General features: G+C 39.7%; 1 protein-coding gene and 1 long non-coding RNA gene across 3 annotated transcripts; one reads left to right on the top strand and one right to left on the bottom strand.

Moving 5' to 3' along the window:
- Positions 1 to 36,089: 36,089 nt before the first annotated feature.
- On the bottom strand, positions 36,090 to 64,936 carry RGMB (repulsive guidance molecule BMP co-receptor b). 2 transcript variants are annotated; one of them, XM_034960289.4, is made up of 6 exons: positions 62,966 to 64,936; positions 62,136 to 62,238; positions 61,918 to 61,993; positions 58,362 to 58,615; positions 52,480 to 52,988; positions 36,090 to 39,495 (listed from the first exon to the last, which is right to left on the bottom strand). In XM_034960289.4, the coding sequence occupies exons 1-6, from the start codon at positions 63,374 to 63,376 to the stop codon at positions 38,827 to 38,829; spliced, it is 2,022 nt and encodes a 673-aa protein (XP_034816180.2). In that variant the 5' UTR covers positions 63,377 to 64,936; the 3' UTR covers positions 36,090 to 38,826. The 2 variants fall into 2 exon arrangements, with proteins under 2 accessions (XP_034816180.2, XP_034816181.1); XM_034960290.4 differs by lacking the exon at positions 62,136 to 62,238 and having other exon boundaries at positions 62,966 to 63,193.
- On the top strand, positions 59,106 to 62,973 carry LOC134730445 (uncharacterized). The gene is made up of 2 exons (XR_010112210.1): positions 59,106 to 59,260; positions 61,402 to 62,973. It is a non-coding gene; the product is annotated as an uncharacterized LOC134730445 (long non-coding RNA).
- Positions 64,937 to 72,089: the final 7,153 nt, after the last annotated feature.

Below are 72,089 nucleotides of genomic sequence, written 5' to 3'. Positions count from 1 at the left end.
CACGCCATTCTCCTGCCTCAGCCTCCTGAGTAGCAGGTAGTACAGGCGCCCGCCACTATGCCCAGCTAATTTTCTTTTGTAGTTTTAGCAGAGACGGGGTTTCACCGTGTTAGCCAGGATGGTCTGGATCTCCTGACCTCTTGATCCGCCCGCCTCGGCCTCCCAAAGTGCTGGGATTACAGGCGTGAGCCACCATGCCCGGCTGCTAATCTTTTAATTAAAAACTTTTTGTGTGTGTGGAGATGGAGGTCTCACTATCTTGCCCAGGCTGGTCTTGACCTTTTGGCCTAAAGTGATCCTTGCATCTCAGTCTCAGGATTACAGGCCTGAACCACCATGCCCGGCCCCTAATCATTTTTCATTTTTCCAATGAATCCTTTTCTATTTAATTTATTTTGAGTGAATTTGTATTATTTACTACCAAGTCATCAAGGTATCACCAGTATATCATTTTCACATACCACATTTAAAAAAAATTTAAGTGGTCAACTGTCAAAAGCTGCTAAGTAGTTAAAATAAGAGCAGGGAAGGTTTCAATGAATGTAGTATCACAGAATTAATTTCTGATCTTGACAAGAGAAGTCTCAGCTGAGTGGAAGAAAATTATTCCAAATGAATACTACTGAGGGAAGCATGTGAGGTGAGGAAATAGAAAGTGTTACTATAGGCAACTCTTCCAAGAAATTTAATTTAGACAACATTTTCAATAAATTTAAAAACACATTTATTTTCAATAGAGACAGGAGTCTTACTATGTTGCCCAGGCTGATCTGGAACCCCTGGCCTCAAGCGGTCTTCCCACCTCAGCCTCCCAAAGTATTGAGATTACAGGTGTGAGCCACTGGACCCCGCCCCAAGAAGTTTAATGGTGAGGAGAAACAGAGAAATAGGTCATTAGCTTCAAGATCATGTGACGTTAAGAAGGATTTCGAGGAATGAGGTGGGGGTGGGGATTGTTTTCAAGAGAAGCAGATACTTGAGGATATTTTCGGGGGATGAAAATGATCCAGTAGAGAGGGAAAAATGACAGTAGATAGTTCTGATTTTAGTTATTTAAGGAACGCACAGAATAGCAGATAATTGCAAGGATGAAGCCTTTGATAAAAGTTACAGGGGTCAAGTGTCAGAGCAGTCAGGGAGGAGCAATCATATGGGTATGATTGCTCAAAGTCTGGTTGTTTTAGGGGCTGGATATTTTTTCCCAATACCAACCCAGCTCATTACCTGAGAAAAGGAGAAGGGAGGAAGTTCAATGGAAATATTTATGTCAGAGAATGGGAAAGAAAACCCTTAGGAAGATGGCACTATCGTGACCAAATAAGTAGAAATGACTAAGCTACTAAAAGAGATTATATTCTGTATCCTCTAAATGGACAGAGCTACTTATCTTTCAAACATATAAAGTAGCAATAACGACAATTGGTTGCTATTATTGAGCATCTTACTTATGTGCTTTTTTAATTTTACAAGGCAACTGCAAGGCTAGAATTTTTTTTTTCTTTTTTTTTTTTTTGAGATGGAGTCTCGTTCTGTCGCCCAGGCTGGAGTGCAGGGGCGCAATCTCGGCTCACTGGAAGCTCTGCCTCCCGGGTTCACGCCATACTCCTGCCTCAGCCTCCCAAGTAGCTAGGACTACAGCTAATTTTTTGTATTATTAGTAGAGATGGGGTTTCACTGTGTTAGCCAGGATGGTCTCAATCTCCTGACCTCGTGATTCACCCACCTCGACCTCTCAAAGTGCTGGGATTAGAGGCGTGAGCCACCATGCCTGGCCAAGGCTAGAATTTTTAAATTACTTATTAGTTTATTTTATTTTTAAAAAACATTTATTTTAAGTTCAGGGGTACATGTGCAGGTTTCTTACATAGGTAAACTTGTGTCATGGGGGTTTGTTGTACAGATTATTTCATCACCCAGGTATTAAGCTTAGTACTCATTAGTTATTTTTCCTGATCCTCTCCCTCCTCCCACCCTTCACCCTCTGCTAGGCCCCAGTTTCTGTTGTTCTCCTCTATATGTCCATGTGTCCTCATCATTTAGCCTCCACTTACAAATTAGAATATGCAGTATTTGGTTTTCTGTTCAGGGATTCAAGTTCTTCCTGATTCAGTCTTGGGAGGGTGTATATGTCCAGGAATTTATCAATTTCTTCCAGATTTTCTAGTTTATGTGCATAGAGGTGTTCAAAATATTCTCTGATGGTTATTTGTATTTCTGTGGGGTCCAGTGGTAATATCCCTTTATCATTCTGATTGTGTTTATTTGAATCTTCTCTCATTTCTTCTTTATTAGTCTAGCTAGTGGTATATTTTATTATTTTTTTCAGAAGACCAGCTCCTGGATTTGTTGGTCTGTTGAATGGTTTTTGGTGTCTCTATTTCCTTCAGTTCAGCTCTGATTTTGGTTATTTCTTATCTTCTGTTAGCATTGGGATTTGTTTGCTCTTGGTTCTCTATTTCTTTTAGTTGGGATGTTAGGTTGTTAAATTGAGATCTTCCTATTTTTTGATGTGGGCACTTAGTGCTATACATTTCCTTCTTAACACTGCCTTAGCTGTGTCCCAGGGATTCTGGTACATTGTGTCTTTGTTTTCATTCATTTGAAATCACTTCTTGAGTTCTGCCTTAATTTCATTATTTACCCAAAAGTCATTTAGGAGCAGGTTATTTAATTTCCATGTAGTTATATGGTTTTGAGTGAATTTCTTAGTCTTGACGTCTAATTTGATTGTGCTGTGGTCTGAGAGAGTGGTTGTTGTAATATCAATTCTTTTGCATTTGCTGAGCAAAGTTTTGTATTTGATTATATAATCAATTTTAGAGTATGTTCCATGTGGTGGTGAGACGAATGTATATTTTGTTGCTTTTGGGTGGAGAGCTCTGTAGGTAGCTATCAGGTCCATTTGATCCAGTGCTGAGTTCAGGTCCTGAATATCTTTGCTAATTTTCTGCCTCAATGATCTGACTAACATTGTCAGTAGGATGTTAAAGTCTCCCACTGTTATTGTTTGAGAGTCTAAGTCTCTTTGGAGATCTCTAAAAACTTGCTTTATGAAGCTGGGTGTTCCTATGTTGGGTGTATATATATTTAGGATAGACAGGTCTTCTTGTTGAATTCATCACTTACCATTATGTAATGCCCTTCTTTGTCTTTTTTGATCTTTGTTGGTTTAAAGTCTGTTTTGTCAGCAATTAGGATTGCAACTCCTACTTGCTTCTGTTTTTCATTTTTTTGGTAGATTTTTCTCCATTGCTTTATTTTGAGCCTATAGGTGTCATTGCATGCGAGATGAGTCTCTTGAAGACAGCATACCAATGGTTTTTGTTTTTTTTTTTAATCCAGATTGCACTCTGTGCCTTTTCATTGGGGCATTTAGCTCATTTACATTCAGGTTTAGTATTGATATGTGTGGATTTGATCCCATCATCATGATGTTAGCTGGTTATTTTGCAGACTTGTTTATGTGGTTGTTTTATAGTGTCAGTGGCCTATAACACACTATGTGTGTTTTTGTAGTAGCTGATAATGATCTTTTCTTTCCATATTTAGTGTTTCCTTCAGGAGCTCTTGTAAGGCAGATCTGGTGGTAACAAATTCCCTCAGCATTTGCTTATCTGAAAGCAATCTTATTTCTCCTCTGCTTATGAAACTTACTTTGGCTGAATATGAAATTTTGGGTTGAAATTTCTTTTCTTTAAGAATGCTGAATATTGGCTTCCAATCTCTTCTGGCTTATAGAGTTTCTACTGAGAGGTCCTCTGTTAGTATGATGGGGTTCCCTTTGTAGGTGACCTAACCTTTCTTCCAAGCTGCCTTTAACATTTTTTCTTTCATTTCAACCTCGGACAATCTGATGGTTATGTATCTTGGGGACGATCTTCTTGTGAATTATCTTACTGGAGTTTTCTGCATTTCCTGAATTTGAATGTTGGCCTTTCTGGCTGGGCTGGGAAAGTTTTCATGGATAGTGTCCTGATGTATGTTTTTCAAATTGGTTCCATTCTCCCCATCTCTTTCAGGTATACCTGTCATTCATAGATTTGTTCTCTTAACACAGTCCCATATTTCTCAAAGGTTTTGTTATTTTCTTTTCATTCTTTTTTCTCTATTCTTGTCTGCCTGTCTTATTTCAGAAAGATAGTCTTCAAGCTCTGAGATTCTTCCTTGGTCTCTTCTACTGTTAATACTTGTGATTGCATTATAAAATTCTTGTAGTGTGTTTTTTAACTCTATCAGGTTAGTGATATTCTTTTCTATACTGGCTATTTTGTTTGTCAGCTCCTGTATTGTTTTACTGTGATTCTTAGCTTTCTTGGATTGGGTTTCAATGTACTCCTGCAGCTCAATGATCTTTGTTTTTATCCATATTCTGAATTCTATTTCTGTCACTTTAGCCATCTCAGCCTGGTTCAGAACTCCTCCTGGAGAGGTGGTATGATCATTTACAGGAAAGAAGGCACTCTGGCCTTTTGAGTTGTCAGAATTCTTGCGTTTGTTCTTTCTCATCTTTGTGGTTGAATATTCCTTCAATCTTTTAAGTTGCTAACCTTTGGATTTTTTTTTCCTTTTATCCTATTCGATGATCTTGAGGGTTTGATTGTGATATAAGGTGGATTCAGCTGATTGGCTTCATTTCTGGAAGATTTTAGGAGAGTAATGCTCAGCTCTCAACTCCTAGACTGCATGCTTTAACTGAGGGGGACTTGTATTGAGGCTCAATGTTGTTCTCTGGCTCCTCAAGGTTAGAAATCCACTGTGCTGGGGGAGGGGGCCCACGGTGCTCCCAGACTGCTGGTCACTGCACTCTGATGGGTGGTCTCAGCCTAAGCATTTCATAGTGCAGTGGCAGCATGATTCATTCTCATTTGCATGTGCCAGAAGCAGCACTGTGGGGTGTATGCTCCATCAGCTGTAGCAGGATGCTAGTGGGTGCTGGGATGCCTGCCTCCATGGAGGGCACACCACAGTGGCAGAGGCAACACACATGCTAGAATTTTAACCATTTTATTGTTGTGGAAATTGGCCTAAAGAAGTTAATTCTTCCAAGATCACAGCTAGTGATAGGCGGGGATAAAATTCAGATATATAGTCTTTCTCAAATTTCATCATCCCCTACTCATACCACTGAGCCATGCTTTCTCCGTAACGTGCATTCTTGTTACTGACAGTGTCAGACCATGGAGACCCTGGGGACAGTGATGGGTAAGGAGAAAAGATGTTATGGGGACACTTATATAAAGGCAAACCTCTACAGTTACACAGAGAACACAACGAACCTGTAGGTGCATTCAGTTAATTGAATGTCTTCATCGTGTCTCTGAATATGATGCAGACATTGTATTGTTTGGATCTCTCTGGAAAGCAAAAATCTTGCTTGGTTCACACCAAATCACAATTATTAAAGGCAGATAAGTTGTTTTTCTATGGTCCATTTTGTTCTCAAATCCTAGTTTTCAAAATCCTTTTACTACATCCAGATTTTGCAAAACTTGCTATTTGTTTAATGCAACAAAAGGAAATGAAATTCCTGTGTTTCCAAAATGCCACAGGTCCAAATTTGTATCTCATGTGTTTTTGACCATCTTAACCACCAGAGGGGAGTATGAGTCTACCTATTAAACTGAGCCACAGATGGGTTTACTTTTAACAGGTGTTTGGTATGAAATGCTTGGTCTCAGACTTCCTAAAATAATTTCAAAAATTATGAATCCCATTTAACAGTTTAAGTTGATATCTAAAACTTTTCCAGATAAGACATAATTTTTGTATGTTATAATAAAGGATATAATTTCTAGTGCATTTTAAATATTGGAATTTGTGATGGTTAATATTGAGTGTTAACTTGATTGGCTTGAAGGATGCAAAGTGTTGTTCCTGGCTGTGTCTGTAAGGGTGGTGCCAGAGGAGATTAATATTTGAGTCAGTGGACTAGGAGAGGCAGACCTACCCTCAATCTGGGTGGGCACAATCTAATCAGCTGTCGGAGCAGCCAGAATAAAGCAGGCAGAAGTATATGGAAAGACTAGACTGGCTTAGCCTCCCAGCCTATATCTTTCTCCTGTGGTGCTGGATGCTTCCTTCTTTTGAACATTGGACTCCAAGTTCTTCAGCTTCGGGAGTTGGACTGATTTCCTTGCTCTTCAGCTTGCAGGTGGCCTATTGTGGGACCTTGTGATCATATGAGTCAATACTCCTTAATAAACTTCCTTTTATATATACATCTATCCTATTAGTTCTGTCCCTCTAGAGAACCCTGACTAATATGGCATTTTAAAATAAAATAGTACATTTTTCATATATCTGAAGGAATCTAAATAACATAGCAGTTTGATACTCATCACTATCCATTAAAAAATTATATGGTGAGGTGTTGGGGAGGGACTTGTGCTTCCTGTGGGTGGTGCCCCTCTCCCAGCCCTGCCTAGACTCATCCTTGTATTCAATTAAATAAGTTGTTTTTTTAATTGATAGATAAGTTCTCTCTATATATATATATGTATATATGAATATTTATATATATGAATATTTATATATAAACTATTTTAAATGTACTTTTAAAACATACTTTTACTATTAAAAGTAACTATTTAAAACTATTAACTATTTAAAACATACTTTTCTGTTTTTATTGAATTAATCATACACATAATATAAGGACAGAAATACCTCCACAAAACTTTTGTAAAACAGAGCAGTCCCTTGCCTCCCCCAGCTCACCCCCAGCATTGTCTACTTCCCTTCTTAACTCTCTTGATTGATTCTTGTGGTTGTAACTGACTTAAATCTATATAAAAGGTATGTATTTCTACTTCTCACTATTACTGTTTTAGGCATTAACTATTAACTTTCTATTACGAAAGGATTTAGTTGAATTTTATCTCCAGCTTCCCCTCCTACGGCATCCCCCTGCCACATCTTTCCTGTATAGATATAACTTTAATAAGGACAATGTTCTGGCAGGCATGGTGGCTCATGCCTAATCCCAGCACTTTAGGATGCTGAGGCAGGAGGATCACTTGAACCCAGGAGTTGGAAACCAGCCTGGGCAACATGATGAGACCCCATCTCTACAAAAAATACAAAATGTAACTGGATGTGATTGCACGCACCTGTAGTCCCAGCTGCTAGGAAGACTGAGGTGGAAGGATAACTTGACCCTAGGAGGCGGAGGTTTCAGTAAGCTGAGATCATGCAACTACAGTCTAGCTTGGGAGACAGAGTGAGACTGTCTCAAAAAAAAAAAAAAGAGAGCAATGTTCAGTGTTTACATTATCATGACCATGTAAACAGTTTGTTGATGAACCAAGCAGTATTTTGTGGTTACTTTTTTTTGCTAGCACAATATTTTATCTTCCTTGGAATTTTTAAGTGTCTTGTTTGTCAATATACTTGTTTTTTTTTATGTACTTAATTTAGTCCCAAACTCTCCCTTAATTGTGTAAATCTTCAATTATGATGTTCAAACACATTGGATACTCTATCAATTTCATCTCTTTAAGAAGTCTCTTCCAAAACTTTCTAACCTTTCCCCTTCAGGACTGGTGGGCTTCTACCCTGGTGTGTAACCATAGCCTTGGGATTTTTCTTCATTCTGTAAATGGGGGTTCTCTTAGTCTCCCTCCTGTGTTGGATTCCCTGGTTCCTGGATCTCCTATTTTCCTCTTTGGTTTTTCTCTTATTTTATGGAGTGTATTCTCCAGTAGCATTCTAAGAAAGGATAAATAGGAATTAAGTTTTTGAGAATCTATTTCTAAAAATGTCTTTTTTTTCTAATCTCCCACTTAATTGATAATTGGGCAGACTTTAAAATTCTAGGTTGGAAATAATTTTTCTTTTTTTCTAGTCAATGTGCAGTTTTCATGAAGGTAGTAGTGAGGTTCCATATCCAGGCAGTTTTTATGTTGATGATTATTTCAATTGAACTAGAACATTACATTTGTGCATTACTGAGAATGGGAGCAAGTATTTGATAACAATCAGTTTTCCATGTTTGTATTGAAAATGAACCTGAAGTTAAAGAGCGATTGCTCACTGAAAATGGCTTTAGTTACTTTCTTGGACACGGTGTGGATGAGTTATCACATTAAAATAACAACCGCCACCAAAGCAACCTGTACGGTTGGATTGGGCACAGTGGCTCATGCCTATAATCCCAGAACTTTGGGAGGCCAAGACAAGAGGATTGCCTTAGCCCAAGAATTCGAGAACAGCCTGGGCAACATGGCAAGACAGAAATACTCTTTACAAAAATCTCTCTAAACAAAATTTTAAAATTAGGTGGGCCCGGTGGTGCATGTCTGTAGTCCCAGCTACTCGGGACACTGAGGCAGGAGGATTGCTTGAGTCCAGGAGTTCGAGGCTGCAGAAGGTATGATTGTGCTACTGCATTCCAGCCTGGGTGACAGAGCGAGACCCCAACTAAAAACAAAAAGGAACCTATAAGGTTGATTGCTTTGACACGTGAGGTTAAACTTGTAGGTTTCATGTAGTTCTGGAAAATTTCTTCATGTTCTGATTACGCATTTGTGGGGTTGGGTACTTAAAGTTTGTACAATAATATATCATTGATTTAATTCTCTGAAAAATGAAAAAATATTAGGTGCTTAAAAAGAGTAACACTCAGCAATGGAATAATTTGAGCCACAATTTTGTCTTCTGATGAAAATTTATATCTTATTTTCAACATATAAACTTGTGAGATTTTGGTTTTGAAGTGTTAGATTCTGGCTATTCACTAGAGTAACACAACATGAAACTAAAAATATAATCTTTCCTGGCATTTTCAGCATCATGATGAAGTGTTTTAATTTCATCTCTCCTTTCCAAAAGTCATGTGAGCAACTTTCCTTTCAAAATCTCGGTAACTGTAGTATGAAAAAGCATAGTTATTTACTTACTCATTATTTCTTCATATAACATGAAGAAAGGAGTTATAGTAATTACCACAACTTAATTATCTTAATAATTTTTACAATTTCACCTAGTCCTGAATCATTCATGGTCAGGCGTCATATTTTCTTCACAACTGTTTTCTGTGAATAAAGTAGTGCATACATTGGCATTAATGTATAACCTATTTTATTTGCAATTTACCTCTTTTCTTTCCTTCATATTCAATTGGAGCATATGAGTCACCCATTTGTATCCTATGTCAGGGGCTGGTAAACATTTTTGGCAAAAAAACAGAGAGTTAATATTTTAGGCTTTGTAGGTCCTATGGCCTCAGTTGAAACTACTTGGCCATTGTAGCATGAAAGCAGCCATAGACAAGACATAAACAAACAAAGGTGCCTGTGTTTAAAAAATAGCATTGTATTTATGGATACTGAAGTATTAATTTCACAAAATTTTCATATATCAGGGAATATTGCTTTTTATTTTATTTTAAAAATATAAGTCTATTCTTAGCTGGAGGGCTAATAGGTGGTGGGCCAGATTTGATCTGTGGGCCATAGTTTGTCAACTCCTGGCCTATATTATGGCTCAAAAAGAAAACCAATTAACCAAGTCTGTTCTCATGTAGTCTGGGTTTTCAGTGATAAACGAAACAAATAAAAATCATCAAATGCTCACTTTATATGTATTACATATATGCCCAAATCTAAATCATACATTTACCATTGGTAGTAATTTAACAGTAAAGTGAATTATCTGCTAACACAAAGAAGAAAATTATTGCTCTAACACTTTTATACCATTTATATTATATCTAACAGTGTCATTTGAAAAATGAATTTTACCAGTAGCTTAATTTTTTTTATTTGTTCATTGGCAGGCAGATATGATTTTTTTTTTGTTATGGTAGCCTGAACAGACTAAGACATTGATATATTTTAATATTTCTATGTTTCTAATTATATTTTTACAGTTCATGTAAGGCATTCAGAAAGAAAAGCCGGCATAAACATGAGAAGGAACCCACTCTTGTCAGAAAAATCCTCGGTGGGAGCAAAACTGGATTTTTGAAACTTGGGAAGATAAAATACCTATAAGTTTTAAAAAACAAGGCCCTCAGTGACACAGGTGACCTTGTACAGAACTCAGTGCAAGATTTCTAAGATGCAAAACGAGGCTAGAAAGAAGGCAAGTGACATCAGGGAGAAACTAACATTTCAGGCTATGGAGTTTAGTGAATAATATATATTTTTTCTTTTTTAAATTATTTCAATAGTTTTTGGGGAGCAGGTGCTGTCTGGTTACATAGATAAATTTTTTAGTGGTGATTTTTGAGATTTTGGTGCACCCATCATCCAAGCAATATACGCTGTACCTAATATGTAGTCTTATCCCTCATCCCCCTGTCCCATCCTTTCCCCTGAGTCCCCAGAGTCCATTACATCATTCTTATGCCTTTGCATCCTCATAGCTTAGCTCCTGCTTGTAAGTGAAAACATAACAATGTTTGATTTTCCATTCCTGAGTTACTTCACTTAGAATAATGGTCTCCAACTCCATCCAAGTTGCTGTGAATGCCATTATTTAATTCCTTTTTATGGCTGAGTAGTATTCCATGGTATATATGTATGTATATATACCATATTTTCTTTATCCACTCATTGGTTGATGGACGTTTAGGCTGGTTCCATATATTTGCAATTGCAAATTGTGCTGCTATAAACATGCATGTGCAAGTGTCTTTTTCATGTAATGACTTCTTTTCCTCTGGATAGATACCAAGTAGTGGGATTGCTGGATGGAATGTAGTTCTATTTTCAGTTCTTTAAGGAGTCTCCATACTGTTTTCTATAGTGGTTGTACTAGTTTACATTCCCACCAGCAGTATAAAAGTGCTCCCTTTTCACTACATCCATGCCAACATCTATTATTTTTTGAATTTTAAATTATGGTCATTCTTGCAGGAGTAAGGTGGTATCACATTGTGGGTTTTGATTTGCATTTCCCTGATAATTAGTGACGTTGAGCATTTTTAATATGTTTGTTGGCCATTTGTGTATCTTCTTTTGAGAATTGTCTATTCATGTCCTTAGGCCACTTTTTAATGAGATTTTTTTTTCTTGCTGATTTGTTTGAGATCCTTGTAGATTCTGGATATTATGCACTGTTTGTGAAGATTTTCTCCCACTCTGTGAGTCATCTGTTTACTCTGCTGATTATTTCTTTTGCTGTTCAGAAGCTTTTTAGTTTAATTAAGTCCTATCTATTTTTATTGTTGTTTCATTTGCTTTTGGGTTCTTGGTCATGAACTCTTTGCCTAAGCCAATGTCTAAAAGAGTATTTCCGATGTTATCTTCTAGAATTTTTATAGTTTCAGGATATAGATTTAAGTCTTTGATCCATCTTGAGTTGATTTTTGTATAAGATGAGAGATGAGGATCCAATTTCATTCTTCCACATGTGGCTTGCCAATTATCCCAGCACCATTTGTTGAATAGGGTGTCCTTTCCTCACTTTATGTTTTTGTATGTTTTGTTGAAGATCAGTTTGCTGTAAGTACTTGACTTTATTTCTGGGTTCTCTATTCTGTTCCATTGGTCTACCTGTCTATTTTTATACCAGTGCCATGCTGTTTTGGTAACTATAACCTTGTAATATAGTTTTAAGTCAGATAATGTGATGCCTCCAGATTTGTTCTTTTTGCTTAGCCTTGCTTTGGCTATGCAAGCACTTTTTTGGTTCCATATGAATTTTAGGATTTTTTTCTAGTTCTATGAAGAATGGTTATGGTATTTTGATGGGAATTGCATTGAATTTATAGATTACTTTTGGCAATATGGTCATTTTTTACAATATTATTCTACCTATCCATGAGTAGGGGATGTGTTTCCATTTGTTTGTGTCAACTATGATTTCTTTCAGCAGTGTTTTGTAGCTTTCTTTATAGAAATCTTTCACCTTCTTGGTTAGGTATATTCCAAATATTTTATTTTATTTTTTACAACCGATGTTAAAGGAGTTGAGTTCTTGATTTTATTCTCAGCTTGGTCACTGTTGGTGTATTGCAGTGCTACTGATATGTGTACACTGATTTTGCATCCTGAAACTTTACTGAATTCATTTAGTAAAGACCTAGCAGCTTTTTGGATGAGTCTTTAGGGTTTTCTAGGTATACAATCATATCATTGGTGAAGAGTGACAGTTTGACTTCATCTTTACCAATTTGGATGCTCTTTATTTCTTTCTCTTGTCTGGTTGCTTTGGCTAGGACTTCCAGTACTACGTTAAATAGAAGTGGTGTAAGTGGGGATCCTTGTCTTGTTCCAGTTCTCAGGGGGAATGCTTTTAACTTTTCCTGGTTCAGTATAATGTTGGCTGTGGGTTTGTCATAGATGGATTTTATTATCTTAAGGTATGTCCCTTCTATGCTGATTTTGCTGAGGGTTTTAATCGTAAAGCGATGCTGGATTTTGTCAAATGCTTTTTCTGCATCTATTGAGATGATCGTGTGATTTTTGTTTTTAATTCTGTTTATGTGATGTATCACATTTATTGACTTGCGGATGTTAAGCCATCCCTGTGTCCCTCGTATGAAACCTACTTGATCATGGTGGATTATCTTTTTGATATGCTGTTGGATTCGGTTAGCTAGAATTTTGTTGAGGATTTTTGCCTGTATGTTCATCAAGGATATTGTTCAGTAGTTTTGTTTTTGTCTGTTTGTTCTTGTTATGTCCTTTCCTGGTTTTGGTATTTTGGTAATCCCAGCTGTATAGGATGATTTAGGGCGGATTCCCTTTACCTTTTGGAATACTTTCAGCAAGATTGACACTATTCTTCTTTGAATGTCTGATTGAATTCAGCTGTAAATCCATCTCGTCCTGGACTTATTTTTTGTTGGTAAATTTTTAATTACTATTTCCATGTTGCTACTTGTTATTGGTCTGTTCAGGGTTTCTATTTCTTCCTTAATCTAGGAGGGTTGTATATTTCCAGGAATTTAACCATCTCCTCTAGGTTTTCTAGTTTGTGCATGTGAAGATGTTCATAGTAGACTTGAATGATCTTTTGTATTAATATTTCTGTGGTATTTTTGGTAATATCTCCTGTTTTGTTTCTAATTGAGCTTATTTGGATCTTTTCTTGGTTAATCTCACTAATGATCTATTGATTTTGTTTATCTTTTCAAAGAACCAGCTTTTTGTTTCATTTATCTTTTGTATTTTTTTGTTGTTGTTTCAATTTCATTTAGTTCTGCTCTGATCTTTGTTATTTCTTTTCTTCTGTTGGGTTTGGGTTTGGTTTGTTCTTGTTTCTCTAGTTCCTTGAGGTGTGACCTTAGATTGTCTATTTGTGCTATTTCAGATTGTCTATTTATGCTATTTCAGACTTTTTATGTAGGCGTGTAATGCTATAAACTTTTCTCTTAGCACCAACTTTGCTGTATCTCCGAAGTGTTGATAGTTGTGTCACAATTATCCTTCAGTTCAAATAATTTTTTTAAAATTTCCATCTTGGTTTCATTGTTGACCCAAAAATCATTCAGAAGCAGATTATTTAATTTCCATGTATTTGTATAGTTTTGAGAATTCCTTTTGTAGTTAATTTCCTATTTTATTTCACTGTGGTTTGAGAGAGTACTTGATATAATCTTGGTTTTCTTAAATTTATCGAGACTTGTTTCGTGGCCTATCATATGGCCTCTCTTGGAGAATGTCCCATGTGCTCATGAAAAGAATGTATGTTCTGCAGCTGATGGGTAGGATGTTCTGTAAACATATGTTAAGTCCATGTTTTCTAGAATGCAGTTTAAGTCAATTTTTTGTTGTTGACATTCTGTCTTGATGACCTGTCTAGTGCTGTCAGTGGAGTATTGAAGTCCCCTACTATTATTGTATTGCTATCTATCTCGTTTCTTAGGTCTAGTAGTAATCGTTTTATAAATTTGGGAGCTCAGTGTTAGGTGCATATATATTTAGTATTGTAATATTTTCCTGTTGAACTAATCCCTCTTTGTCTTTTTAAATTGCTGTTGCATTAAAGTCTGTTTTGTCTGATGTAAGAACAGCTACTCCTGCTCAATTTTGGTTTTCATTTGCATGGAATATCTTTTTCCACCCATTTACCTTAAGTTTATGTGAGTCCTTATGTGTTAGATGAGTCTCTTAAAGACAGTAGATTCTTGGTTGGTGGATTTTTATGAATTCTGCCACTCTGTATCTTTTAAGTGGAGCATTTAGGCTATTTACCTTCAACATAAGTATTGAGATGTGAGGTACTGTTCTATTATTAGTCATGCTAGTTTTTGCCTGAATACCTTGTGTTTTTTAAATTGTATTATTGTTTTATAGGCCCTATGAGATTTATACTTTAAGGAGGTTCTATTTTGGTGTATTTTGAGGTTTTTCAAGATTTAGAAATCTTGGCATTTCTTGTGGTGCTGGCTTCGTAGTGAGTTCTCTCAGCATTTGTTTGTCTGAAAAAGATTATTTCTCCTTCATTTATGAAGGAGATTATGTATCCAGTTTCACTGGATACAAAATTATTGGCTGATAATTACTTTGCTTAAGGAAGCTAAAGATGGGCCCTAATCTCTTCTGGCTTGTAGGATTTCTGCTGAGAAGTTTGCTGCTAATCTGATAGATTTTCCTTTATAGGTTACCTGATGCTTTTGCCTCATAGCTCTTAAGATTCTTTCCTTCATCTTGACTTTAGTTAACCTGATGACTATGTGCCTAGGTGATGATATTTTTGTAATGAATTTCCCAGGTGTTCTTTGAGCTTCTTGTGTTTAAATGTCTAGATCTCTAGCAAGGCCAGGGAAGTTTTCCTCCATTATTCTCTCAAATAAGTTTTCCAAACTTTTAGATTTCTCTTCCTCCTCAGCAATACCAATTGTCTGGTCATTGAACATATATTAAACAATTATATTTGGTCACTGAACATATATTGAACAGTTATATTTGGTCATCGAACACAATCCCACATTTCTTGGAGGCTTTATTTATTTTTTAAAAATTCTTTTTTCTTTGTTTTTGTTGAATTAAGTTAATTTGAAAACCTTGTCTTTGAGCCCTGAATTTCCTTCTTCTACTTGTTCTAGTCTATTGTTGAAGCTTTCCAGTGTATTTTGTATTAGGCTGGTGCAAAAGTAATTGTGTTTTTGCCACAATACTACAGTAATATTTCTCTAAGTGTGTCTTTTATTTCCAGCAGTTATAGTTGTTTTTTCTTTATCATATCTATTTCTCTGGAGACTTTTTCATCTATATCCTGTATTGTTGTTTTAATTTCTTTAGATTGGTTTTCACTTTTCTCTGGTACTTCCTTGAGTAGATTAATAATAAACTTTCTGAATTCTTTATCTGGCAATTCAAAGATTTTTTCTTGGTTTGGATCCATGGCTGGAGAGCTAGTATGATCTTTTGGGGGTGTTATAGAACTTTGTTTTGTCTTATTACCAGAATTACTTTTCTGGTTCCTTTTTATTTGGGTAGACTATTTCAGTGGAAAAATCTGGAACTCAAGGGCTGCTGTTCAGATTCTTTTGTCCCATGGAGTGATCCCAGGTGGCTTTTGACCTAGCCACCCAGCAGGGATACCAGATGCTGGGCTGGTGCTAGGGAATGTCTGCAAATGTTCTGTGATGTGGTCAGTCTTCAGGTCTCCCAGCTGTGGCTACCAGCACCTACTCTGGTGGAGGTGGCAGGGCAGTGAAGTGGACTCTGAGAGTCCGTGGTTGTAATTTTGTTTAGTGTGGTGGTTGTCTCAAATACTGCTTATGCTAGCACTGAAGTTATCACGTGGAAAGACTCAGGACCTCTCGTTAATCAGGATGTTGCAGCACTGGAATTAGCTGTTTTCTCCTTCTTTGGAGCAGGGTTGTTCTGTTATGGAGTTACTGTAATGGGCTGAGTTGGTTGGCCTCCAGCCAAAAGGTGGTGCTTTCAAGAGAGCACCAGCTGTGGTAGTAGAAGGGGTAGATAAGCTTGCCCTAAGTTGGCCAGAGTAAGTATTTAACTTTCTCAGGCGACAGTCCGGGCCATCTAGGTAAGAATAGTTAATTGTGATATTCTAATTTTATAATAAATTTGTTCCATCCCAGCTCAGATACCTTTATACTTTTGGCACAAATTGTAGCCAAAAAGATCCCAGATTGAGCATAACTGATCTTTGAGAAAAATCTGTATTTATGAGAGGGTGTGTGTAGGGGGATGTGTTATTTAAATTTGATTTATGGCTTTTGTGAATTTTGGAAAATATTCAGCCATTATCTCTTGGAATATACTAAGTATATTAGTCTGTTCTCATGCTGCTAATAAAGACATACCTGAGACTGGGTAATTTATAAAGGAAAGAGGTTTGATTGACTCACAGTTCCACATGGCTGGGGAGGCCTCACAATCCTACATGGCGGCAGGAAAGAGAACATGTGCAGGGGAACTCCCTTTTATAGAACAGCATGGGAAAGACCCACACCCATGATTCAATGACATCCTACCAGGTCCTTCCCATGACATGGGGGAATTATGGGAGCTACAATTCAAGATGAAATTTGGGTGGGGACACAGCCAAACCATATCACTCAGCTTCCATTTTCCCTAATATTTCCTTCTGGAGCTCTTATTACTATGTGATGGACCTAAAATTCTATTTTCCATGTCTCTTAAACATTCTTAATTTTTTTACTACAATCTATTTCAAGCATAAGATAGATAAATTATAGAAAACAATATAACCTGCACCAGTAGGACATCTTTGTCAAACTATAGCATTTTGCTATAAATGTTTATTATACATATTTTTGAGAAATATAGACACAATTATATATAGATAAGCATATATGGATATAAAGATGTTTTTGAGAAATTATACATATAATTAAAATATCCTGGGTACTATCTCTGGATCTATTGTTCTTCCTGCTTCTCTCAAATTAACAATGATTCATGATTTTATATTTTTAGTACATAAATATATCTTAAAATTTTATATCCAAGCTAAGCATTTTGATATAATCAGATATATCAATGTTTTCTTCATGTCGTTTGCTTCTTCTGTTTTTGGTATATTGTTTAAGAAATTCTTACTCAATTTAAGGTTCATATATAAACAAATATATCTATATTTTCTTCTAACATCTAAAAGTGTTTTTCTTTTGACATTTATGTCTTTAAACCATCTGGAGTTTATATTCATGTAGGGTGAGGTAAAGATACATTTTTTTTGAAGATGAATAAACAATAGTTCAAGTGCAATTTATTAAATACGTTATTCTTTTCCCATTGATTTGAATTGTCAATTCCATTGTATGTCATTTCTATATATATGCTGGGGTCAACTGCTGGTTTCTGTTTCACTAGATTGTATTTCTAATTCTGAGGCAGTATAACATTACTTTAATTGTTATGTGTTATGTAAGTTATTCATTCCTAGTAAGACATGTTGTTTGGACATATTCTTCAAAAGTATTCTGCTTTCTCCCCAGTATAACAAAAGGCGTTTACTTTTTTATGGTTTTAAAAACCTTCATAGCAATAAAGTGTAATAGGTATATAAATTTGATTAAATATCAGTTGGTAGTTTGGTCATTTATATGTCATCAGAAAAAAAACGATCATTTATTGAATACCATAATTCTGCACAGTTTCGTAAAAACTGATTGATTTTACACGAACAGTTGCTATGCCTGAAGTCCTCTAGAGCTGTATGTTGCTATAGACAAGTATTCTAACAGATAATGTACTGGGACTGGTGGCAGTGGATCAATTTTCCAATAAAGTTTGTTTATCATATATTCATCATTGGACTTAATCACACTTTTCTTTTTTGGCTGCTTGTGCAAAATCATTACATGTTTAGATTTATTTGCTTTTGCACATACAGATCTGCATTTTACATTCACACTAGAGCACTTCTCCCTATTCATACTTCCAACTTTATTTTGGGTCACAGTATTTATATTGCTATTTTTATCACTTCTTTTAATGTTTAATGAGCTACTTTTTTTAAATAATTTTTTTAGTATTTATTGATCATTCTTGGGTGTTTCTCGGAGAGGGGGATTTGGCAGGGTCATAGGACAATAGTGGCGGGAAGGTCAGCAGATAAACATGTGAACAGAGGTCTCTGGTTTTCCTAGGCAGAGGGCCCTGCCGCCTTCCACGGTGTTTGTGTCCCTGGGTACTTAAGATTAGGGAGTGGTGATGACTCTTAACGAGTATGCTGCCTTCAAGCATCTGTTTAACTAATGAGCTACTTTTGATAGATGGGTATATTTTCTTTGAATTAGAATGATAGCAATGAAACATGCAAATGTAACACATTATTTAAGTGATAATATTCAATTAACTTGAAAACACTGTGAGCCCAAGAGACAATATTTCAGTTTAGTTGAATGTTAAGCAAGAGTTTCTTATTAATACAGTACAAACTCTTAAAGCCTATAAATTATTAGAACAGAATAAGATTTCAGCAAAACTTATAGTTAATCTTACATTTCAAATTTACGAAATATGTATAAATAATTGTTGTAAGTTTAAAAAACTTTTTAATTGCTGAACAGACAGATGATCCTTCATGGACCATGAGGGACAGAGTCTGAGGCCAGCACTGTGAAAAGCCCTGTTCTTAAGCATTTGCTTCAAAAGTGCCATAGCTTTGTACTATGTATCAGAGAAGTAGAACCTTAATAATCGGAAGACATATACTTCGACAGAAGAGCTATACCAACCTCAAATGTAGTCAGAAGTAGACTCTAACATATTTTTCAATTTCACTCTGTTGCTCAGGAAATTCCCTATGATATCACACGATTCATATCCTTTCAGTGAACCACACACAGCCAGTGATCAAAGGATAGTCATTTTTATGATTTGAGAAGTTTGTGTGGATGTTTTCATAATATTTTAGAAGTTTCAAAGAAATCACATTCCTGGTTTAAAAAGGATTAAAGTGTTAAAAGGCTTACACACACACACACACACACACACACAGAGCAGTTCCCATGATCCTTTACGCCTGAATCGTATTCCCCAAAAGCAATCACTTAAACCTTTAGCTTTTGTTCCCCTAGTATTTTACCTCTATATTTCTACCTATTGCTTTTTCCCAATTTATCAATTTTAAGCATTAATTTCTTTTCAGTCAACTTTTCCAGCTTGAATAAACTTGCTCTATTTATTTATTTATTTATTTATTGTATTGAGACATGGTCTCCCCCTGTTGCCTTGGCTGGAGTGCAGTGGCACAGTCTCAGCACCGCTACAACTTCTGCCTCCTGGTCTCAAGCAATCTTCCCACCTAAACCTCCCAAGTAGCTGGGACTACAGGCTGGAGCCACCATGCCTGGCTAATTTTTATATTTTTTGTAGAGATGGGATTTCGCCATGTTGCCCTGGCTGGTCTCGAACTCTTGGCCTCAAGTGATCCACCTGCCTTAACCTCCCAAAGTGCCGGGATTACAGGCGTGAGCCACTGGGCCTAGCCATATATTTTCTTATATTCCAAAAAGATTTTATGTAGATTAAAAGATATATAACTAATCTCTAAGTGCCTCCATTTTTAACCATAAATGGATATGATAACATAGGGTAACTATGAGAACTAAATGAATTAATATTTGCAAAGTGCTTAGAACAGTGTCTAGCATATGGTAAATTCCATATGAGTTTTTAAAAATAAAATAAACCATATAGCAAAAAGATGTAACTTCAAAATAAGTGAGAAAAATGATGCAAATAAAAAACAAAACAAAATGCAAAACACAAAACAATTCCCATGAAATCCTTTACACTAATGAGAAATGGATCACAATCTTGGCTTTGAGCTTTCTGATACCAAGGCAGAATATGAATGACAATCACTTATATTGTTTGCAGAGTCTACAATTTAAAAACAAGAGCTAGTATGGTTCCTTACATTAAGAAGAGAAAGAAATGCATCCTCAGATCCAAATATTTTCACTAAGTTTCTCATAGTGAACATAGTGTTGTTGGGCTGCATCTCATCATCCCATTCAGTCACATCATAAACAGTTCATTGAGCACATTCTAACGCTGCTGAGGACCTGTGTAAGACCAGGCATTGTGTTTCAGTTCCACACCATCTTTACGGCCTGGGTTAGCTTAGGAGTAACTTTAAGAATGTCATTAGTGGCTGGACACAGTGGCTCACGCTTATAATCCCAACACTTTGTGGGCCTGAGGCAGGTATGGGTAACACAGTGAGATCCATTTCTTTAAAAAACACAAAAAATTAGCCAGGGGAAGTGGTGCCTGCCTGTAGTCCCCGCTACTCGCTACTCTGGAGGTATAGGTGGGAGTATGGCTTGAGCCTGGAAAGCTGAGGCTGCAGTGAACTGTGGTCGCACCACTGAACTCCAGCCTGGGCGACACAGTGACAACCTATCTCTAAAAAAGATTGCATAGAGTTGGTTGAATAACAAGTTGGTTTATTAAGCATGTAAGAATTGTATCTAAAATAGAAGCAAATAAGTCCTGAGAAATGGCCAGAGAGATTCTTCTTTGAGTAACATTCTGTAAGAGTATTACTTGGTTGTTCAGATAATTTTTTCATCTTCCTATTGATTCTTGGCAGTGTTCTGAATAATTGACTTTGCAAGATAACTGATCATGGAACAAATGCAATATTAATCTACACATGATACAATATTATGCTGAATAGGGTGTCAAAGGGAGAGCTTTCTTGCAAAATATTTCATGAGAAAGAGATTGCAGAATTGCTGCCGGGTGAGCCATCCTGTTATACATAATAGATCAGTTAAGAAAGAGCTCCAGGTGAATGGGGACCATATAAACCAAACTGTAGAACTGAATCATCCAAGGGTAGGAGACAGAGGTGTTGCAGGTCTGGGGCTTGGAGCTATAATGTCTTAGATATCCATTTGAAACACTGTTTGCCTGCCCTTAAAGCAAGAGTTTGGAGGTTAGTCACTGCTTCTCTTTATCAGTTTCATATTCCATGGGAGGAGTGAAGAGAAAGAACATTTTCTTCTTTCTTCCCTGAAATTTGGGCATATTGTCTCCAGTTTTCATTTAGTGATTTCATTATTACTATCAACATTTTAAGCACCTGGAGATACTTGGGAATGGGACAACAAGAGGAATGAACAATGTAATGCAATATGACCTTAAGAAGTTCATTTTCAACAGCATGAACAAGGATAATGAGGTCAATTTAGTTTTTCAAGTGGGTTGGTATAATTCAGTGAGCTTGAAAAGTGGAATGACATTCTCAAGAGAACAAGGAATGTATAGTTTGTAAAGTAAAAGCAAATCTTTGAGTTTTTTTCTGACAAAAAAAAGTTACCCAATGTACTACTAACACAGTCAGAAGATAATTCATTAAGAATATTTTTAGTGGTGGCTCGCTCCTGTAATTTATCACTGTGGGAGGCCAAAGTGCGAGGATCACTTGAGGCCAGGAGTTCAAGACCAGCCCTGGGCAACAAAATGAGACAGTATCTCTTACAAAAAGATAGAAAGAAAGAAAGTACTTTTAGGCCAGGCATGGTGGCTCATGCCTGTAATCCCTACACTTTGGGAGGCTAAGGTAGGAAATTAATGGGGAACAGTGGTACATGTTTTTAATCCTGGTTACTCAGGAGGCTGAGGCAGGAGGATCACTTGAGTCCAGAAGTTTGAGGCTGCAGTGAGCTATGATTGCACCACTGCAGTCCAGCCTGGGTGACAGGGTGAGACCCCATCTAAAAAAACAAAACAAAACAAAAAAACCAGTAATTTAATCTTAGGAATTTTAGTTCATAATCTCTACCTGTTTGGATATATTCTTCCCACTTTAATCAGATCACCATTTGCTAGCAATTGCGCTCATTGATACTACTGCCAACTTGATGAATGAAATGGAGTATTTGAAATACTGACCCATTTATTTCTCTAAAAAACAAACCATTTCTCTTTATTTCTGAAATTTCTTCGCACACTTCCATTACCTTAGTCTCTATGAAGTTCTTACCAAATATCTAAATGCATCTCTTTCCTGTAAAAAAAAAATGAGCTTCAAAGTGGGTGATCATTACATTGTCTATTGGCTTGTTCAATTCACTTTAAGGTCATGCAAAAACTACATTATCCCAACTACAAATAAATTGCTTAAATTGAGGTCAGAGGTAGCCTAAGGAAGTAGCTTTCTTCATTGAGCCACCTGAGCCTACCCCCAGAATTCATTGACCCACATACCCAACACATGTTCACAATGGATTCAAAATGCCCTCCAGTGAACCAGCCTCCTGCGACTTTCTTTGTAATCTTATCATCCACAGATTCCCAGAGAGCTCAGGAATCAACATGTGTGTCTATACTGATAAATGGCAGCGGGGCTTACAATGAAAATGGGAGCTAGGAAATGGGACTGAATCTTTGTTTATGGAGAACAGGAGGTACAGGGAGCACTCATCTCCATCTTACCAAAGAGTGAGGCTGGAGGAAGTTCTTACTGGAAAAAATTGCAACTGAAACCTCTTAATGTACTTTTTCTCTTCCTTCTATGGTAGAATCTGTTATTTACTATCAGGACATTTCTGGTTTTTTCTTTGTTTTTACTCAGTTCACTAAATTATTATTTTTTTAACTTAATTTTTTTGGCTGAGAGTGATGGTTCATACCTGTAATCCTAGTACTTTGGGAGGCCAAGGTGGGAGGATCACAGGAAGCCAGGAGTTCAAGATCAGCCTGGGCAACAGAGCAAGATCCCACCTCTACAAAAAATTACAAAAATTAGCCAGGCATGGTGGCAGTGTCTGTAGTCCTAGCTACTCAAGAGGCTTGAAGCAGGAGGAATGCTTGAGCCCAGGAGTTCAAGCCTGCAGTGAGCTATGACTGTGCCACTGCACTCCAGCCTGGGTGACAGAGTCAGACCCTGTGTCTACACATACATACATACATACACATATAACATATATATATACACACACACATATATATTTACTGAATAACATTAAAAAATTAACACATAGTAATTATAATTAGCATATTCATAAACTTATTTGCATTTATCATTTCTTTCTATTGGGGACATTCAGTTTTCTCTTTCTGTTTTGTTTTGTTTTTAAACAGAGTCTCCCGCTGTCACCCAGGCTAAAGTGCAATGGTCAGAACTCACTGCAGCCTGGACCTCTTGAGCTCAAGCGATCTTCCTGCCACAGCTGTCAAGTGGTAGCTGGGACCACAGGGGTGCACTACCACAACCACTAATTAAAAAAAAAAAGTAGAGATGAGGTCTTTCTATGTTGCTCAGGCTGGTTTTGAACTCATAGGCTCAAGGAATCTTCCCACCTCAGCCTCCCAAAGTGCCAGGATTACAGGCATGAGCCACTGCACGTGGCCAATATCCTTTCTAGCTCTTTGAAACTATGTAACATATTATTATTAACTATAGTCATCCTCCAGTGGTATAGAACACTAGAACTTATTCCTCCTATCTAGGTGTAATTTTGTATCGTTTAACAAATCTTTCCTTATTTCCCTCTTAGCTCTCCTCCTTTCCAGCCTCTAGTATACTCTGTTCTATTTTTTACTTCTGTGATATCCACTTTTTTAAGATTCCACATAAGAATGAGAACATGTGGAGTTTAACTTTCTGTTCTTGGCTCATTTCACTTAACACAATATCCTCCAGTTCCATTCATGTTGCTGTGAATCACAGAATTTCATTCTTTTTTATGGCTGAATGGTATTCCACTGTGTATATATACCATATTTTCTTTATCCATGCATCTGTTGTTGTACAACTAGGTTGATTTAATATCTTGGCTAATATGAATAGTGTGGCAATTAAACATGGGGGTGCAGAGGTCTCTTTGATATACTGATTTATTTTCCTCTGGATAAATGCCCATAATGGGATTGCTGAATTATGTGGTAGCTCTATTTGTAGTTTTTTGTTTTTTTTTAAACATTCGCACTCTTCTCCATAGTGGCTGCGCTAGTTTACTTTCTCAAAACAGTGTATGAGTTCCCTTTGCTCCACATCCTTGCCACCATGTTATTTTTTGTCTTTTTGATCATAGCCATGCTAACTCTGGTGAGATAATATACTATTGTAGTTTGATTTGCATTCTCCTGATGATTAGTGATGTCAAGCACTTCTTCATGTATTTATTGACTGTTTGCCTTCTTTTGAGAAATGTCTGTTCAGATCATTTGCCAAGTTTTTAATCAGATTTTTTTTTTTTTTTTTGGCTATTGAGATGTTTGAGTTCCTTGTGTATTTTGGATGTTAAGCCCCTTTCTCATTTGTTTATTTTTGTTTATGTTGCTTATGCTTTTGAGGTCTTATACATAAAATCTTTTTACAGACCAGTGTCCTGAAGCATTTCCCCTGTTTTCTTCTAGTAGTTTTATAGTTTTGGGTCTTACATTCAGGTCTTGGATCCACTTGAGTTGATTTTTTTAATAGGTGACAGGTAGTTCCATTCTTCTGCATATGGATATCTAGTTTTCCCAGCACCATTTATTGAAGAGATTGTCCTTTACCCTATGAGTATTCTGGGTGCCTTGTCAAAAATCATTTGGCTGTAAATGTGTAGATTAATTTCTGAGTTCACTATTCTGTTCCATTGGTCTATGTATCTGTTTTTATGACAGCACTGTGCTGGTTTTGTTACTACAGCTTTGTAGTATATTTTGAAGTCTGGTAGTATGATGTCAGCAGCTTTGTTCTTTTTTGCTTAGGATTGCTTTTTTTGTGGTTCCCTACCAATTTTAAGGTTTTTTTTCCTATTTCTGTGAAGAATATCATTGGTAGTTTTGATATTAATTGCATTGAATCTGTAGATTGCTTTTGGTAGTATGGTCATTTTTACAATATTAATTCTTTCAATCCATGAACATGGATGCAAATGTCTTTTCATTTTTTTTGACCTCTTCAATTTCCTTCATCAGTGTTTTATAGTTTTCCTTGTAGAGATCTTTCACGTCCTTGGTTAAACTTATTCCTTTGTTGTTGTTGTTTTTGTTTTTATTATTGTTAAATTTATTCCTAATCATTGTATTTTCTTTGTAGCATTTGTAAACAGGATTGCCTTCTTGATTTTTTTTAGCTAGTTCACTATTTGTGTATAGATATGTTACTGATTTTTTTGTTGTTGTTGTTTTGAGATGGAGTTTCACTCTTGTTGCCCAGGCTGGAGTGCAATGGCATAATCTTGGCTCACTGCAACCTCTGCCTCCCGGGTTCAAGTGATTCTCCTGCCTCAGCCTCCTGAGTAGCTGGGATTACAGGCATGTGCCACCACACCCGGCTAATTTTGTATTTTTAGTAGGGATGGGGTTTCTCCACATTGGTGAGGCAGGTCTTGAACTCCCAACCTCAGGTGATCAGCCTGCCTTGGCCTCCCACAGTGCTGGGATTACAGGCATGAGCCACCATGCCTGGCCCTGTTACTGATTTTTGTATGTGATTTTCTACCCTGAAACTTTACAGAATTTGTTTATCAGTTCTAAGGGTATTTTTTGATAGTCTTTAGGGTTTCCTATGTATAAGATCATGTCATCTGCAAATGGACAATTTGTCTTCCTCTTTTCCAACTTGTATGCCCCTCATTTATTTCTCTTGCCTTATTGCTTTGGCTACAACTTCCAGTACTATGTTGAATAAGAGTAGTGAGAGTGGGCCTTGTCTTGTTCCAGTTCTTAGAGAAAGCTTTTTCCTGTTCAATATGATGGTAGATGTGGGTCTGTCATATATGGCCTTTATTGTGTTGTTACACTTTCCTTCTATACCTGATTTATTAGGAATTTTTATCATAAAGGGATATTGAATTTTAGCAAATGCTTTTTCTGCATCTATTGAGATGATCATATGGTTTATATCCTTTATTCTGCTGATGATGTGATGTATCACATTTATTATTTGCATATGTTGAGCCATCCTTGCATTCCTGGGATAAATTTTACTTGATCATGGTGTATTATCTTTTTGATATATTGTTGGATTCAGTTTGCTAGTATTTTGTTGAGAATTTTTGTGTCTATGTTCATTAAGGATGTCGGCCTACAGTTTTCTTTTGTTGTTGTGTCCTTGTCTATTATCAGGGTTATGCTGAGCCTCATAGAATGAGTTAGGAAAAGTTTCTTCCACTTCAATTTTTTGGAAGAGTTTGAGAAAAATCGGTATTAATTATTCTTTAAAGGTGTAATAGAATTAAGCAAGAAAGCCATTCGGTCCTGGACATTTCTTTGTTTAGAAGATTTTTATTACTGATTCAGTCGTGTTACTTGTTATTGATCTGTTCAGGTTTTCTATTTCTTCTTGGTTCAATTTTGTTGATTATATGTGTCTAGGAATTTATTCATTTTACTTTTAAATCTATTGGCATATAATTATTCAAAGTAGTCTCTAATGATTCTTTTTATTTCTGTGGTATCCATTGTGACTTCTCTTTATCTTTAATTTCTGATTTTATTTATTTGGGTCTTCTATCTCTTTTTCTTAGTCTAGCTAATGGTTTGTCAATTTTATCTTTTCAAAAAAACCAGCTTCTTATTTCACTGATCTTTTGTATTTTTTGTCTCAATTTTGTCTATTTTGATCTTTATTATTTCTTTCCTTTTACTACTTTTGGGTTTTTTTTTTTTTTGGTTTTCTATTTCTTTGAGATGCATCATTAAGTAGTTTATTTAAAATCTTTTTATTTTTTGATGTAGGTATTTACTACAAACTTGCCTCTCAATACTGCTTTTGCTGTATCCAGTAGGTTTTGATATGTTGTGTCTCTATTTGTTTCATGAAGTTACAACATTTTATTCTTAATCTCTTTCTTCATCCGTTGGCCATTCAGGAGCATGTTGTTGAATTTCCATGTATTTGTATAGTATTTTTTGTTTGTTTTTCTTTTTGTTTTTTGTTTGAGAGACACAGTCTTACTCTTGCCCAGGCTGAAGTGCAGTAGCATGATCATAGCTCAAGCAATCCTCTTGCCTCAGCCTCCTGAGTAAATGGGACTACAGGTATGTGCCACCATCCCCAGCTAATTTTTGAAATTTTTTGTAGAGATGGGATCTTGCTATGTTTGCCCAGGCTGGTCTCGAACTCCTGGCCACAAGTGATCCTCTGGCCTTGGGCTCCCAAAATGCTGGGATTATAGGCATGAACCACTACATCCGGCCCGTTTGTGTAGTTTTAAATGTTTCTCTTGCTGTTAGTTTCTAGTTTTATTCCACTGTGGTTAGATAAGATACTTGTTATGATTTAAGTTTTTTGAAATTTTTAGACTTGTTTTGTATCTTAACATATGGTCTATCTTGGAGAATGTTCTATGTGCTGATGAGAAAAATGGGTGTATCTCCAGCTGTTGATTGCAATGTTCTGTAAATCTCTGTTAGGTACATTTGGTCCATGCTACAGTTTAAATTTGATGTTTCTTTGTTGGTTTTAGATCTAGATAATCCGTCCAGTGCCAAGAGTGGGGTGTTGGAATCCCCATCTATTATTGATGGGGGTTTATCTTTCTCTTTAGACCTAATATTTGCCTAATTCTCTTTAGACCTAATTGTATATCTGGATGCTCTCATGTTGCCATCTGGAATTTTTTATTTCCTTACTTATCTTTTTGAGAATACGAAACCACATGGAGAGCTACAAATTTTTAATTATAGGGAGAGTATTTGGGGGTTTTCCAAGCCTACCTATTCAAATATGAAGAATTGAAAACAATTTCCCAAAGTTAATTTATGTTAGTTATTGTGAAAATTATCATAGTTCTCTTTTATATGAAGCACTAGGGAAAAATGTTGAGACTTTAAAAGTGATCTTGTTTCTAAAGATGGGCAAATAAGATGCTTGAACCTGTTTCTAAATGAATGCAAGTTACAAGTTTCAATAGACTGAAAGCCTTGGATGTCCAGCCCAACTGAAACTTTAGATCACTCCTGCCCTCAGGTGACCACTAACCACCACTTCATGAGAGATCCCAAGGAAGACCCACCCAGCTGAGTGCAGTCAGTGCACACACCATGAGAGAAATTACTTTACTTTATTGAAATTATGGATAGGCATTACAGAAATAAATTATTGTTGATATATTAAAACCATATTAGTCCATTTTAAAACATTTTATTTCAAAGTTGAGCACTGAAGGTTGAACATAATATTCCTTTTTGCTAGACCATAAGTTCTTCCAGGAAAGAAAATGGGCCTATTTAGTGTGGAATTTCCAGTTTTTAACAGAGTGGCTTGTACTTAGTAGGTATTCAATAAATGTTTGTTAAATGAATTACTTTTCCATTTTATGCTACATTCAGTCCAATTTTTCTACTCACTAAAATCTCTATTCTATTGCAGGTAGTTATTTTATAAACTGAATTCATAATACTATCCTGTGATTGCCAAAGAATGTGGTTCTGATGAGTGGACAAGTTTCAGCACATTTTAATGCAGTGATTAGTAATGCTGAAGCTTACATAAGGTTTTATTGACATTATACATATGCATATGTGTTTATACAGATGTTTACGCACAAAACAGGCTATAGATTCTTTAGCCCGATTTGTTGACCCCACTGATTTAAACAAAGATAATACAATTCATTTTTGTATTTGCTATGGACAAGGGGAAAAATTCATTTTTATAATAATTAAACAAGTGTTTGATAAGTAATATTATAGGATAAACATTTACATTTTAATGACAGTATTCTCAAATATTTTAGATGCCCTGTTAGCAAACAATTAAAATGGTCATTTTTAGTGTTTATTTATTCATAAAAGGGAGTTAGCTTAATAGGGCTATTTGTTCAGACTTTGTTAGTATTTTCTTTCAAGTAGGTACTAAAATTCAGTGTAAACCTTATAGCAACAGTAAGACACTATTGGGCAGGATCATGGCTTCATATGGGGAGCATGAGTTTTAGAGTCCCAAGGAGTCTAAATTCTAATGTAAGCTCTGTCCCTCACTGATTGGTGATCAATCTAATTACTCAACCACTTTCCTCAGTTTCCTCAAATCTCATAGAGTTTGCAAGGTGCCTGCATTGTGTCTGGCCATAGTAGGTGATCAATAGATATTAGATCCCTTTGCTTCCCCTGCACTGGATACAGGATCAGTCTAGTTCTAGAACCAACTCCCTCCCTTCCATACAGCCTCCATTACTGATATCTCTAACAGGCAAGTATCAGAAAAAGTGATTACCATAAGCTTAAAGCCTTTCTGGTTATAAAATCACATCTGTCAGCTTACTCTTGACTCCTTCACTTTTTGTTTCTTCTAGTTTCAGTTCTACTTATACTCTTGAAGCATTACCAAATTGAATCCCTCCTTCCCTCCCTCCTTCTCTCTCTCCCTTCCTTCCTGCCTTCCTTCTTCTGTTTATACATAGTGGGCACAACTGTCTTCTCTGGGCCCAAAACAATAAATAGGAAAAATTTTCTTCCTTATGGACTTTACATCCTAATGCTGGAGACAGACAATGAACACATAAACAAGGACTGTAGTAAGATAATGAAGAAAAACAAAGCAGGGTGCAAGGGATGGGGTATCATTTTAGATAGAGTGGTCATGATGGGCCTCTCAGAGCCTGAACAAAGAGAAGGGCTTTATGCCTGCAAATATCTGAGGGAGGAGAGTGGATGAGAAGTCCTGAGGCAGAAGCATACCTGTCCTAGAAGAAGCAAAGATAGATGTGGTTAAAGTGAGAAAGGGGGTGGGCCGAAAATTTAGACCGTATCAGCCAGCATAGGGCTAAGGATTGTTTTTAACTTTTTTGGGAAAAAAATTGAACTTGCAGAAAACTTGTAAAAATAGTACAATGAACTTTTGTATATGCGTCACCTAAATTAATTACTAAATTTCTGCCACATTCAGGCTATTTATCTAGCTATGTATACACATACACATTACCATTATCTGCTGAATTATTTGAGAATAATTTGCAGACCTTTTACTTCAAAATATTTCAGTGTATGCCTCTAAGAACAAGGATATTCTCTTTTATAATTCATAAAAATTTAACATTGTATAACACTATAATCTAAGAGCTCATATTCAAATTTTATCTGTTGTCCCAATAATGTCCTTTAAGAACCATTTTTCCCCCTCATCAGGGTCCAGTCCAGAATCCTACACTGACTGCATCTAACTGCCATGTCTCTTTAGTCTGGAACAGATCCTCAGCTTTGCTTTGTCTTTTATGACACTGCTCTTTTTGAAGAGTACAAGTCAATAGTTTTGTAGAAAGTCCATCAATTTGTGTTTGTCTATGGGTTTTGAATTTTATTCTAAATGTGATGAAAACCAGGGGGGAGTTTTGAGCAGGGAGTGATTCTACTATGTTTTGTAGGTTCTATCTGGTTGCCACATGGCGAGCTGGAGCCCACAGAAGAGCAAGTGTGGAGGCAGGAAGGCTCGTGAAGAGTGTCTTGCTATAGTCCAGGTTAGAGTCCATGGAGGCATGGGCAGGAGAAAGAGTCAGCAGGGAGACCTTTCGAATGGTCAGATTTGGAATATGTGTAACAGAGTTTTCTGGTGAACTTAATGTACGGTGTGAGACGAAAAGAGACATGGCCAATTCTCTGAGCCACTATTTAAGCCTGAGCCCTGGTGAAGGGTGGTGCCATCGCTAGAGACAGGAGGAGGCTGTGGGTTGAGCAGAGAGTGTTTGTGTGTGGGTGACAGGAATCAAGTGTTTGGTTTTATATTTGTTACATTTGAGATCTTTATGAGATATTAATGTGGAAGTGATATGTAGGTAGCTGGAAATACAAGGCTGGAATTCAGGTGAGAGACTGGGATTGGAAAAGCAAACTATCTAAATCTCAGTACTGATAACAAGAATACCTACCTTTATTAAGTACCATTGATGTGCTAGGTAATTTGGTAGGAGCTTTATATATACATAACACCCTCAAACCTCAACAAATACAGTGTTATTAGCATTAATAGCACAACTTTCCAAGATTCTTGCCCCATCTGCCTCCTATAGATTCCACGCAGATACCTAGGTGTGAGTGCTACAGGGATGAATTATGTGGGCTTTTGGATACATCTTGCTAGCTGGGTGGTGCCTCTGCCCTGTACCACTTCCTCTGAGTGTGCCTGTGTTCCTCCTGCTGTGCCCAGCTGGACTGCTGCTTTTCCTGAGGAGCTTAGACTGTCCTGGATGCTGTTGCCCAGCACTGCTAGGCGCTGGTGCTTTGCTTTCTCCTGCTGCGCCACACCACCAATGCCTTAGAGCCCCAAAGTGCCAAAAATTCAAGGAGGCCTGTGGTGAAATGAGGGAGATGCCCACTGCTCTTTTTGTATTATGCTATCTTACCTGGCCTAAGCTAAGCCAAAGGGATTCTCCCCTGAGGATGTGAACTCTCTGTAGGTGGACGAAACTATAACTCTGTGAGGTGGCCCTATTCCACCATGGGTACCTGCGAGGTAGAGAAGTCAGCTTGCCAAGTTCGAGAGGAGAAAGTGACTTTAGAGTCAGAAGCAAAGATGAGATCCTAACAGCTTCCCAGGCTCCATTCCTGCCCTTGGGTTCCACAAGGTACCTCCGTAACCATAAAATAAATCCCTCCCTTCTCCCTTCATGCTGGAGATAGTTCAAATTAGATTTTATTGACAAAACCAGTCTTGGCCAGTTATGCTCTCTAATGCCTGAGGGATCTATATAAATTTTAAGCCGGGCGTGGTGGCTCACGCCTGTAATCCCAGCACTTTGGGAGGCCGAGGGGGGCGGATTACAAGGTCAGGAGATTGAGACCATCCTGGACAACATGATGAAACCCAGTCTCTACTAAAAATACAAAAATTAGCTGGGTGTGGTGGCATGTGCCTGTAATCCCAGCTACTCAGGAGGCTGATGCAGGAGAACTGCTTGAACCCGGGAGGTGGAGAGTGCAGTGAGCCGAGATGGTGCCACTGCACTCCAGCCTGGCGACAGAGTGAGACTCTGTCTCAAAAATAATAATAATAAAATAAATAAATAAAAATAAATTTTAAAAGCCATGATATGAAAGGATACATGGTTGCTCCCTGTCACTGCTCTTCTCCATAAACACCTCAAGCATTGCCTGTATTTTTGTCTCCCTAATCAGTGTTTCTATTAGCTGTATACAACTTTGTTAATCATCTCTCTTCCACCCTTCTCTGTCACTTGCTCCATGTTCCCTTTCCCATTTCTGTTATTTTTATAGTTTTTTTGACATCTTTTCATTAATTTTTTCCCATGTTGCCTTTTTATTGAGCATCTGTGTAAAATTTCTCACAACGCCTCTCACCTCTCCCATTTGAAACCATTTTAAGATCAGAGAGGAGAAGGGCATTGCTCAATTGGGCCAATTTAAATCTGTCAGCCTTCATGGCAGATGGCCTCTTCTCTTTCTTTTCTTCATTGTCTATTTCAAGCAATTCTGAGAAGATAAGAATGCTATCGTTAGCCTAGGCTGAGCGGGAAGGGATCTGTGGATGAGAGTTACGGTGATGATGTGAGCACTGGAAGCCCAGTTTCCACACCTTTTTTATACAACCCTGTCTATCGAAACATTTCAGAGTGTCCTTTCCCAAAGTTCGATGCTCTCTATGCTGGGACTCTGATTTGCCAAGGTGTACAATACATGACCAGCAGTCGCTAGCAATAATTTCTCCAGTAGCAGCTTTTCCTCAGAGTTCTTTCTGTCCCCAGTTTATCCCTAATTCCTGAAGTTATGTCCAGGGCAAATGGTTACTCACAAGTCAGTGTTATTTTTTTAGTAGGTGCTTTAAAGAACGTATGCTGGATTTCTGGGGTGGCTGCAGTGAGGGGGCCAGTAGGAAGCACCTGATATGCACAGGTTTTGCATTTGGTCTCATGCATTCTCCTAGGAACCATGTGCACAGCACATCTCCCTCATAGATGTGAATAAACTCTGCAAAACTGTGGCCCCATCCTAAATTCTTGGATGTTCACAGGGGCATACATGCAAATTTCATTCTAGGAATAGCTTATAGGTTTGCCAGTTCCCAAAGGTGAACATACAACTCACTATCCATCTTAGGTCCATTTCTGAGTAATGCAGGTTGAACACTAGGTTTGTATCAGGTCCCATGCTAAAAACTTTAAAATGCAGCAAATTGAACCTCACAATGAATGTTGGAGGTGTGAATTTCTTTTAGAATTCTTACTGTAAAGATGAGGAAACTGAAGCCTAAGTACAGCTTGGCACGTCTGAGGCCACATAACTAGTAAAGTAGGTGGATTTAAACTCAGAACTGTCTACTCCACAGCCCAAAATCTTGACCACTATGGTATGCTGCCTCAAGGCAGAATATATAAAATAAATGACCATGCACAGATGAACCCTTCATAATGGCCTGCGGCTCAAAATGTAACCAGAATGCATTCCATATTTGTCATTTTGCTTTGTGAGCTCTTCCTGTCCTGTTGCTACCCTTCCTCCCAGATCCCCAGGTACACTTCCCCAACCTTCAAATGTCATCCAGATTTCCAATTTGACAGGATGCTGAGGATCTTGTATGGCATGCTGCCTCAAATTATTTCACTCCTTTTTCCTTTTCCTTCCCAAGAAGGAAGATGAACATTCATGAGCTGACTCAGGCCGAGAATCTTTCCCTTCCACTTAGGGTGAGCCAATCAATAGCTCTACCCACAGTCCTCACACTGTGCTGATGACCAACACTGCATTAATGGCATTGCTATTTAGCAGCGCAAAAGAAGGGCTCACTAGAAAATAAATTTATTGTCCCCCTCCATCTCCCCCTTCAGTGAATCCCACCTTACTGCTTCCTGTTAGAAGGCTTTGGAAACCCTGTGGGTTATCAAATAGCACCATTTCCCTTGGCGGTGTTACACTATTGATTGAGATAATGTTATCTTCTGAAAATGTCATCTATGGCAGGTGCAATTCCTACTTGGTTAATTCATCTGTGGCTAGGTCTTGTATATTCAATCTGGTAGCAGAATGCTTTTTTTTTTTCCTTCTGGAGTTGGAGTTTTCATTACTGAAATAAAAAATGGGTCATAGAAATATTACTCATGAAGAACTCAGAAAACATTGCCCTGTTGCTTTCTTCCTGCTGAAGTTTGATAGACCTACTTTATTACATTGCAGTTGGCAGGACCAGTTTACTCAATTGGTTTAACATCATTCCAAGGAGGCTGAGGGCATCCATTCTGGCTTTGTAGAATGTTAGTGTATCCTGCTGGGTGTTGGATTTCACACCTATTTCACTGTCAGGGAGCCATGACATAACCTTTTGGGTACAAAGGACAGCATATTCTATTATTTAGTTGATAGTATCAAATGGCATGCTTATTAGAGGTACCTGGGGGAAGAAGAGCAGAATTTTTTTTTTTTTTTTTAAGTCTCGCTCTGTCACCCCAGACTAGAGTGCAGTGGCATGATCTCAGCTCATTGCAACCTCTGCCTCCTGGGTTCAAGCGATTCTTCTGCCTCAGCCTCCCGTGTAGCTGGGATTACACGTATGCGCCGCCACACCTAGCTAATTTTTGTATTTTTAGTAGAGATGGTAGTTTCACCATGTTGGCCAGGCTGGTCTCGAACTCCTGACCTCAAGTGATCTGCCCGCCTCGACCTTCCAAAGTGCTGGGTTTATAGGCATGAGCCACTGTGCCCAGCCAAAGAGCAGTAAATTTAAAGGAAAATACCATCTAAATAATAACAATTGCTTTCATGTGACTTGTCCATTTGGAAGATATACAGAAAAGGGATAGAAGCAGAAAGAAACAATATGGTTTAGGTTTAGGTAACAATATGGTTAGGTAGTGAAATAATAAAGAACTTTGAAACTGCTCCTTGAACATCCTGATTACTTTCTCTGTGGGGGAGACATTGGTTCACATACAAATAGAACAGGGAGAAAATCTGCAGCAAGGTATCTTTGCTCAGAAAGGACAGCAGCAATCCAAGACTGTTATCCCAGCTAGTTCCAGACAATAGAATACTGCCAATGCTACAAAATTAAAAATAAACAAGATAAAAAATAAATCAGATAACAGGACTCTTAGGGTTGATGTCGCTGTTGGGATTTTGGAGTTGACATTTCAGTCCCCAAAGAGCTGGAGTTCTGGGAATGAAGACAGAATGGTAAAGAATTATTTTTGACTTTAAGCATAAAAGTCAAATAGTCTATAGCACATTTCGTTGTGCTATAGATTATCTGCATTCTTTCAGCACAGACACATCACTGGGTACTCAGTGACTATGTCATTTCATCCTATTTTATGTGGTTCAGCTGATATGATTGTCTTTTTTTTTTTTTTTTTTTTTTTGCTCTGAACTGCTACATGTAAACAGTCAACTGCAATGGTTAAGCTTTTTTCTTTAAGAAACGATTATGGCCAGGTGTGGTGGCTTATGCCTGTAATCCCAGCACTTTGGGAGGCTGAAGCAGGCGGATTGCTTGAGTCCAGGAGTCTGAGACCAGCCTGGGCAACGTGGTGAAACCCTGCCTTCAGTCTCTACAAAAAATACAAAAATTAGTTGGGGATGGTAGCATGCACTTGTAGCCCCAGCAACTCGGGGGGATCACTTGAACCCTGGAAGTTGAGGCTGTAGTGAGCTGAGACTGCACCACTGCACTCTGGCCTGGGTGACAGAGTGAGACCCCGTCTCCAAAAGAAAAAAAAAAAAAGAAGAAGAAATGATTACAGGTATGTTTATCCCAGTCAGAATCTGATCCATTTAGTATTCTACCTAATACAAGTAACAGTGCTTCTCTGTGCCTTTTGTTTCAGTTATTTTCCTAACTTTTCTACCCTTTGGTGTGTTTCTTGAACAAAGACCAACTTGTGATCTCTTGATGTCTTTTTAAAACCCAAGAAGTGAGGATTTGTTTTCAAAGCCAGAAAATCCTGCCCTCCCAAATCCTCCCCACCAGGAGGAAGTCGTTACTGTTCACATCACCTTAAAAAGAACTAGAGTGCAGGCTGTATGTCTTCAAGGGACCAAAACTGTTACTAAAGACAGAACTTTGGGACAATACTAGTGGACCAATCTCACTGATACGGATTTGTAACTGCTTAAAATTTAAAAAGAAAAAAAAAATGACAGTAATGCTATAGTTTTGAAAATCAGCGAATTTGTGGGCAGGTGGCATGACTTATCAGTAACCTTTAGGGATTTTATACAATACCCCCTCCCCCGACTCCCTTTCTTCTGCAGCTCTCAGTTCTTCCAGCAGGTGTCCCTATAATCACAGAACAGACATTCCACAGCAAGGTATGTAACTTTATTTTTCTAGCATAATAATTTAAAGTATTTACACACTGCACACTCACTGTTTTACACAGATACGTATTCATATATCTATGAACCACATCTAAAGGTTTCTTTGCAAAGACTCGACACACTGTGGGGGGGGGGGCTTCCAAGCATAACAAAGAGGACAAAAAAAGTTTTGAGTCTTTTAAAGACAGCCATGTGGAGCATCTGTGAAAACCAGTGTTTCCCCCGTTTTAAGCTGCCCCAGGAGACCTCTGAACAGCTATAGCCTATCCACATGTTGGTATGACCTGAAACTCTTCTAGCTACGGTTTCAAGAACCAACATGTGCAAGCAGCATTTTTTCTAGAAATCTCAGAAAAGGAGAAAATAAACCTGGCCCTTACGTAGAGAAATACATCTATTTCTGAAAGTAATCTGTGGGGATTGTTTTACAGGGACACCGATTACAAGGGCAGAATAGCAAAATACACTATTACTAGTGATGCAGGGTGCTTTTAAATGTCACTTCCAGCTAAATGATATGGCAAAATAACCCAATCTTCTTTTCCCAACTATCAGTAAGGGTGGTTGTTATTTTCCCTGAAAAGAGCAAAGGTATATTTATTAATGATACACACTCTAAACCCAGATCCTATAGAAATTTCTTCTATTGCTTTTACTTCACTTTCATACTATTTGCACAAAAATAGTGGTTACCCTCCGTATTTTTTCCTCGCTTGTACTACTCAATTATAAAACAAATTATTAACGATAGCTTCTGAATTTGGTACATGGCATCATAGGTGAACAAAAAAAGCCACAGTTCAGAGCTGATGGTCAGTCCGTCCCTAGTCCAGCTTCTATAAAAGGAAGGCGGGTTTAGGTTTCAACTCTCTATAGTTGAATCTCCATGAGTAAGAAGCAGATGCCTTCCTTATTTTCCCAGACTGCCCAAGATTATTCTCTCATCAACACAAGGTAGAGGTTTGCCACCTCTACATGAATTCGCAACTCCACTCTGTGACTGGGTGGCACATCAGTTCACTAAGAAGTTAAACTTTACAAAATGACGTCCTCTTCCTCTTGCCGGTATGGGCCTCTGGCAGTGTCACTGATCAATAGGACATGGCAAAAGTAACTACCTGGAGAACTAAAACTAAGCATAATCTTGGCCTGAACTACTACGGTAAAGTTAGTACCTTTTATTTCTGTTTATGTAAACTTATCAATAAATTATTAAAGCACAAACTCTATCACTTCTTGGAACTAAAGATTTACATCTAGATATAACAATAGAAACCTACCTATCCTGGAGTTAACTTTCTCAGATTACTGCTCCTGACTTTTGCTGTTCTTTTCCTTTTGCAAGGGGGTGCCAACAATGGATGGAAGAGGCAAGGAGATCTTACTTTATAGGAATTTCTCCAAGTTACAACGAGCAACTGACCAAATCATATTCAACTACAGGTGATGAGAGAGAGAGTACCTGACTTCAGACCACCTGGGAAGCACAATGCTTAGTTAACAAGAATATCTGGATTAAGCAGTGCCGAAGTGGCCGCACACCGAGTCAGGCCAAGGAAGCTCTTCTGTCATTGCCGCCCAACTCTGTTCCACTTTGCATGCAGACATATCAAAGACTGTGATGAAGATCATGGTGGACAAGGAAGAATGAAAAACTTTGTGATGGGATCTGGGCCTCTACATTAGAGAAAGAACCTAACAAACCCCAGTTCTTTGGATTCGTAAGGTGAGGCTGAGGAGGGCTTACTGGAGGTGGAGACAGGGAGAGCTGTGTTTCTGGGCTCAAAGCCAAGAAAAGGTTAAGAAGAGGGGCTTCCATCAGTCATATAGATTAAAAAGAGCAAGGCATGATAATTACTAAATTTATAGTTTCATGTTTTAACACAGAAGAGTCAGAGGGAAAACTGACAATTTAAAAAGGGGTATGGGATGAGAAAAAGTCTAGGAGTTACTGAGATGCCTGGTACTTATCTATGAAACTTCCATCACTAGACCCTTTTGACCTACGAGAATAGCAGTTTCTATGGTTCAACCTAATACACTGTATGGGCTCAAATATATAACAATTAGAATTGAGAGTAATCAGAATACCAATAATACCCCCCCTTCTGAAAAAGTAACAGCTCTTAGATGAAGAGAGCTTCTTAAGATCAGCGTTTAAGAGTCAAAGCACCTGTAAGGGAGACTTAACGACCCTTTCAAATCAAGTGAGGGCAGAAGGGTGAGGGCATAGTTCAAAGGAACAAGGCAGCTTCACCGGAAGGTGGCGAGTAAAAGCTGCACACCGTGGCAAATCAGTAGCAATGGGAAAGGGCAGGAGGGTACAGCCAAGAATAGCTACAAACAACTGGTCACCTTCAAAGGAAACGCTGCATATGGGTGTCTGTGTATATGTACTATACATATCAACCAAGCACACACATAAATATTTAATATATAAAAAATAAAGTGCTTTCTAACAGGTCCCTGGGCAGGGACATTATAAAACATTTCACAGAACTGCAAAACAAAATTGATACAATCAAAGAACATTACATCCAACACAAGTGAAAACAGCCAAACACAGTATGTACAATCTGGTGGGTGTCCCAGGACAAACGTCCTGTCATATACATGGTATATACATATATACTCTTTTACTCAATATATTATGACAATATATATTTTAAAATTTTGTTATAGACAAAAAATTAAAAACCAAAACAAAAGACAACCCCTACAAAAACACGATAAGGATCAAGCATGTGAGTCCTAGACTGACAGACAAATCACTGCCTCCACGGGGAGTCCCATTGCCACTGCTGGGGAAAATGTGCCAGCGTTCCTTCCTTGGGTGCAGGGCCTCCACATCCTCCAAGGCACTGTGGGCTGCGGCAGTAAAGTTGGCATCACCAGTGGTGAGCAGGTCAAAGACACAGGACTGGAAATAGATGTCCTTCACTGGCATCTTCTCATGGCATTGAGTGTTGGCAGTCTCCAGTGTGTAGCCAGGCCAGGCCTGCACCAAGGAGGTGCGAGGCAGGCTGTGTCCCAGGATAGCAGACACCTGGCCCTGCCCGTCATCGATGCGTTCACTCAGGGGGCAGCCATTCACGCACAGCTGCAGGTCCTGGCTCTCCTCGTAGGACATGGCCAGGTCTTCAGGCATACGGATGGCAAGGGTCAGGTAGCGACCCACCTGCCGCACAAACACTGTGGTCCCTATATAGCGGGCGTGCATCTCCACATAGTGGCCACTCTCCCTCTCCACGATACGCAGGCTCTTGGCATCACTGTCCCCACCACTGGTGGTGCCATCCACAAAGGCGGCCGGCAGGTCATCTGTCACAGCTTGGTAGACTTTCTGATCTGTACACTCATGGTGGGCTTTGAAGATAATAGTGATCTGTGGGAAGGAGCATGTACAAGGTTTAACAGAATGGGAAGGAAGCAGAACGGGGCAACCCTCTGTAGCAAGAGCTCCCCGCCATTTTGAAGCTGAATGGCTTAAGGCGGAATCTCCAAAATGGACCCAACTGCTTGCACCTCAAAAATGGATGATATCACTTTCAGAAAGTATTTTTTAAAGTCCTATATATTTAGAACTAAAGTTTAAATAAATCTGTGCATCAAAACTTTTTTACTTTCCTAAGAGAAAGAGTGAGCAAGTGAGCAGTGTTGCTATCAGAAAATCGGTTTTTTGTTTTTTTTTTTTTAAAGTGACAGGGTCAGCTCTCTTGCCCAGGCTAGAGTGCAGTGGCACATTCATAGCTCACTGCAACATTCAACTCCTGGGCTCAAAGGACTTTCCCACTTCAGCCTCCTGAGTACACAGGACTAAGGGCATATATCACCATGCCTGGCTGATTTAAAAAACTTTGAAGTGACGGGGTTGGTGGGGGGCAGGGGGGACGGCGGAGGTCGGGGGTTCCTCACTACGTTGCCCAGGCTGGTCTTGAACTCCTGGCCTCAAGCGATCCTCCCACCATCATCTCCCAAAGTGCTGGGATTACAGGCATGAGCCACTGTGCCAGGCCAGATTATGGGCAATTTTTATTGGTAATGTATATCTTGTCTGCTTCCAAAGTGGATGAGTCATGGCATAGTTCTGAGAAAAGAAAAAGGTTCGTTTCTGAGTTATTATGCAGAAACTTTAAAGGGCTTAATTAACAATATACCTAACAGAACTTTGCTTCCTACCAAGATTCTTCATAGGATTAAAAAACTGTATCCCATGACTCACCACTACAAACTTACTCGAAATACAAAGAGAAAGAGTTGAGGAGGGGGCACCCCAGTAACAGCCACCACTCGTGTACCCCAGGAAAGATTTCTATTAGTCCCTTAATCAAATGTTTCACATCACTGGCTAATCCCTGCGACAGGGAAATCACCTGGCAAATATCGCTCCTAAGCACTGGCAGAGACTGAATACCCTAAACCTAGTTACAGCAAATGTTTTCCCAAACAGCACCAGAGTCCCTTAACTCCTCAGAAATCTTTTCCCAGCCAACTCTCGATTCTCCAAACTAAGCACATAAATTCATCAAAGAAAAAAAATTACTAATAATACAAAAGCTTCTCTTTTGTAAACCCATGTTCTTTCCTGCAGAATCCTTTAATTAGAACAGTTAGTTAAAAACCTTGCACACCTTCACCTCCAACATATCCAACATCTCTGGTACAGGTGGTGGAGGGAAGATAACTATGATAAGACAGGGGCTGCTGTGTCACACAACATGGAGAAACTATTTCAAAGAAACAAAAAAAGACCACATTTTGAGAATTGTATCATTGCTAGTAACTGAGGCAACAGGGTTCTCTTCCTTCTTGAAAAAACAAAAAGTATCAGGTGACTTCAGTCAGGAGGAAGGTAGACAAGCCAAACACTCTATGAATTACTCGGGATGGAGGAAACCTTCTACCTCCTGCAAGGAAACTAATCAGAACAATAGACCCTTGTGAAAAAGACCAGAAAATGCACCGCCCTCCCCCCGCCTGCCCACCCGAAGTCCTCACCACCACCCTCAAGTTTATGTCTTAAGTTTTTCTCCAACTCGGCCAGCATTTGCTCACACTATTTAATTCCACATGTTCCCACTGGTGTTACTTGACTGGAATTTTCCAGCCATTTCATTTTACTTCAGCCAGTTATAAAGCCAGATCTGAACCAGCTGCACTGTAGCAACCGGTTAAATTCATATCCGCTGTTTGCAGCTGCAACTAAAAGCCAGACAATGTACTATGAAAATGCTGGGTTTTCTCCCTTTCTAATTACCCTGAGCCACAACTTGATTTCACTACCAGCCTTCTCACATTTCAACACCTTCTTAACAACCCAAAGGAGGTGCATCAGAGATGATTTCAGGAAATTTGTTGTGCATCCAACCATAGGACCTTTCAGAGTGAATGGGGGTTTTGAGCTAGATATCTAACGGGACCATAAAATAGATTTATTTGGTGGCTCTAAAATCCGTTGACAAGTGTTTTTTTTAAGGCATGCTGGGATCCCTTGGAGATGAAAAGATTGATTCAAGAAAATTTTGCACCTGAAAAAGTTGAAAGTTAACAATACAGATGGCTAAAATAAGAGTTAGTAATAGACTTTTTATATAATCACTATGCTCATTTTCACCTGTAACATCTACTCAAAGATTAAACTCTTCAATAACGGCTAAATAATTCGTCTTTCTAGTCTAACAAACCTAAAATTTAAACCAACTTGATATTATCTGCAAGAACTACTTTTTTGTTCACCTTAGGAAAAACAAAGAGAATTTACTTGTGTGGGGCCAACAAAGCAAAGATAACCGATTCCAAACAAGTTTCCAAAAAGCAAGCAAGGGTCCATATTGAGATGAGTGGAATGGTTCCATATGTCTCACCAAGGCTGTTTTTTTCATTAAGCACACCAATTCCAACTCAGGAACTCAGGATTCATTTCAAACACCTCCCACAGTATTGTCCTCTGCTATGCCAGTGACATTAACAATAACTCCTACCTATCTAGAAGCTCAAAACTTGTTTTCTGCTCTAGTATCTACACCTACAAAATATCCTAGTTAACCTAAAAGATTTGTCTTTCCAATTTACTAGTAGTGATTTGCTGTGAGACAAGTGGATATTTCTCTTGTTGTTTCCCAACCAAGCAAGGTAATTCTCACACAGAGCATATGTGTAGAATTATCCCTTGAATCAAAATGCTGAGGGGGATGAATTGATTGTAAAGCATGAGTGGCTTTCCTGAGTAGTCCCTTGTAGTTTAAATATGCACTAAGCAGGTACCTAGAGATATAATCAATGTAAATTTAGAAAACACTGGGTAATAGTTTCACATGACTTAAGTTTTATAATGCAATTTCATTCCTCATAACAATTACAACATGAGCTTTTAAAAGGCAAGTACTCAGCCAATGAAGGGCAAGAAATTCATTTCAGACTGTCTTCCTCTTCAGAAAAGCAAAATTGATTCATTCTTAATTCTTACTTTAGAAACAAGCACAATTTAATTGGAATTTTAAAAAACACCAAACTTTTAATATTTCCAGCTAGCAGCCACTAGAAAGTAAAAACTGAATACATAAAATTGTATTTCAAAAGCTCACAGATAATTTAAAAACGCTAGCTATGCTACTTACTTTTCCCCTCTATGAACTAATCTATATGCTGTCATAACTCAATTTGGCACATCTGTTCTATGCCACACCATTTATTATTGATAGATGGCATTTCTGTGCATTTAAAACATCAATGCCTTTTGTTAAACCTCCTCCACCCAGCCCCTCTCAACCCCCACCTTAGACAAACTACTCCAGTTCTCTTCATTCATTTTTAATGTTTCACTCTCCTAGATCTTCACCACCCACAAGGTTTATTAGGAAGAGAAAGACAGCAGCTACAAATCAACCTTTCTACATGAAATAGCCAATAAGAACTTACGAAGGTTTGCTGTGAAATAATTTTAAGAGGCACCTGCCTCTCCTTTCCATCAGGAGAAAAAAAAAAACCATATTAAATGAAAATTAGGTAGCCAACAAAGAGGGAAATACACAGGTACTGCCTCGCCAAGAGATACAGAGATATCTATCCAAAGCACAGCAGCCTTGCAAAGTGCCACAAACAGGTTTTAAAACAGCAGACTTCTCAAATGGCTGTGCACCCTGACTACTTGTGCGTAATATATTGTGAAGAAACATTTATCTGTGTTTAATCACGCCATTTGGCACTGTGAGTGTAGGACTTTTCTGGAATCCTCAAAACATGAGAGCCAGACTTTAGGAGCTCTCATCTCTGGACTCTAGATTGGTCAGTAAACTAAACTGAAGAGGCACAGAAACTAGCTTGAAACATGAAAACATAATTTTGATATGCACCTGGTTAAAATTCTGCAGTGTCAAAGAAGTCGATGAATTTTATTTCATATAATTAGCTGATGTGTCTACTTTGCCATATCCTCTGGGTGCAATGATAGGTTGAAAAATAGAAGACTCTAAGGGAGAATAAGCCCATGGTGCTCACAGCCCCTTTTACTCTTAACACATGGTTAACAGCATGCAGCCTCTACAGTCTTCCCCAGTGAACAAAAAAGAAACCATTCCAACAAGAGCACATGTTTCAAAGGAGAAAAACATATACATGCTCTCTCTCCATTCCTAAAAAACCCAAATTTTACTTCCAAGGGTCAATTTTTCTAAATGTTACGAAGTCAGAGACTAGGATGCTCTGAAGCACCTAAAGGAAGTAGAGGCCTTTGAAAGCACCTTCCTTCAAGTGTCTTCCCTGGTCCCACTCCTCCCTACCCGCCAGGGTAATTCTGAAGTGTGGATCTTGGCCGGAGCAGAGGTACTCTGTCCACGCAGGGTGGCAACTGTCCCCTGGTTACATAAAAACTGGGGAGAACTCTGTCTCTCTCTCGAGGGGGGAAAAGAGGTATATTGATTTAGAATAACTCTTTCTGAACAATTTCATGCAAAACCCAGGAGAGTTTTTATATATGCCATATTTAAGAAAAAATACTGGACTAGAAAATACTTGATGTCATTGATAATTTTCCTTTAAAAATTATGAAAAAAACTGTTAGGAAGCTATGAACTCAATGAACTGGGATGTAATTTTACAATCACCACTCAGCCTACATATCAAATATCTTATAAAACAAATATCTACAGGAAGCTCAACTTAAGATCCACAAAAATACATTTTGTTAAACAATTTTATTGGACTAGGACAAGATACTAACAGTAAGACAGTACCTGTGTTTACGAGGTGAGTGGCAGATTAAAACTCATACTGTGGACTCCTTTTAGGGCTTGAATGAGACTAAAAAATCAGCTACCTTAAAAAGAGGTATCAGTTTCTCTATCCTCATGTCTCTTTCCACAGAGCTTGGAGCACTTACAGGATCCAGAGAAATGGAATGGACCAAACTTATTCTTCAGTGTTGCCCTAGGTAATAAATACATGCAAAAACAGGGGCTGCCTTGGCTGCTGAAGGGGTACTTGGCAGCAGATAGAGAATGAAGAAACCAAACCAGAGGGGAAGGACACGCAGAGCTGAAGGCAGCTAGGGTGGTCTAGAGAAGCAGCATCAAGCTCAGTGGCTAAAACGAGAATGAAAGGGAAGCTGGCCCAGGAAGACACATAAAAGGAACAGGCACAAAAATGCTGCTTCCCAAGAGTAATTTCTGTACAATTAAGACAATGAATGCTGGAAGCATAAATAGCCACAGAGACAGGCAAATTGGCCAACTTCCTTGTATTAGGGTGAGCATGAGGAAAGGCCTTTGTCCTGTAAGTCTTGGTCACTCCAAAATCTCCAAATGGAACCTCTCCCTTAGCTTGTCTGTTGTGTTCGGACTCCACATTGTGAGGAGGCCAGCAAGTGTAGGAACTCACTATATGCCCAGATATGAAGGCAGGCCTGTGTGGACAGTATTATAGGCCTAGGCTGCCACCTTGCTTCAGACTAGAGGCTAAAAATATTTTGAAAGGTGAGGGCCAGGGCTGGTGGCAGTAACTCTCAGCCGAATCTGTCCTAGCAGGTCTTGCCTTCAGGCATTACCCCTCCTGGTAGAGAGAGGTGGCAGGACTACAGACCCGAGGCCTTGCTCTGGGCCTAGGTTCAGCACAGCTGTTCTCCAAACCGATGGGATTAGAAAACCACAGGCTCTTTGATCATTTTTCAGCTTTGGGAGGTGAGCAAAAAAAGTAAAAGGGCTTGAAGATCTTCACAATACACTCACACTCTGAAAAAGAAAAGGCCCATGAGAACTCAGGAATGAAGTGGTTAGAATGGTTACCATGCATTTCAAGAAGTGAGTTAACCGAAATCCTACAAAACAATATCTTTATGTCTGCATTTTCCTTGGTAGGGTGAGGGGAAGACCTCGATACCATGTAAAAGCACATGCATGTAAATCTGTGCATGCACACACACGTCTTAAATGGAAACTGACCCCCATTTCAGGAGCACATGCAGAGCAGATGAGAAGTGAGTTTTAGATGGTGTCATATCATCCTATTCACAGTATACATGCTATGTCCCAACATGAAAGAACCCCCATGTTCTTTTGGCTCCAACTCTTAAAGTAAACAGTTAACTGGGGCATAAAACACTCCTCTCTCCATAGAACCAGTTTCACCTAAACTTCTTTCTAGACCCAATAGCACTGTGATTTCACTGCAAGGCTGTCCAGTTAAAGTCTGTAACTTAGATGTATGTTAGCTTTTCTTTTATTACTTACTGACAAGTTGGCCAGCTTCCTTGTCAGTATGAAAAGTCCTTAAGTTACCCCACCCACAAGAACACAAAATTCGAAACAGTGGAAGAGCAAGTTCTACTGCAGTCAAAACAAATAAAAACAAAATGGATAAGGTAGCAGTTTTCATTGTTCAACAATGTAGGTAACTTTTTACATGCCACATTCCACACGAGCAGAAACTGGTTAGCATTAATAGAAGCCAACAAAAAAAGGACCAAACATCCAATGCTTCCTTCTCGCCCCTTCCCCTCAAAATGTTGACTCAAAGAAAATTTAACCAGGCAGAGACATTTGGAAATGTGACAGAAAAACAAGTTCTAACTCTCAGCTGTGTATCAGACTTGGCCTCATGCCTCTGGTTTAAACTATGGAAGAGTGTGGATTTGTTTTAAAGCAGCAGAGCCCCATAGCACCCTCACGGAATCTTGCCTGGCTCACACAGGGACAGGCGCTGGGTTAATTTCACTTACAAATGGGGGGCATTCTGAAGGTCTCTTCCTCCTTCCAAACCACATCTGGGACAGAGGGAGTGGCACAGTCAGGGAGATTAGAAAGATGGTAAAAGACTCATTACCCAGAATTTTTAATGTGTATGAATGAAACAAAGGCATATCTTCTTTGAAAAGTATAGCATAAAGAATAAACAGGTAGCTCATTTATCTTACAAAATGATTTTTCAGACATAGGTTCATTACACAGCTAGCAATTTCCCCATTTTTCTCTGCTTCCTTTCCCCACATCCACTTGGAAACCTTTTCACCTCCAGGCAATTTACTGAAATGATATAAAGCAAAGTTGAGTACTTCCTGGGCCTAAGATCTTATAATCCAGTATGCACAAGAGCTGCATGATAAATAGAAAAGGACAAATAAGAAGACTGCCACCTGGAACTACAGCTGATTTCTGCTCTTTTGAAAACCTGGCTTTTAATGTTTCAATATTGTTTCTATAATAAAAAAATTCAGGGAGGTAAAAATAGCTAACATATGCTTTTATGAGAATTTTAAAGATGAGATGAGGCTCTGGAAAATGAATTTAATTAAGAACTGGTGACTATGACAGTCAAATTCTAGAAAGCTTTTTGGTATAACATCAAAGATCAGCAGTCTTTCAAAAGTGGGAGCCAGGGTTCTAGGCCCTGCTAGGTTGTATGCAGATGAGGAAATACAGATGCAGGTGAGCATTCTTACTGTGGGAGGTGGAAAGAGACTGTGCCAAATCCCAGGAGTAAAGACAATGATTTGGCAAGGAGGGGTGTTAGCGTGGGACAGGCCTTTGTAGCAGCCCACTCTTCTGGCTCTTCTTGACACCCCTGCCAACTTGCTAAATGAATAACATCAATTGGAACCAGCTTGTCAATGTGAAAAGAACCCTGAAAATGCTGGGTTTACACACAAACCCCGTGCTTTCCCACCAACTGCTGCAAATTTTAGTTATGTGCTTAGATTGAGGCAAAGGCTGCATTCACCTCTACATCTCCCACAGTGGGCCCTTTAGTACCTTCTGTTTCAAATGCAGCACCAAATTAACTATACATTTATCAGAGAATGATTATCAGGGAAATAATTACATTAAGCAGGGAGCTGTAACTGCAAAATCCTTTCCATCTGTTCCCAATATGCCTCAACCAGTCAGAACTTCTTAGCATCTTCATAAAGCAAGGAGGGTCACAATAAGGAGCAAATCTCAAAGAGATGCCAAGAATTACCCATGCAACAATGTAATTGTAACAAAAATAAAGAGCGATCTCAGATTATAAGAATTAGTTACAGTGTATCACCAAGAGAGTTGCAGTTTCCTTGTGGAGGGAAAATGGTCTATTTTTCCCCCACAAATACCATGCGTCCCCCTCTTTATAACACTGCATGCAAGAACAGTGTCCACAGATTCAAAACACAGACCTATCAATGGAAGAACCATATCCCTTAGTCCAGAAAAATAATGATAAACACTATGTAGCTCACATGGTTTCCATAAAGATGCTAAAAACATAATGGGTTGCAAAAACTTAGCTACAATAAATGTACTAGGTCTGGGGTCAACAGAGAACAGATTTCCAAACCTTATGCAGAGATATACTTAAAATGACAACTGAAAGCTGTTGCAATGCAGGCATGTCTGGTTCTGATTTTGTAACCAACAAAGAATGACCCAGAACACTGGTTTACATGCCCACATGCTGTTGTAGAACAATAACTCCCTGCTAAGGGGCACCAGAAAGCAGACCTACCTCATGCTCTAGGAGCCTACAAGGTAATGGTGTTTCTTACAATGGAAAACTGTAGGTTATAGAGTTTGAAGAAGACATTAACCAAGAGCAAACCAAACTAAGTCTTTCTACATCTCTAGTATCTTCAACCAGCGGAAATTTTCAAGAATTCCCAAGAAAGTAGCTACAGAATTTGAAATTCAGGGGTAAGTATGGAATTTAGACTATCCATAATGCATGATGGGTATGCTACTATGCTTTGGACAGGCGATGAGTGCTGCCCATAAGATTGCCAGGAGCTGGTAGCCGTTGGCAGCACCAAAAACGTACAAGATAGGCACCTCAGAGCATCTGCCCATCTGCCTAACAGTCATCTGGCTTGGTCAAGTACAATGAGCACAGCCCTTTCCCAAATTCAAACGCCTTAAGGTAAACTACCTTCTCTCACTCAAGGGTGAGGCACAGTAAAATGTGTAGCAGAAGATCTGCAGTAGGACCTGTTGTCATCCCCAGTCTCCACTCCTACTTTTTATTTTGTGTTACTGAGGTGGAAGGATAGAATAAGAAAGCAAGAGTGGTGAAAAAGGATACAACCACATTAAAACAAAAGGAAAACTAAAATGAAGGCATTCAAACTACTTGTACAAAAATAATTACTAAAAACATTTCCATTGTTTGTTTAGGTATGCAACTTAATAATAAATGAATTTCTGAATTGTTTTTGAAAAAGGAATACTTTTGAATTCCCTGGAGACTGGCAATTTTAATATATGCTATTGGGAATACATTTGCAAAGTGCAGAATCTTTCATAAAAAAATTTATTCCCCAATCACCTTCTGTGATCATGGCATATACAGATTCTTATTGAACCCACTTAAACAGAGATATAAAGATCCACAGAATGAATGAACAAGAGTTGAGACTGAGAGGTTGGCAAAAATAACATGGAAGAAGTCAAGCATCCTCAAAACAGATCATCTGGTTTATCTTGAGTGTGTGAGGCACAGGACAACTACTGACATGTGCCCTCTCTGGAGCCTGTGAAGGGTGGGCTACTTCCTCCTGCAAAACAAAACCTGCCTTTCTTCTCAGTGTAGCTAACTCTGCCAGTTCAGAGCCTGTCCCTCTCATCTCATTCTGAGTGCCTACATGCCTGTAGCCGCCTCTCATAGCCAAAGGTGGGGAAGATGGCCCAGAGCTGATGTGGATGTCAGCCGAGGTATGTGTGTGTGCCAGACACCCCTGCAGCCCCCGGGGTGGAGAGATGAAAAACCAGCCCTGGCTTCCCCTTCAGAAACACATCTACCTGGCAAGGTAGCCAACTGGCACAGGCTCCTCCAAAGAGAGGGAGGCAGGCACAGGGCAAAACTAAAAACACAGAGGCCTTGAGAAAGCATACCTGTGCACACCGTGACCAACAGGAAAACAAGCCCTACCTTTCCCAAGGAAGGGGAGGAGAGGGCCATGGTGGGGAAGAAAACAGTAGACCAGGGGAGATGAGGCAACATCATTAAGCACCGCAGGCATGTCTGCCTTGAACTCACTGCTTGCCATGTAGAGAAAAAGAAAAGGCTTAGCTAATATATGGCCCCAGGTGACTTCATTTCATTCTATGGTGTTTAGATTTTTCCCCCACTTTGTCTTCTTGTGATAAGGAAAAGGGGGGTACCTAGGAACAGGCAGAGCTCACAAAGTTGGGCTTGAAGACGGCTTGCTCAAGAGGCCAGGTTCCCAGGACTGAGAAGCTGTCTTAGTAGCCTCATTGAGCAAAATACCCTGGGGTCTAGTGCTTCAGTGCAGTGTTAAAGGGAGCGAAATGAATGGATGTTTCTGAAAATTTCAGTATCACAGCTGGCCAGCTAGCCAATAACATCAGTCTTTCAATCTAGTGGCACTGAGCACGTGGGTTATTAAAAACACTTGACCACACAAGGATGATCTGGTATCTACAAGGCACAGTACTAGGCTACCCAACAACTGGTCTATGCACTTGCTTATATTCTCAGTAAAGCTGGGATTTCCATGAAAAAATTTTTCAAAAGATTTTTTAAAGAAAGTATGGTGGTAGACATTAAGGGAAAATTTCAGATCTTGTTTAGAACTTATTTTATAAGCACTTTTATGCCTCTTATTGTTTTTATTGTTATCACCACCACTTTTTTGTGCTTAAGGTTTTTAAAGGTTTTATTTTGGTCCTGGCTGGGTAAAAAGAAATCATATTGCAAGATTTAGGCCTTTCTTTGGTTTCACCAGCACACGTCATACTAGTATTGAGACAGGTCTTCAAGAGCAACCTTCCAGATGCTTATGGGGCTTTGGAGAGAGTTACAAAGAGAAGGGGGATGGGGAACCAAACCCAACAACTCCTAGAGGTTGTGAAATGAGGCTACAGAATAGTTTGCTGCTGAACAGCATGGTCACCAGATGTGGGAAAATACTTTCCAATAGTGCAATTAAAGACCAAGCATTCTCATCATCTACTTGAATTTATGTCAGAGGACCACTTTCTCCAACTTTTTTTGAATGGGTAAAACCTTTGATCCTTATTCCAAACTGAGGGAGAAAACAAGATTGTCCTTTTTATTTATTTGCTAAAAATTACAACAGAATTCAACTAAAATGATCTTAAATACTTCAGTGTAAACTGTTCCATATATATAGCAATATTCATAAGGTTATCCCTCACATATTTTCACCATAATCAGTAACAATAGAATTCTGAAAGACTGAATAACAGAAGTGACATGACTGGATGGAAGGCATGAAGAATAAAATTTGAATACTGCTTCTTGTGAAGAGAATGAGTATTTCCCCATGTACAAGCTCTGATTAATCTCTATAGTTTTGTTCGAAGGTTACTCTGCCAAGTCCTCAATTATTTGCACAATTGATGACTTTTTCCATTCTCAATGGACTGCCTTCTTTCAGTTACCCAAAGACTATTCCCAGCTTTCATGTGCCATATGACTCTGCAGTAATGATGGATTTGGGGCCATCATTTTTCTTATAACTTCATAATTCTATAACTTTATATATAACTTATAGCAAATACATATTCTGAGATATTTATAAAAAAATGATTTGCGTACATACAAAAACCAGAGGGAGAAAAGTTTATTTTGAGATATGGAATTTGGTAAGGCAAAAGACAAGCTTGAGCTTTTACTGAGAGTTGAAGTATAAACATTTTGGAGTTCCCCTAAGATGTCTAGACCAGTGTAACAGTCGTCTTTGTTTAGGGCAATGACTTCTAGTCTTAAATTTGTGACACCCCAGGGTGTCTGCAGATATCTCCCGAGGTGTTGTAAAATTCCCTCCACAAAATGCCAAGTAAAATAAGCTTTAATTTATTTAAAAAGTATGCCACACATGTTTAGACGCAGGGGAGGGTGTCCTGGAATCAAGAGAACAGTCGTAAGTAGTTCAAAAGCTTGAGTCTTGTCAATTACATTAAAAAACTAAACCAATTTTTTTGGATACAATAAATGCAAGAAATAAAGCAAGATGAGATGGTCTATGTGTGTGGTTTTGTGGTTGGAAAAGACACGGAAGGAGGTGGTTAGTCGGGACACTATTTTAGTGGAAAAGTGACTTTACTTACTAATGGCTGCATTAGCACTGACTGCCAATTAGAAACCTAGTTCATAGGTCCTCTCTACCTGCTTGCACTAAACACTGGTGCCTTGAAGTTGGTGTCAAAGATCTCTGTGCAGTATTAGTTTCTTTAAAACAAACGAACACAGACCACATAAACTGGCAGCTAGTCATGGTAAGCTAAATTTTGTCAGTGTTTCTCTTAGCTTCTGACTGAAACTGTTAACCTGAGGCCCTGAGATTACACACAGGTTACATATTGCTGCTCTGCAATATCCAATTATTTACCTCCTCGGTCATCAAGAGGTTAGTAACTAAACCACCACTGTGGGTTTACCACTGGGAAGTTGGCTTATTGCCATTATGTTTTACTATAGATTCCAAATCTCCAATAAAATATGTTTCCTGATAGGTCACTGCCTCAGGCCTCACAGCTTTCTTTATTCAGAACACCCACTTCAATCATCTGATAAATCTGAACATGGATTTCTTCAAGAGTCACACACATATGCACTCAAAAAAAGACATCACTGAAAAAAGCATCCTTTTTTTACTAAACAGGTCTGCCTTTTCCCTGGAGAACTCAATTTCACTGTTTACTTTTTATTCTTTATATCACTGTCTATTTAAAATTAGAACCACGTTTACATTCCAATGAGAAATTACTAAATAATTTTTATTTAACCCTTTATCAACTGTTAATTGCTTTTAAAAAAGAAGTTCCTTTTAAACTAGGCCCTTTATAGCACATTTCAAAAGTTATCTGAAGAATCAAACATCTTTTGAAAGTTGAGTAGGGAGAGGGAAAAAAGAAGGTATACTTGCCTTATTTGTAGCAGTAGCACTGGATCCAGGGACCACAGGTACGTTTGTCACTTGAACTGAAAGATAATTATTATCTATGAGTGGCCAGGCCCCTTCTACTTTGCATGTTTGGAAGTGATCCTTGAAAGTTCTGAGGTGAGGATCTCCAAACAAGCCACAAAAAAGGTAACTGGGAGGGTTCTGGTCCCCTCTCCTGTGTTCCCTGGCTCCAGCGTGGCTGTGATAGTTGCAAGGATCATGGGTCACTTCGGGGTTGGTAGAGGATGTGGGTCCATCCTTGGAACAATTCCTCTGGCTCATGAGGTCACTGATACCCAACACGGCAGAATGGTATACCAGGTTGCCACGGCAGGCTTTTGAAGTTCGCTGGGTGCAGCCAGCATAGGCACGCAAGGCCTTGCAAAACTCAGAGTCAAAGCCGTCAACGGCAGAGTTCAGGTGAGAAGTCAGGGACACGAAGTCGGTGGTGCATTTCTGGATTCGACATTGGGCTGGCTGTTGGCAGTCACCTATGGGAAAGAAGATAAGACCAAACATTTGTAAACTCTTCATAACTTCCTGAGCTACATGAGAAAATCACATTGTTCTTTGGGAACTGTTTGTTCTATTTTATACACTGTACTCCTATTTTAAGAAGCCTTCAGATACAGGGTTTCATTGTGTTCCTGTGTCTTTCTCAAACTAAGCCACTGGAAGAAAAACTGCATGCAATTAGTTAACTTACAACTTTAAAGCATGAGCCACTGTGAGTGAACATGAGTCTAGTCCAGTGATCACAGGTTGAGATTACAAGGGAATAGTAAATAAAATATTTTATCAATGTTATTTGTTTATAGGTTTTGAAAAAGATTACTCTAAGGTTACGCCAAAAACATGAACATTGTTTTGATTTTCCAAAATTGCATAACTTCCTTCAGAAAGCATTGGAAAAGCAGCACTAGGCACAAAACCATGGTTAAAACCTCCCCACTTCAGGAAGGTGTAAAATCCTAAATTATAGTATAATTAGTTAAAACACCTTTACTTGATTTACCTGTATGGCTACAGAATAAGAAAAAAAAAAATCCAGGTACTGTCATTCTACTTCTCCTGAGGCACGTTTACCAAGAAACTGTAAATAAACTGACACAATTTCCTAATTTCTACAAAATGTAAATGCTCTAAGAAAAAAAAAAAAACAAGATTCACTTGACCAAGCTATATATTTACTTTTTCCTTACTGTCTATCTCCATTACCCTAGGATCCTAGCTCCCAAGCAGATCACAAGTAAAAGCACACTAAATAAAAACAATTCATATAAACATTATGAAAAACCAAAGTATCACTGCCCTATTAGTTTTTAAAAAATCAATTTCCAAATGATGCTTTTTACCACTAGTTTCTCAAACAAAAATTTATAAAATCTCCTAAAGCACAAAAACTACCAATACTAGGTCAGTTGTGTGTCCCCACATAATTTAATATTCTGTTCCATAAAATGGAAACAACAGACTTAGTGAAAAGAGACACTGTTCTTTGTCATCAACTGCAAATTTTATATAAATGAACTGTAACACATATTTGTGTTACATAAAATCTTTATAGGTCTTTAAACTATGGAGACGTCTCTTAATCTCTTTAAATGTGAGGGTCCTCATCTGAGAAATGAGGAAGCTATCCTAAGACGAACTTTGTATTCTTTTCCAGACAGTAAGTATCTTATGATTTGTATTCTGGATGGGGGAAAAAATTCAGGGCCAGTAGATTATTATTAAATATATAATTATTTCAAGATGTGGATGCAATAAACTTCAGGATGATATCAAGATTTAGGGAACTCCATCTGATAAAGACTTAAAATTTAGCCTAATATTGTCTTAGAAAGCTATTTTAACATTTTCACTAGTAAACTGCTCTTAAATCCGAATTTAGTAGCTTGTAAGCTCTGTTTCTGGCTTTGGCTGGGAGAAACAGGTGGGAGAAGACAACTTCTGAAGACAACTCTGTCACCACTTTTAAATTTGCAAAATTTTAAATTTTAAATTTTAAATTTCAAATCTTCTTGGGTTCTTCTGCTTTGGCTAAGGCTTCCAACAGCATTTTGCTACAGAGATGATGGGAGGGAAGAGGGCTAAATACAGAGAAAGTGTGTTTGGGTCAAAAAGGGGAAAATACTATATAGTCTAGGCTTGGTATTCACTTTAACCTGAGTCAAAGATTAAAACATTTTAATATGTTGGAGCTATGGATTTACAGCCATCATCAAATCATACTTTCAAAAAAAAAGTTACAAAAACATCTTTGTGTGGAATCTATTTTATGTTTGCTCATTCCAAAGCTGACAAAAGTAGCTCCAATATTTACTGAATTTCTCTTTCCAAAGCAGATCAAATAATTTTCAGCTATTTTTCACTAGAACTCAAATCAAACCAAAACAGAAATTAACCAACTCAACAACCCCAAAAGGCGTTAAAGCCATTTTGCAGATGGAAAATCCAAGGCAAAGGGATATTAAAGGGCTTGTTCTGGCAGAATCATAAAATAGCTAGCATCATTAAGCCAGGATGTGGTGTCTTCCCTCAAAACTTGTTGTTCTTCCATCACAGGTCACGTCTCCTCTTATTTCCTAACTGTAATGACAGTACTTGATGGCTGAAAAAAAGACTTAAGTAGCTATTGCATTTTTTTTTCTTTTAAAATCAGATACACAGAAAGCAAGAAAATAAATATGGGGCCAAGATCTCAGTAATGAAGAGCTCTTAAGACTACGGATAAATGACAGCACAAGAACTTCCCGCTAAACTTGCAGTGCCTATTTGTTCTTTTTATGGTCTATAAAATCTATCCGAGCATACATTTCTTTATAATTATTTCAAATAGTCATAAAATATCAAACGAACAGTATGGAAATGCAGATGGAACCATTCAGAAGGAAAGAAAAGTGGAATTTAGATTCCCAGCTCCCTTTCCATACCTTCCTTGCAACCCCCAAACCTTTTCCCTTTTTTTTTTTTTTTTTTTTGAGACGGAGTCTTGCTCTTGTTGCCCAGGCTAGAGAGCAGTGGCGCGATCTCGGCTCACTGCAACCTCCGCCTCCCAGGTTCAAGCGATTCTCCTGCCTCAGCCTCCCCAGTAGCTGGGATTACAGGCACGCGCCACCACACCCGGCTAATTTTGTATTTTTAGTAGAGACAGGGTTTCTCCATGTTGGTCAGGCAGGTCTTGAACTCCCGACCTCAGGTGATCTGCCCGCCTCAGTCTCCCAAAGTGCTGGGATTACGGGCGTGAGCCACAGCGCCCGGCCTAAACCTTTCCCTTTTTCAAAGCAGGTAGGTGCTGACTGCTTAAACAAACCTCGAATCAAACAGATCTCCCGGGGTTCTTTTGCTTTGGCTAAGGCTTCCAACAGCCTTCTGCTACAGAGATGATGGGAGCGAAGAGGGCTAAATAGAAAGTGCGATTGGGTCAGCATTTTCAGCTGCCTTGTGGGCTTCTATATAATGACTAATTTGTAGCATACACCCAGAAATATCCAGGCTTCATGAATTTATAACGACAACGCACTTTGCCTGTTATAGGCGGTAAAGTAAGCCTCCTGTCAAAATGCCAAGACAATGCGGAGCAGAAACAATCTCAAGGATGTAGCCAAGAAGGCCATGAAGTGTATGAGTAAGCAAGTAACTCCCATATTGGATCTCCATTCAGGAATTGCAGAGGTTTGCTTAAAAAAATAAAATAAAATAAAGCAACTAAAGGTACTCTTTTCATACTCTTTTCATTCCCCAAGGGCAGAATTAAAACTCTGCAGTTACAGATTTCTCTATTTTTGGGTCAGATAATCTGTGATCAGTGTGACAGTATTTTCATACCAGTTACTGAACATGCTAAAGCATTTGTGGGTCTAGAGCTTTCATTTCATCATTTTTGAATGAATCAGACATAAAGACCTCATCATTCAAGACAGTTTCTTTAACACCAGGACTACACGTGTGAATCTGCAGCACAATCACCAGTTTATAATAAAAGAAATGAGGTATTCTGAAGCTGAATTAAGTGAAATGTGGAGCCATATGGGGTGCTGAGGCAGATGATAAGGATCCAGGCATAAAACATATAGTAGTCCATCTGCAAAGAGCACTGGCACTCTTGCTGGGCTCCCTTCTCTGAGAAACAACCCGGGCATTTAAATAGCACCACTCTTCAAAGAAATCTCTCAAAAGGAGCGTTCTTTTCTTTAACAGGATTAATCGCTTCACTCCAACAAGTTGTCCATAGAAATCGCTTACCACATTGTTGGGCTGAATCTAATGGTGACTTAAATGAGGACACGTGAAGATACTGAGAGCTTCACATTCCAAATTCTTGAACGAAGACACCCTACTTTTCTAAACCTTTAAGCCAACTTAGTATGCCTTTCAAGGGCTAGCAAAGAAACCTTCAGGGACCACATTCCAATTCTGTCACAGGATCCTATGGCAACTATGGGAAACAATATCCAAGCAGCCAAGGGGGACACAATCCCACCTAGCACAATTTCCATTTCACGAAACTTACATTTTGGTATTATGGACACATATTTTTCGCACAAACACTCCTGAATACATCTTTTAACATGTCAAGAAAAATTTTCCACGTAACTACATGCAGATTGACACTATTTTCTAAGGTTCTTAGGTTACTAATTGAAAGCCGTAATCATCCTAAAACTTTCTATTACACTTTTTTATTAAGCCGTCTTTCCCCTAATTGTCGGTGTTAAAAAGCAGCTATTACATCATAATGCAAAGCTACGCAAAGTCAATTAAGTCTTCTCAGATGTCACATTTCCCCCCCCATTACTTAAAAGACCTCCCTGATTTTTAGCATGGCGGGTATGGTTTAATAAGTAAAAATTACTCCGCACACTTGGGTGGCATCGAAGTTCAGGATTCTCCAGACCAGAACGTTGTGAAGTGTCTCATATATACAGGACAAAAAAGGTCTGGAAGGAAAAGAAACTTATCTAATGCTCTGTTTGTTCTCAAGACTAAAAGAAAATGACCCTTTCAACCTTAGCATTAAAAAAAATTCTTTGTCTAGGCAAATTCCTAGAAAAAAATAGTGTGAAGAGCGTCCTGAATTTTCATGAAACGATTTCTTAAAAAGAAAAATAGGTATCACATGGTAGAAGGCTCATTTGCAGGCTTACTTCCCTAGGAACATATTCCTCAAGGCTGGGGAAGCGCCGACCTCCAGAAGGCAGCATGGTTATCTGTCAACCCCTCACGGAGCCCGAAGACACCCGGCTAGTCACAAAACACGAGCTTTTCCCGGGAGGCTGATCGCTGAATTAAAAGCAGCTTTTGCCAAAACGAAAGAAATCCCTGCTCAAAAAAGTTGACGTTACTTCGAGATTAACTCCCAGGTTTGCAAAATCTGGTGAAAATCTTTCCATCTGGTGTGCTTCCTTCGCCTCGCCGCCACCCCCAACTCCAGAAAAGCAGCACAAGGCTCCTCGTCTCCCTCCGAGGCGGCTGCGACGGCGGAAACCTGATCCGAGCCTGACTTTCAGTAAACACCAGTGCAGAGAGCAATAAAGCATCCGGAACATTTGTCTCGAGCGCGCGGCCCCCGCCCGCTAAATGTTTGATAAGCGGCTGTCGGAGGGGAGATTTGTCAGCGGTCCGAGCCGAAGGCGGGGAGGGTGGAGAGAAGGCTCGTCTCTGCGCCCGGCGGCCGCCCGGTGGGTGGCTGCGTTACTGTGGCCCGGAGCCCGACAGAGGTGCGTGTCAGGGGCTCGGGAGGCCTTTCCCGTTGCGCCACGCCGCCCTTCCGCCCCGGCGAGCGCCTTCGAGACCTGGGGCTGTTTGGGAACAAAGCCCTAGGCCCCGGGGCTGGCTCCCCTCGCGCGCTCCCGTCCTACCTGCGTGGAGCAGCCCGAGGCTGAACAGCAGCAGCAGCAGCAGCTCCAGCGGCGGGGGGCAGAGCCCGGGGCGGCGGCGCTGCTCAACCTCGGCGGCGGCAGCGGCGGCGCTGGAAGGTGCTGCTCTCAAGCCCATGCCCGTCCATGCAGGTCTCGTGGGCTCCGGCGAGGGCGGCGGCGCGGGCGCCGTGGCGGGTCTGGGCCCGTGGCTGCGGCATGGGCCGGGGGGCGCGCTTCGCTTCCTCTTCTTCCTTCTTCAGGCCCGTGTAGCAGATGGGGCGCCACCACCGCCGCAGCAAGCAGCGCGCAGCCGGCGCAGCCAGTCCGCGGCGGCAGCAGCGGGGCGCAGGGGCATCGTGGCGGCCGGAGGCGGCAGGCAGGGAAAGGGGCGGAAGAGAAGAGACAAAGACCGTGAGCGACTGCGGAGACGAGTCCCGAGCGCGCCGGCACCCCGGCCCCAGCCAGCGTGGGCTCGGCGGGCGTGGACCTCCAAGCGGCTAGCCCAGCCCTAGCGAGCACCCGCCGGCGGCCCGGATATCTCTGCGCGGCAGCCCCCGCGGTCGATCAATCTCAGTCCCGCACTGCCGTCCCGCCCCGCCCTGTGCCCGCCAATCCACGACGCCATAATCCCCCGCCGCGTCCCTCCCTTCCTCCCCATTGGTTGTGACCGCACGTCAGCCCGACTCAGCCTGCCAATCGCAGGACCCAGAGGGCCCTCTCCCCCGCCCGCTCAGTGTAATTCGAGTTCCCTGTCCATCGACTGCAAGTCCTCTCTCCTGCGCCGCAAGCTGCCTCGCGCTCCCTTTCCTTCCCCCTCTACCCCCTTCCGCGATTTACTGTTTCCTCGCGCCCAACAGAAATGGGCGACCGCAAGTCTCACTCTCGCCGGCGTTACAAAGGTACCGGCCTTTGACCTCTCCTTGAATTAATGTGATCCGATTCATCTTCCCTCCAAGGTTTTTTTTTTTTTTTTTTTTTTTAATTTAATTACCCCTCCCTGCCCTGGCTCTGCCAGCTTCAGCTCCACCTCCTTGGAGGAAGCAGGCGCTTTTACAGAGCGCCGCGCGGCAGGTCCCCTTTCAGCCAATCACATCTGCGGAACCGCGTTCCGAGTCGTTTGAGGGTGTCTGGTAAAGCAAGCTCGGGGAGGTGTTGGAAATCTGAATGTCACCCGCGGTCCGGAGCAGATAGGATGGGCTGGGAAGGTACCCGCGAACTGCCGCCGGAATTCGCTGGCAGCTGTGCGAGGCTCAGGTGTTCTAGTTTCTTTGACATTTCCCTTCCTGAAAGCGGCAAGGAGAGGTCTAAGAGTGGGCAAACTTCAACGTTCGGTTACAGTGTAATTAATGAGAGTGGTGAGTTTTTATGCAGTGTAATTATGCCACGATTTGTTGTTGCTCAGTGGCTTTTTCAGAAATTTCTACAGATTATTTTAATTTTCCACAAATTTCTACGGATTAATTCAATGGCAGCTCACTTTCTCCTTTTATGATCGGATGTGTCCGAAAGTGAGGAAAAAGACAATTGTCTACAAAGAAAGAGGCTGCCAAGTGGAGACAGAAAAGCAGTTATGAGACTGATGATAGATTCCAATTTGTTATCGGTAGGTGTGAAGTGGTATCTAATCTCAAGAATGACCTCAAGGCTGAGAGACCCTTGATACCGCCGTCGCCTTTGCCTTTCCCCAAACAGCACAGGGTTGCCATTTAAAATCCACTAACATCCAAATCGTAGTTGGCAACTGTACCCGCTATGTTACTCAGAATCTCTAATTAGGAATTTCTTATCAACCACGGACATGCTGATATTCCACACATGTTTAAATGAGCTAATCAATGGACTAGGATAATTGAGGGGCAAACCTTCGGTCTCACCAGCTCACTCATTAGACACATTTTGAATTGCCCAAACCACTAGGTCCCTAATGAAGGATGCCTATCTGTTTTTACTGTAACTTTTCATTACTTACTTGTTACATACTATGATGACTTAAGGGGTAAACACACCTTTCACTATCCACAATATAATCCAAGCCTGTGTATATCCATAATATGCTTAATAATAGCTTCACAGTTGCCTGGAGAAATGACTTTTGGGGAGGAAGTTATATGACATTTTTAGATAATGCTGCGGACTAAGTATTATTAGAGCAAAAATTTACTGTCTTGCAATTACTTCATATAATTAGTGAGATACAGTTCATGACATACTAAGAAGCATCTTAAAAAAGTAATCAAACATAATACTGATTTTCAAAGTATTTGGCTAACAAAGACTAAATTTTTTTCTCTTAACCTAAGATTTAATTCGACCCCTATAAAAGCATCTCACTTTATTGATCATACTTCAAAACATATACTCAATAGTTAAGGATCAATAATTTCTGTTTGGTTTGGGTCTTTCCACTGGTGACTTTCTATGATTTTTTACTCCCCTCCCCCTATATCCTGTTCCATAAGTACACGGGTGCTCTAGATTTTCCTATCAATAGAGGGCGTCCTCGAGTCATTGCAAATCCTGGTGTCGTTAAACGGAACTGTTCTTCAGAGGAAAAACTTCACCTCTATAAGGTGCTTTATTGCTCCTCTGTTGTAAAATTTGACAAGCTCGAGATTTATAAGCCTAACAATTCACTTTTTATTGCTGCATAAGTGTTCAGCCGCTAGAGGAAAATGCTAATTTTCACAATTAAACCGCAAGGTGGTTCCTATTTTCAAGACATAGGTCAGTTGACACACTCGCGGGTAAATTCGTACTGTTCACAAGATCAGGAATTGGCTTGGAAAGCAAGAGCGTAGTGAATAGTCGCTTATACCGCAGCCACTCCTCAAGCCCGTGAGCTGCAAGTTACAAACGATTTTAGATTGTACAAAGAAAAATCGGGGAGGGAGCTAGAACACAAACAAAAAATCGGTGACTTATAAAAGTTTTATGTTTTAATCAGAAAAAAAATCATGAAGTGACTGATGACTTGTGTAATTCACACATCCACCCTGTTTCTTGCCACTGGTACTCTTTCTCCCTTCCTCTTTGTTTTCAGAAAGGAAGGAGGAAACCTGAACAGTACATCCAGAGAATCCAGCAAAGCATACCACGGCATGAACATGCAAGTGGACAGAATTAAAACACATGCCAGAAACACTAATGGATTCTAAACAAGATGCAGTTTCATTTCCTGAGCCTATACGTGATGTTTTTAACTGTTCTCCAGTTAATATGTCTCCATTTCCAGAAATCTAACAGGAGAATCTCTGACTGCTTAACAGATCACCTAAGCTTGCGATTTGTGCAATCCATTCTAGAGTAAGGGCTCCCCGGCTGCTCCCCGGCCACTGTGTACCCAAAGCAGCGGCTGAAATAGCCCGGAGTCCAACAGCTCAGCGTCAAGCAGCTCGTGGTTTGTACTTACATCATTTTTTTTTTCAGAGCAGGAGTGAAAGTTTATTAAAAAGCGTTAGAACAGTAAGGAAAGGAAAGGAAAGGAGAGAAAATAAGGAAAGTACAACTTGGAAGAGGGCCAAGCGGGCGACTTGAGAAATCGAGTGCCTGTACTTACATCATTCTTAACCCTTTCGCTCCTGGAGAGGGCTCAGCGGGATCAGGGGGCCCCTGAACTTCGGAACACGCAGGACCTGGGTGTGAGAGAAGAGTCCCAGAGCTTGGCGTGAGCAATGCACTCGCGGAGGGAGAGAGCCCGGGGCTTGCGGGGGGCTCATCACTCGCTCGTAGACAACGGGCCCCCGCAATCCCTGCGGGCTCCGCCGCTGCTCTCACCGCTCAAAACGGCAGGTGCAAAAAGCATTTGGGAGCCGCTTGCCAGCGCGCGGAGGTAATGCGCTTCCTGTCCATTTATCTCAGGAAACCAGTGCAGCCTTCCCTTCGAAACAAAATTAACCTCTCATTAGCCAGCCACTCGCTCCCAAGAAGGCCTTAAAAGCTTTACCAGCTCGCTAATGTATTTAGGCTTTTCTTCCAGGCAAACGCAGCCGCCGGTCTTGACTGCCATCGCCCAAGGGGTTCCTCTGGGCTCTCCCGCGAGCCAACAGCCGACCTCTCTCCAGCCTAGTCTGGGAAACTCCAGCCAACCCAGGATCCCATTTTGTAGTCCCGGGCAGACCCGAAACCCCTGAAAGAACTCCACTCCAGAAGACGCCAGAACAAGTTCCCACGAATGTCATGGGCGTCCTTCACATGAAAACCTCAGCTCCCCTATCCTCAAGGAACGGGGAAGGGCGCCGGGGAGGGATTTCGGTGGCCAGCTGTCCCTGGGTCGTGGGCGCTGTTTGCTCTGCGGAGCGCCAGCCCTGCACACAGCGGGTGCGGGAAGCGTTGATGGGAGGCTGGAGGGCGGGGTGAGCGTAAACTAGGATCTAGCCGGTTCCAGGCGTGGAGAATCAAATGTGGTCCTAGATCTGTAAGTTGCGAAAAGGGGCTTTTGGGAGCGTCAGAGCTTTCTCACTCCGGCCCCCCGCCGCCTTGAGGCTGGCAGATTTATACCACACAGGTGGATGGAGACCTAAACAAAACAGTCCCTGCCGCTGCCTGCCGCTCGCCCCCCACGTCCCCCGGGCCCACCGCAAACTTCAACAAAATAAACAACTCACCACAGGCATTCCCTTGTCTGCAGCGCGACGCTTGCCAGCTGGGAAAATAAGCCGCAAGCCACGCGGCCGAGGCGCGGAGGGAAGGCAGCGCGGCGCCCGCCCCTCTCCCCCAGGTGGGGGGCAGCGGGACTCGGGGCGGGAGGGAGGCTCCGCCTCGGGGGCCGCTCTCCCAGTTCTCCGACTCCGGAATGAGCTCTGGGAGAGGATCTGCGCCCTTCCAGCTAGCCCGATTTCTCCGCCATCCAGGGGAGAGGGCGGGGAGCCAAATCCCTCAGCCCCCCGCACCCCAGCAGCTTCCTCCAGGCAGCTTTCTCCCCAGTCAGCCTCAAATAGAGGTGAACAGAGACCCTCCCCTCCCCCTAGCAACCCCTCTATCGCCACACTGCCCCCTGCCGGCGCTACCCGGCTCATTCCGGCCCTGCGGACGGCTGGGGGCGTAGGGGCGCCGCAGACCCCCGCGTCCAGGTCCTGGATCAGTTCTCTCTTCGCCTTCCCCCCACCACACTCAATCTTGCACAAAGACGCCTTTCACGCCGCCAGCGCCACCCTCCGCGCCACCCTCCGCGCCGCCCTCCGGGCCGGCGGCGCTGCCTTCGCCCACCCGCGGCACCAGCCGATTCCTGGTGGGCGATTGTGCCACTCGTCGCCAGGCAGGGCGGCAGCGGACGCGTGCGGGCTGTTCCCACTCCGCGCCCCGGCCAAGGCGCCAGATGCGCTGCCCCCCGCCACGTTCTCTAGCTGCCCGCCGGCAGCCGCAGAATGCACCCCTTTCTCTCCGTAAATGATCCTTAAGGGTCTTCCAAGTGTTTCTAAAATGGGTACAGTGGCGGGAATGGTCCGCTGGACTTTCGCCGAAATAAGGAATCCAGCGATCTTACCTGACCACCTAAGGTGCCAGTGTGCCTTTACAGCTTAAGAAAGCCAAAGATAAAGATTTGGAAATAAAGAGGGGAGAGAGGGTTTAAAGAGACACCTAAGGCCCAGAGCAAGTGTGTTACAAAGAATGAGCCCATGAAATGTTCGAGGGAGGACGGTCGCTTCGATCAGCGTGGAAGGCGTGGAGGGCAAGAAGAAAGCGATTAACTTTCTACCTTACATTGATCTTCCAAAGTAGAAAAACAAACAAACAAAAAACATCCCAGATACTCAGCGGCAGCTAATCGGCGCGTTCAACGCCTGGAACTAGCGGGCTACTTCTCTTAGTCAAGTCAAATGCTCAAGTATCCTGACTCAGGGAGGTCACTTCTTGCCTCCTTAGGCAAGAATCTACGACCCTCTCCAGCTTTTCTTTGCTTTCTCCTCCCCAGCCCCTCCTTACAGTTTCTCCGGCTAACGCTAGAGGCAGCATAGGGCAGTATAAAGAGGACGAGTGGGAATCCACAGAGGAAGGTCTAGTCCTGACTTTCTGGGTCTGGGCTTTAGGCAACTGATTTAACGTCTTTGGACCTTGGGGTCACTATCAAGAAAGGATGTGTAAGAGGCAATAATTAGTAAAATTTACATATCCTTCTCTTTCTTAAATTCGATGACAATGAACGCCCTTCCTCCAAACCTCTGCAGGTTCCTCCTTAGTATTTTTTCACCTTGCTTTATCTTCTCCAAGTGCCAGTCAAATGGAAAAAAAAATACTGAGATTGTTTCAAGGTAAATGTAAGACACATTGAAACATACCCTTTTGCATCTGAGAATTTAAAAAGAAGAAAAAAAAAAAAACCCCAACTCAGCTCCTGGTTCACAAAAGCAAGGAATTTTAATGTCCCCACTTGTTTTGCTTTTGAAAAGCCACTCCAGCAGTCAGCAAAGCACAGCTTTGATTTAGAAACTAAAGGCTAGTCTCTTGTGTTTTTCTTTTCCCTTCCACCAACACAAAGACAAGCTGCAGCATAAAATAATGATGAACAAGAGTTCAAAGCAAGCCCAGTGAGCCAGCCCAGAGGATGTTTTTTAATGCAGCCCCAGTCCTTCCTCCCTCTCCTGCTAAGCTGAACGGTACATAAATAGCAGGCACAAGCTGCCAGAATTCCCTGTCTCCTCCACTCCTTTCCCATAAATATTGCTCAGTGGAACCTGGATGCTAACTTGTCAATCATCACATAAATACATTCATCAAATCATACGTTTAATTTTTCTTTAGTTTCATAATATTTTTCATGATTTTCAATTCACCACCCACTTTGGAAACTTGAACATTAGTTCTCCCTCTGGGTAAGCTTGTCTGTTTTCTGAGAACTTTCTATGCAACTAAGGCAAAAAAGGGTAAAATCTCATAATGAAGCACTAACTTTTAAATTACAAATCTCTTGCTTCAATTTCAACAACAGAATTTTAGAATGGCTTGGCTTTCATACAATGCACACTGTTAAAAGTTATCTATTAAAGAGGATTCTTAAGTATCCCTTTGGGATACTTTTTTGGGAAAAAAAGTTTCCTTAAACAATAGTGGTGGCAAAATATTGTGAGCTTGTCTAATTCTGTTGCTTTCTTTTTTTTTTTAAGTTATATTTTAGGCTCAGTATGATGGCTCATACCTGTAATCCCAGTGCTTTGGGAGGCCAAGGCTGGAGGATCACTTGAGTCCAGGAGTTAGAGATGAACCTGGGGAACATAGCAAGACCTTGTTACTACAAAATTTTAAACAATTAGGAGACATGGTGGCACACGCCTGTAGTCCTAGCTACTTGGGAAGCTGAAGTAGGAAGATGACTTGGGCCCAGGAATTTCAGGTTACAGAGAGCTGTGGTCTGGTCACTGCACTCCAGCCTGGGCAACAAAGTGAGACCCTGTCTCTAAAAACAGAAGTTATATTTTAATTGGCAAATAAAACTATATATAGTTATGGTATACAACATAGTGTTTTGAAATATGTATACATTGTAGAATGACTGGATCAAGCTAATTAACATATGCATTACTTCACATACTTATCTTTTTTTGTGGTGAGTACAATTAACATCTACTCTCAGTGAATTTCAAGAATAGAATACTTTGTTAGTAACTATAGTCAAAATGTTATACAGTATTCTGTTGCTTTCAGTTGTATCAATCTCAACACTCCCATTGCCTCATTCAAATATGCTAAAACATTTACATTTCTAAATAAACCTTGGATGTTTCATTGGCAAAAGGACATGGCTTGTTTCTTCTCCCCATTGTTAAAAAATCTTGCTCAATCCTTTACAACATTGCCACCTTATCTCATTTAGATTTTTCTTTCTTTTCTTTTTTTTTTTGAGACAGAGTTTCTCTCTTGTTGCCTAGGCTGGAGTGCAATGGCGCAATCTCGGCTCACTGCAACCTCCGCCTCCTGGGTTCAAGCGATTCTCCTGCCTCAGCCTCCCAAGTAGCGGGGACTACAGGCATGCACCACCACGCCCGGCTAATTTTTTGTATTTAGTAGAGACAGGGCTTCACCATGTTGGTCAGACTGGTCTCGAACTCCTGACCTCAGGTGATCCACTGGCCTTGGTCTCCCAAACTGCTGGGATTCAGGCATGAGCCACCACGCCTGGCCTTGATCTTTCTTTTTCGTCACATCAAGCAAAATAGAACAAAGTTGGGAATAGAGAAGGGACAAAAAGTCCCCTTTCAGTAAAGTTGACTTAGCATTTTTCTATTGACTATAAAGAAACTTTTTGCTGATACAACATGTATATGCACCATCTTCTGAATATTCACTGAAAGGTGATAGCACTTGAGCTTTTAGAACATTCAGCTAACGTGTACATCTAACCCTTCAGTTGTCAAGATCATAGCTTGCTTACTCCTGATGTTCCTAAGTATTTTTTCATTTGCAATTGTGGAAGTTATCTTAATTATCAAGAAGCATATGAATCCATTTTCTAGTTTTCCTTTTTTTACTTTTCTTGCATGTTTTTTAAAAAATTATTCTCTAAATTATTTTCAGATTGATGCCTAACTTAATAATTCCTTTGTTTACTCATAATGTTTGAGAATTATTATTGTTAATAAATTACACTATTTTAAATATTAGTAGCACTAATAGTGTTATTGGCAAGGAACAGAATATCAAATGGGCTACATTTGGCTGCATGAGCCTGCAGTTCCAACTACTTTGGAGGCTGAGGCAGGAGGATCCCTTGAGACCAGGAGTTTGAGGCCAGCCTGGTCAATACAATGAGACTCTATCTCAAAAAAAAAAAAAAAGAATACTTATAAAATAATAGTAGAAGAAAATGTTGCTTTCTAGATGTGATTTAATAAATGTTTGTTTAATTAAACATTGAAGTTCATAAAATTCTGTTTTGTTTTATAGGATCAGTGTTTAAATAGAGTGAAAACAGAAGATCTAAGACCTACTTGTACTTTTAAAAGGGTGAGGATTTGCTTTGCTTCCTCCCCACCCTCAAACAAAGATACAGGACAGTTGTCTTGAACGATTGGCTCATGTGATAGTTAAGGAAAGGAATTCTGGTAAATTGCAAATTTAAAAAATAAAATGTCTAACCACAAGCCCAATGAACAAAGAAAAGTAAAAGAAAAAAAAGGGATATCCTGTAGAAGATGAACACTATTATATTCTATCAGTAATGCAAGCCTGATTTTCAAGAGAAATCCTGCAGTTCTAAAGTATTCCTACGTATGTGTACAAGGAAAAGGCACATGAATACACATTAAATTAGTAAAGTCAATATTTATAAAGAAGTAGCGGGATAAAAGGTTTATTTTTGGTCCACTTAGTATTAGAAAAGCTCTTCTCATGAAGAACTTTCTCTCTTCATCTTTCCATCATTGGCTGGCATATAGAAGCTCTCCCTCCCTCTTCTCCTCTCCCTCTCTTCATTCCTTCATTCTTCAACAAATGTTTCCCAGCTGTTAAGCACTGTAATTGGGCACTGATTATACAACAGTGAATAAAACAGACCTGACCCCTATCCTCCATGTACCTTCAGCTTAGTGGTTCCTTTTCTGTCAGGCTGGCCAGGAAAAAATGGCTCCATCATCTTTCCTTCTTTGCATTCATGGAATAAGGGCTGGAAGGGGCTCCTTCACCATGCTTTCCTTTTATACACACACACACACACACACACACACACACACACACACACACCCCTCTTTCCTTGGCCTCTCTCCCTTTCCAGTGCTTAGTTTTTTTTTTTTTCTAATAAGTCTCATTTTTTTTAGGGAAAAAAAAAAAACCCAAAGTGAAAACATTTTAGCCATTCAGCACAGTTTAAAATAGTAGAACATAAAACAGCAAGGACTGGACTTTTTTTCATTGTATCTGCTGATTATTCCAGATACAATGCAATCATGTAGACACACCCAGATATATGAACACACACATATACAGTCTTTTCTAGATCTTAAGTCTAAAGAGGCAGTTTATACATCCCAAAGATATCCATATTTCTCCATTACATTTGCTTTATAAAAATGAACTCCATGAAGTTAGAAAAGAACCATTTCAGTGAAGTAAATAACTGAAGGTGCCCATATGAGAACCAACTTGGACCTATTGCTGTAATTCATAGTTTCTTTCATAGGCAAAATCTGTATTCCCGCACTCACCTGTATATACAATGGCAAGAATATTATAAAAACACGACAGAATGGAATATGCAGCAATCCTTAAAGTACCATGAAATCTAAGACATATGGGAAATTGAATACTCTTGATTCTTATAGCCAATACTCCTAATTAAGGGTTTACATTTTAAAAAACCCTGCATATTTTAATATACAGATAATAGGTATTTATATCTTACCAATACTAGCAAAATTTCCAAGGAGATATGTTTTAACACAACTTAACAAAATTGAAAAAATAATAGGACCAAGAAATCAGTGGTCAAATAATTACAAGTACAAACATATTAAATTTTTTTTTCTTGTCTTCTTGTATTTCATTGTCTTATCATTTCAAATTGTCTGAGCCACATGAGAAGGCTCAGGTAGGGTTTGCTCCAGAAGCAAGATTAAACTCAAGCCTGAGAATGAACTCAGGAATAAAAATAGCGCATGTTTGTCAGAAATTTATGTGACAGAAATCCGGCTGAATTAGGAGTGGGGCTGGTTTCAAAAGAAGAGGATAACTTGGGAGGAGGAAGGGATTCTCTAAGGTTTGGACTCTTGCTATCGAGTTGTTAATGCGCTCTTCAGCTGTCCCAGCTGGGTCTGTCCATCAGTGAAGAATGTGAGGAATGCATGACTGGTGCAGACTTCTGTGTGAAATAGATGAAGTTTCCTTTTCCCCTGGCCCTGGGGGGTAGGGACTAGCAGAGAGGATGGGGCTTCTTGCCCCTACATCCCCTGGTAAGCAGTCAGCATCCAGCATACTTGCTCCCTGTCAAAAAAGAATCTGATGCTCACTCATCCTCAAATAGAAATTTTTAAATTTCTTTCATTAAGTAATGTTTTTGAGCACTGACTAATGGTCCTGGCAATCTAAGTCCTGGGGATACTGCTGTAAACAATTCAACAAGGCTCCCATGAATGTACATTCTGGTGGTGGAAATAAAAGCAGGCAGCCCGGTGAGGTGGCTCACGCCTGTAATCCCAGCACTTTGGGAGGCTGAGGCGGGTGGATCACTTGAGCTCAGGAGTTCAAAACCACTCTGCCCAACATAGTGAAACCCCATCTCTATTAAAAATACAAAAATTAGCCAGGCGTGGTGGTGCATGCTTGTAATCCCAGCTACTTGGGAGTCTGAGGCAGGAGAATCTCTTGAACCCCAGAGGTGGAGGTTGCAGTGAGCCGAGATGGTGCCATTGCACTCCAGCCTGGGCAACAGAGTGAGACTCTGTCAAAAAAAATAAAAATAAAAAAAGGAAATATAAGCAGGCAAACAAGTCAATATTCAATAATGCTATAGAGCTTAAGGAACAGGGTGTTATGATAGAGAGTAAAAGGGGGAGAAAGAGCCACTGTTAATGGAAATAAATTTCTGAGATCCCATGCTAAGGCCTGAGTACAAGATAGTTATGTAGTAAAATGGGGAAAAGCATTCAAGGTAGAGGTCAGTGTCTCAAGGTGAAAACAATTTTGGAGTGTTCAAGGAATAGGAAAAAACTATGGCAGAAAGTACCATACCCAGAAGACTTTTTAGCAATCTAAGGCAGAGTCCTTTAATTCCAATTGGCATTTGAATGAAGGAGTTTTTTTTATTGTTTCCAAACTGCCCGGAAATAAGGAACCGAAGGGCATTTATTTAATTTAAATCTATTTAATTTAAATCCACTTGTGTCTGGTTCCTGGAGATCTAAGTGTATCCTCATAACCTCTCTCTGAAGCACAGATGATTGTTCTTATAGATGAAAAAATTTAGGTTGAAAGATTTTAAAACCTGTCCAATATATTACAATATATAAATGTTAGTATATATAATATATCATATAATACATAAATATAAAGTACATTACAAAGCAACAATAATTAAAACAATACGGTACTGACATGAAAATAGACATATATACTAATGGAGTAGAATGGAGAGCCTAGGAATAAATCAACAAATATACAGTCAACTTATCTTTGACAAGGGTGCCAAGAATACACAATGGAAAAAGAATGGTATCTTCAACAAATGGAATTGGGAAAAATGGATATCTACATGGGAAGATAGAAATTGAACTATTATCTCACAACATACACAAAAATCATCTCAAAGTGAATTAAAGATGTAAACATAAGAAATGAAACTGTAAAACTACTAGAAGAAAAAATAGGGAAAAAGCTCTATACTACTGATTGGTCTTGGCAATGATTTCACAGATCTGACACCAAAAACATGGACAATGAAAGCAAAAACAGACAAGTGGAACTACATTGAACTAAAAAGCTTCTGCACAGCAAAGAAAACAGTCAACAAAGTGAAAAGGCAAACTGTGCTATTGAAGAAAATATTTGCAAGCTATATATCTGATAAGGAGTTAATCTTCAAAATATATAAGGAACTACACTTCAATAGCAAAATCAGTCCTAATAATCTTATCAAAAAAATGGGCTTAAGACTTGAATAGATTTTTTTTTAAAGAAGACATATAAATAGCCAATAGGTGTATGAAAAATGCTCAACATTACTAATCATCAGAGAAATGAGATATCACCTCACACTTGTTAAAATGGCTGTTATTAAAAAAAAGACAAGAGATATTGGCTAGGATTTGCAGCAATTGAAACCCTTGCACACTATTGGTGGGAATGCAAAATGGTGCAGCTGCTATCAAAAATGGTATGAAGATTGCTCAAAAATTAAAAATAGGACTGCATATGATTCAGCAATCTCACTACTGGGTTTCCACCTAAAAGAACTGAAATCTGGGTCTTGAAGAGATATTATCATCTCTATGTTCATTGCTGTGCTATTGACAATAGCCAAGATGTGAAAACAGCTAAATGTTTATTGATGGATGAATGGATAAAGAAAATGTAGTGTATAAGTAAAGTGAAATATTACTGAGACTTAAAAAACTAGGAAATTCTACAATATGTGATAGCATGGATGAACCTCTAGAAAATTATACTAAGTGAAATAAACTTGTCACAGAAGGACATATACTGCATGATTCCACTTACATGAAATGTCTAAAATAGTCAAATACATAGAATCAAAGTGGAAAGTTGGATGCCAGGGGCAGGGGGAGGGAGAAATGGAGAGTTGCTAGTCAAACGGGTACAACGTTTCAGTTGAGCAAGACAAATAAGTTCGAGAAATCTGCTGTACAACATTGTACCTATAATTAACAAACTGTACAGTTATAAATTTGTCAAGAGAGTAGATCTTATGTTAAATGTTCCTACCACAATTAAAAATAACCTCCTAAAGATACCCAATAAATGGTTAGTACTGGGTTTGAACTTTGTCTTTTTGATTCTAAAGTACAGTTGTTTCCACTAGACTTCTTTGTTCTATATTATTTACTGGAGAGTTCTAATGTTAAAATGCACAGAGATACGTCATAAAAGTTTTGAGGCAATGATAAATCAAGTCAGTGTAATTAATAGGGAAATTGAAAATGAACTAGTTAAAAGAAAGGCCTTAAGAATTATTGTTACAAATTTTAAATTAATCCTGTGGTCCCCTCCTAGACCAATCAAGAATCTCTTTTCAATAAAAGAGAGGGCTAAAGAGTCTCTTATTTCCTCAATTTACATTCTGCCAGT

This window comes from Pan paniscus, chromosome 4 (genome assembly GCF_029289425.2).
Source record: "Pan paniscus chromosome 4, NHGRI_mPanPan1-v2.0_pri, whole genome shotgun sequence".
Lineage (NCBI taxonomy): Eukaryota > Metazoa > Chordata > Mammalia > Primates > Hominidae > Pan > Pan paniscus.
This window is presented reverse-complemented; position numbering and strand designations above follow the sequence as displayed.

Coding starts and splice junctions, on each gene's coding strand:
- RGMB (XM_034960289.4), bottom strand. CDS start 63,376: ATGAGCCGGGTAGCGCCGGCAGGGGGCAGTGTGGCGATAGAGGGGTTG. Junction 62,239..62,965: donor CAGACAAGGGAATGCCTGTG/GTGAGTTGTTTA, acceptor TTTGTTTCGAAG/GGAAGGCTGCACTGGTTTCC. Junction 58,616..61,917: donor GCGAAAGGGTTAAGAATGAT/GTAAGTACAGGC, acceptor ACGGGCCTGAAG/AAGGAAGAAGAGGAAGCGAA.